At 47.5% G+C, this 71,765-nt stretch overlaps 4 long non-coding RNA genes across 5 annotated transcripts; 1 reads left to right on the forward strand and 3 right to left on the reverse strand.

The window, feature by feature from the left end:
* Positions 1-10,804: 10,804 nt before the first annotated feature.
* Positions 10,805-13,187, reverse strand: Gm2814 (predicted gene 2814). The gene is made up of 2 exons (NR_166616.1): positions 12,979-13,187; positions 10,805-11,865 (listed from the first exon to the last, which is right to left on the reverse strand). It is a non-coding gene; the product is annotated as a predicted gene 2814 (long non-coding RNA).
* 4833411C07Rik (RIKEN cDNA 4833411C07 gene) lies at positions 12,558-14,970 on the forward strand. Its single transcript, NR_102285.1, has 3 exons — positions 12,558-12,787; positions 12,901-13,142; positions 14,241-14,970. It is a non-coding gene; the product is annotated as an RIKEN cDNA 4833411C07 gene (long non-coding RNA).
* Positions 14,971-32,254: 17,284 nt separating this feature from the next.
* On the reverse strand, positions 32,255-33,720 carry Gm32594. The gene is made up of 2 exons (XR_378710.2): positions 33,105-33,720; positions 32,255-32,562 (listed from the first exon to the last, which is right to left on the reverse strand). It is a non-coding gene; the product is annotated as a predicted gene, 32594 (long non-coding RNA).
* Positions 33,721-37,062: 3,342 nt separating this feature from the next.
* Positions 37,063-41,093, reverse strand: 3930402G23Rik (RIKEN cDNA 3930402G23 gene). 2 transcript variants are annotated; one of them, NR_135302.1, is made up of 4 exons: positions 40,905-41,093; positions 40,656-40,744; positions 39,921-40,157; positions 37,063-39,631 (listed from the first exon to the last, which is right to left on the reverse strand). It is a non-coding gene; the product is annotated as an RIKEN cDNA 3930402G23 gene (long non-coding RNA). The 2 variants fall into 2 exon arrangements; NR_030715.2 differs by lacking the exon at positions 39,921-40,157.
* Positions 41,094-71,765: the final 30,672 nt, after the last annotated feature.

Genomic DNA, 71,765 nt, shown 5'->3' on the forward strand with positions numbered 1-71,765 from the left:
CAAAAAATCAATTTTATTATGGAGATGAATAAATCATTATTTCCCGTGGAAGCCCTGTCTCCTGAAAGATAATCAAATGGACTAATACTTAATTAGTCAGAGGTCTCATAATCAAAACAGAAGCTTGCAGCAGGCACAGGACATCACAAGGAGAAACTAAGGCAATTGTTGTTTCACAGAGACGGCCTCGCTATCTCTGTCCTGCCAGCCTGTGACTTCCACCTGGCCATGTTGTGAGCTAGCTAGCTTCCACAGCATGGGGTTGGGCTACCTTACCTACGAGAAGATGGTTTGTGTCATCTTTGACCATGTTTCAGAGAGGATAAGATGTTTTCGTGTGCAGGTCCAGAGCTGTTGGTGAGATTGGTGCACAGAAAGGCACCAATAGGTTGCTATAGTTTAAGTTACCCAAGTGGCTTTACATGATTGTGTAGCTTAGAGATGCTCCTTACATTTTGGTAACTAGAGGACTTGGGCCATGTGTAAATTCCATGAGGTATTACTTTACAGTGCATAGAAGGTAAAATGTACAGAGGCAAGGCAGATGACAAACAAGGTTGATGAAGGGTCCTCTGTTCCTGCCGTGGCAAACAGCCTGTATGAGGGCAGTCCTCTATGACACAAAAGCTTACTCCTGGTGACCAGTGTGAAGGCTATAACAAGAGAAAATACTGAAGAGCAAGCTTCCAGGAAGAGGGCTGAACCACTGAAGGAAACTCTGTTCTTCCCAGTTCATATGACTGCTCAGGAGCAGCAGGAACCAGGGGAATCCTGAAGATGCAGTGCCAGAGATGGTGAGACCGACAGGCATTGTCCACCTAGGACTTGAGAGCATGATCTCATGTGTGAACGCCATCTTAACAAACGCTCAGATGCTCTCAGGTGAGGGGCATCTTCATTGCATGGCATGAGGCCTAGGTCCGGGACCTTCAGAGCTCATGAGACAGGACTGCTTCCAGGGGCTGGACAGACACAGGAGCCTCAATACAAAGGAACTGGGTACCTGGCCTTCTCCTGCCTCAGTACTGACTGACCCTGAACAGAACCTCACAGGCACTTTGGTCTGCTCCCTGGTCCCTCCGCCTGATACCTGTTCCCATCTCCAAGGCTACCTGAGTTCTGAGTTTCTCCCAGTGTCTCAGGCCAAGAGAAACTGTGCCCCCTCCCAACATGCCTCACTCTCATTGACTTTCCCTCCTCTGAAACTGCTCTTTCCCATCCCATAGAGATGGGTGATGGATGCAGAGGAAGATGAGAGTCAGCCAGGTCAGCCAGTCAGGAAGCAGAGGGAGCAAACACGAATCCAAGGGTCCTGATTCCATCTGGCTCCATTTCTACAAAGCCACACTGTCAACACTACTTGCATATTTTGGTCTCATACATAGCAAGTATCAAACACTATTTAGGGAGTCACTCTCCAGTGATTCCACTAATGTAAACCCCCTGTATCTCCCTACATCCTAAGCAGGGGACTAGGTGTGTATGAATGATACCCCAAGTGTTTTTTGATGCCAGTTCACTTTTGATTGCCCATTGATTTGATTTGCAGTAGCAGAGCTGACCCTCCTCTATATGACCAACGTGTTGCCAGTGACATCCAATATTATTGATTTAAACATTGACCTGGTATCTGCAGGGGCTCTCTCACTCTAATGGCTCATTTCAGTTTATAGATTGATTATTTTGAGAGATTTAGCTGTGCTAGTAAACTTCCCCCGTTGAGCGAAAATGGCATTGCTGTAACTCCATCATGAGGTGAACTAGAGCAGCCTCCATAGGTTGCAGTGACCCTTTCACAGTGTGCATCAGACAGTGTTGTGCACGGTGTGTTGGTAATGCGTTGATACTTCTTACGTGTGGCAGTTATAACGTTCCCGGTAGTTGAACACAAGGCCAGAATTAACAGGTGGAACATACAGACCCACCAACCTTGTCAGTAATGGGGAAAACGTTTCCTGGATTACATCAACTCTGACACATTGGTCCTCACTGAGGGCATGTCTGGTGTCCTTACTTGGGTGTACAGTAAAGCCAGTTGTCCCAGGAAGCCATCTCTCTTGCTAGCCTGCCTTCCTCGCCCTTTATCTAAGGTTTGCCAACACTTCCTTGTCTCGAGCCTTTGAGTTCCAAAGTAAGGGTTTTGAGTGAGTTTTCCTGTGAAAACAGAACAATTATTGTCATTGTAAAATATGCATCAGGACTTTCTCCTGGGAGTTGTATTTTGCTCTGTTTCCCACTTCTTTTCCTGGTGTTCTCCGGGACCATCTGTTTATAACACTGGTGTTATTTTCAATGTCCCCTTCATAAACTATAACTTGAATCATCCAGTTCAGAGTAAGAGCATGAGGTTGGGTTGTATCTCATTAGTAGCGTTTACCTAGCACTCACGAAGTTCTGGGTTCAATTCCCAACACTGTGCAAGCCTGTTGGCTCCCTTCTGTGCTCAGGAGGTACAGGCAGGAAGATCAGAAACCCAAGGTCATCACTAGTCACACAGACAGGTCTGGTCAAGGCCAGCTTGGGCTATGTGAAATCCTGTTTGAAAGTGAGAAAACTGTTTGACTTCAGGAATGCTTGTCACATATGGCCTACCCACTTCCCAGTGTTCACTACTGGTTTTGTGGGGAGCAATTCCCAAGCCAGGGAGCTGACTCGGCTAGTAAAAGCACTTGCCGTGCAGACCTGACAGATTGAACTTGGTCACCAGAAGTGCTACGGAAAGCCAGATTCCATAGCACACATCTGTAACTGTGACCCTCCACTAGAAAAGAGAAACGGAGACAAAAGACTCCCAGGAAAGTTTGCAGAGCAACTAGCCTACCCTTCACAGCAGCAAAAAAAAAAAAAACAAAAAAAAAAAAAACAAAAAACAAAAAACAAAAAACAAAAACAAAACCAAAAAAACAAAAAACAAAAAAACAAAAAAACAAAACCAGTAGAGACCTAGGCAGGCAGACTGTATCTCTCCCCAGCAGCAGACTCTGGCAGTGCTATAAGCAGCTCCACCACAAGCTGCTTGTTTTGAAGGCATGAACAATATAAGACTAATGGGGTCATGGGCAGCAACTAAGGCAAGACACTGTTGGAGTCCCCGCAGAGATGTCCCAAAATGCCATCTCCTAAGGCTATATAAAGGTGAAGCCACAGCTGCAGTAGAGGCCCGGGGACATTGGAGATGCTGGAGCCAGATGTGCAAAAATGGAGATGAGAGACTACTCAAGCCCTTCGGAGCCCAGAACACTGTTACAAGCCCCAGATGGTGGACAGAGAGCTGTGGGAGTTTGTGTTTCCTGCTGGGTTTGGGATCTGCACAGCGCGCCTTGCTATGTGGCCTTTGGTAATAAAAATACCTGTTCTGTGCCATTGTATGTTATAAGCATAAACATTGTTCCATCGTATGGAAAGTCATAGTTAAGAGACTTTGGACTTCTAAGCACAAAGAATTGTTGAAGATCTGGGAGCTTATGAAGTTTTGGCTGTGTTTTACACTCTAAGGTAAGCCTGGGACTTCAGAACACACCTCGTTATCAGGGCTCTAAACAGAAGCTGGAGGTGAAAGGCAAGGTGTTGTGGAAAAGAGCTTGCAGTCCAGCCTGGAAGTTTCTAAACACCATGCCATTGGGCTGGAAATCAACAGGGATGTAAAAACGCTAAGCTTAAGTTTTCGAGGAGCAGCCCAGAAAGATGATGCTTCGCTATGCATTAATACTTCTTTCACTTCTAGAAGGTGTGTTTTGATCATTGGAAAAGGAAACTCTACATACAAACACAGGTTGCAGAAGTTCACTTCAGTCCTTGCCTAATGGTGGAATGATACAAAGAAAGATGGGTGTGTGCTCGTATGAATCCAACCTGACGACAAGGGTCATCTCTCCGTGGAGGACCCTGGGCCTGCAAAAGTGTTCCTCTTAAGGAAGTTCTTACACCGGCAACAAGGCCTCCAGATAATCAAGTTTTTGATGCCGAGGAGCACAGGGTTCTCCTTCAGGAGCGCAGGAGGAAAGAAGCAGACCATGTCTCTGGGTGAAAACCAGGTACCAGCAAGGACAGATTGAAACACCATGGCCAACCCCAGGATCACACAGTCCTCACCTTGAGTAGTAGCTCCTCGTTCTCTTCTGGTCCTGGGTCCAGATCTAACTTCTGTGCAAAGTTCCACCTCTCACTGCTTTCCAGGCTGGACACTGGCCATGTCTCCACCGACAAATACGGAAACACCATGCAAGGGAGATATCTCAGCCTTGACTCTAGCTATGCCTATAGCTCCCGGAATAGTGCTTGGATCAAGGTAACCATGGCAACACCCCCAAACTACAAAGCTTGCATCCTGTCATTTTCTGGACCAATCTTTCTCATCAACTAGAGATTTTGTTTTGTTTTCAGAGTCTGACCTTGCCAGCTGGGAGGAATTTCGTGGCACACAGACCAGAATCTTCATCATGTAATTCTTCACCTTCCTCAGATGTAATTATTTCAGTCCTCTCCTCTGCTTCTGCTCATGAGTCTCCCATCATGCCTTTCTGTCTTCTCTCCCTGGCTATATTGTCTTATCTATAATGTCACTTTATCTCCTCCCAAGAGCTAACTCTCCCTCTTTGAGTCCCACCCACCAATCCTATGTAGAAAATAATCACATGCATTATGAACTGAAACACCCATCTCATTTCTACCTGTACCTGAGATTCTGTGGAAGTACCGGTATGTCAGAGCCAGGCACACTGGGCTCCTGAACAACATGGTCAGGCCAAAGTTCACCAAAACAGGTAGCACGTGTCTGTGTTCAGGACAACACATGCCAACTCTATATCCTTAGTCAGCTCCACTGTCTACAGGACAGCACATGCCTACCCCATGCCTTTAGTCAGCTCCACTGTCTACAGGACAGCACATGCCTACCCCATGCCTTTAGTCAGCTCCACTGTCTATAGGACAGCATATGTCTACCCCATGCCTCCAGTCAGCTCCACTGTCTACAGGACAGCACATGTCTACCCCATGCCTCTAGTCAGCTCCACTGTCTACATGACAGCACATGTCTACCCCATGCCTCTAGTCAGCTCCACTGTCTACACTAAGTCAAGCACTCAACTCTGAAACATCACTTAGCTGGAATCCACTCCTGCATCTTCCTGTTCATTCCTAGGCTATAGGTGCCTGTTTGAAATGTGGACAGGCTGTATACAGCCATACTATGTGAACCTTCATCAAGCTCCAATTTCCAAACCTGATCTTGCTCCCAACCCCTCAGCCCTGCAGCCTCACACTACTGTCTTTGCTAACTCCGTGCCTCAGGTCTCACTATCTTGAAGCTGAGCCATACACGGGCTAGACACAGACGGGTGTGTGACTATCCTTCCCTATAGACGCTCTTTCTGAGTCGGCCCACTACTTCCTGACCTCTCACCCTTTCAACACCCCTCTCAATTCCCTTCCTTAGGAATGGCTATTTACCAAGTACCCCTGCTGCTGCTGGTGTCTTTCCATTATGCATTCCCAGTAGTTTAATCCCCGACTTCCAACTATACAGTAAACCTTCAAATTCTATGTTCTGCCTCCTCTTATGTCCCCGGGACCTCAGTACCATTGGCTCATGGAAGAATAGCAAGATCAGAAGCTGCTCAAGCTCAAGTTCCAGCTTCCAGCATCACATGACATCTGTAAGGGAATCTGTGAGCATGCTGCCTGCAGCTAGGAAGCCAGATACAGATGTTCCTCCATACAAGGATGCTCTGAGCCCTTCAGCATATATCTTAGCAACTAAGGACCACTGAGACATCACGCATTCCATGGGCCATGTTACACGTGGTTCTTGCTCCTGGAAGTTTGACCAGAGAAAGTTCAAACACAAGAGCACACTCACAGTGAAAGGAGTGTGCTGCAAAGCATAGGTACTCATGACGACACGGGTCTATACCAGAGGGCTAGTGCCGACATAGGGCTTGAGTGATGTACAGGTCTAATACATATTTTAATATCCAAGACCACAGAAGAATGTGCTGGCAACTGTACTGCATGCCCTTAGGTTTCTCACGGCCTTGTCACTTTAACCCTGTTACACAAAGTCCCAGGCAACTGATGCTAACACCCAAGAGCTCAGTTCACTGGGGATGGACATGCAGGAAGTGAATGTGGATGCTTTGTGTTTACAATAGGATACCCACAACTCTCCACTAGAAATTCCCCACCTCATCTGGTGATGGGCACCCAGCATTGAGGTTGGGGACATGAAGCTGCAGGTGAGGCTGCTCAGCCGTGCTCAGCCGTGCTCGACAAAGAAGGCCTGGGAAGCCAGAGCATGATCCTTACGTGGTGTCAGCTTTATCTTCTCGTCTCTGGAGGTGACAGAAATAGAAGTCGCAGATGGTTTCCTCAGTACCAAGAACCCAGTGTCCTTTGTCGATGACATGCATGTAGGAGAAGAAGGGTGGATGCTCCTGGACTTAGACAGCGAGGCTGAGAAAGCCAGGGGAGTGCAGAGGTCCTCCCAGATGACCAGGGAGGTGAGGGGCCCTACAGAAGAGACAGGAAGGAGCTAACCCACAGTGCTGCCTGTCAGCCTTCAGTGAGGAAGCTGGAGTAAGAGTTTACTAACAAGCCGCATAACTTTCGGGAAATGGGAGGGAACACTAATTAGGGGCATGGTTGCTTGTTCTGTAGCTGACTGAACTCCCAGGAGGCCTTTGCCAACACCTATAGTTGATACTGCTAGCCAGTGAATTTCTTGAGATAGGAGAAAGTGAAAGGAGGGAAGGAAGGATGGGAGAGGCGAGGGGAGGGAATCAAAAAAGAAGGAAGGAAGGAGAGGGAAGGGAAGATCTCTAAACAATGAGTCTTTTCTTTAAATAAGATTATAAGGTTAAAAAAAATAGGTTACAGTTGAATCTATACGAAGCATCTGAATCAGGCTATAGTCATGTGGTGAACCAGCCACTGCCATTGGTACCCATTGAAGAGACACACAAGGTGAGGCCCAGTGTGCGGCAGTCGGTCTTATGATGAGGGAGAGAGAACTGCATTAAGTACAGTGGCAATCACGGTGGGGACAGCTCCCAGCATTGCCTCATGCCCAGTGACCAAATGGCACACTCACTTCATCAAAGCTGTGTGACGATCAGCTTTGACCAGTGCAGCTGGAAATGCTGCCAGCTTAGGGTCATGAGATGACTGCAAGCTGTCGTCCACTGGAAGACAAGGGTGCCAAAAAATGTAAGATCCAGAGTTAGCAACAGTGTCTTCTGGACATGGCTAGATGACATGAACTTACTGCAGATATGGCCTGCACAGGGTTGGTCTATTGCCCTGTTATTATGCATGGTGAAGGGAGGGACCAATGCAAAGTCTGATGTCATCTAGTTAATGAGGTCCCCACTCATCGCAAAGGCATCACAGTAGGGGTAAGCTTGCTAAAGAAGTTATCTCAGCAGGAGTGGGGGGTATGAAAGGGTGATGGGGTGGGTAAAACTTAGCATATTCATATATGATAATGTCAAAGAATGAAATCAAATATTTGCAAATAAAGAGCTGTTCCCCCATTTCTTGCTTTCTAACAGCTGAGAACAGCGGGCTGCCCAGCTCCCCTCACATATTTTCAGTGCCACAGACACCTGCAGGTCCAAGCTGCTCTATGTCATATAAGCACCTTACCCATTTAGAAGTGTGTCTGCTGATTAGAGCAACCCAGATGTCCAAGGTCAGGCCTGTGGTCATGCGTTCCTCCGTTCCCCCTACATCACTGCCTGTACCATCTCTTCCGGCCTAAGGGAAGGTATGGCTTCCATTTGAGCGAGCTTCCTCTCCAGCCAGGCTCTTCTCTAGTCCATTCTAAGCCCTAAAGACAAAGGTGAGGTCACAGTAAAGAGCTGTGTCCCCAGAGTCTCAGTGTGACGCCCAGGTTCCCAGTGTGACTAATCTTGGAAAGAGGTTCTCTAAGGAGCAATTCAGGGTAACTAAGGACATGAGAATCGGGCCCTGGCCCAGTAGGACTGATGTCCTAGTAGAAAGATGGCAGGAAAGGACACACACAGGACAGAGACACTTGAGGTCACAGAAGGAGACTGCCTGCCAAGAGGAAAAGCCTTCCAGAAGGGAACTATACTGGCACTTGATCTCAGACCTGTGAAGAGATAGTGTTCTGTTGCCTAAGCCAGAAGCCTAGAGTGCCCTGCTTTGGTAGTCTCAAGGTCTACATAGGAACCAACCCATCCTTTCTGTTGCATGCACTGGCCTCCCACATCACACTGTGTGGACATGGTAAATGCACACATACTTTAAGATAAACAATGTCACCTCTGGCTGCTTATGACCAGGTGAAGAGACAACTGGAAACGATTGAGTCTTTCCTAACTCAGTGTCTGAGTTTTCCTTCCTTCCTTCCTTCCTTCCTTCCTTCCTTCCTTCCTTCCTTCCTTCCTTCCTTCTTTCCTTTCTTTCTTCCTTTTTTTTGTTTTTTTTTTTTGTTTTTTTGGTTTTTTGGGTTTTCAAGACAGGGTTTCTCTGTGTATCCCTGGCTGTCCTGGAACTCACCCTGTAGACCAGGCTGGCCTCGAACTCAGGGATCCGCCTGCCTCTGCCTCCCAAGTGCTGGGATTAAAGACATGTGCCACCACTGCCCGGCCTGAGTCTTCTTTCTACCATAGATTTTAGTCTTTAGGAGTAACCACAGACATTGATTTCTCTTGGTTTTGCAAATGCACACACACGCATGCAGACATATGTGCACAACACATAGGCTTGGAGAGAGACTGCAAGCATCATAGCATTCATTCTTCTCAGGTTTCACTCCCACTTCCATGTGGATACTCACTGAAGTTTGATGCTGACTGCCTGGCTGGTCTGGCTGGAGAGCATAACGCCCCTGAGAATAGTGAGCCCATCACTACCCAGTGGTGACTTTGTTTCGTATTCACGGTGACTTCTAGGTGCAGGGTATGTCTTCCGCCCATTTTGAAATGACAAGTTGTGTCCCTGACATCTGACCCTGAGTCACGTCACACCAATCACCATCACTTCCTTCTCTGCCTCTCCATTGGCTTTTCCTTCTCTTCCTATGGTATGGACCCCGCCTCTCCTTCTTCCTAAAGTCATTCAACCTTCACTGGCTTGGTCCTATGTGCCTAGGAAGAAATCATTAGAAAACCATAAAGGCAGTGCCTTTCTCTGGAAGATACTGAGAGAAGCACCCGTTTTCACCTGATCATGAATTTATACGTCCACCTCATTCTCTGCACAGCCCATCATGGAGATTCTCCAGCCGTTTCTTGTTCCCTGGAGTCATTAAACTACCCCAAACCCTTCCATTCTGGATGTCCCTTGATTTGCATCCTTCACACACCATGTCTTTAAACCCTGACCTTTTCTCAGATCTCACTTCTCATGGCTCTACACTTAACTACTACTTTTCTTTTGGTCATTTTTCTTCTAATGTGTTTTACGCAATATTCTATGTTCTTCACTCTCCACCACCGTCAACACTGCTGACTTGGCTGTAAGTGAGGTGGGAGGCGTGACAGATCTGTTAGCAGGCCTACGTGTCTTACCATTCCAGAAGGTTCCTGGACTATTGTCACAATGAAGTGGGGGCAAAAGGGTTGTGTGGCCACAGAACATTGTCAAGAGATGAGCCAGATGTGCAGCCTGCTGAGCCCCTCATATGAAAATCAGAACTATCCACAACACCAGCATGTTAGGAGCAGGGCTGAACTGGCCCCTGTCATCCCAGAAATAAGCCAGTTGCAGAAAGCAGGAGTGAACTTAGGGGGAGATACAGAAGCAACCACTGAGGGCTGGGTTATATAAGGATCAGGATCTATGACGCAGAACCTTAAGTTGGGAGAGGTTGAGCTATAGGTGGTCATAACACATGAAATGGAAAATACCACTGGGATCCAAATGCCTCCCTAGGTACAGGGTCTGGGGCAAGGCCATACTGAAGCCAGTGCTCCATGGAAGCCAAGCTGGGTGGGTCTGATCCTACTCTGTGTGCACAACAGGCATTGCTGGAGTGGGTCTCCTTCAGAAAAGTAAAGGAAAAACAAGCCATCTGAAGGCCTTCAGCATTCTCTCCTTCCCCTTTGGATAAAAAGAATAATGTCCCTTAGCATTTCAAAACAAACATCTTAGACAGAAGTCTTTACATTGTAGGGCTCCAATCTTTTTACTCCACAAACTCCATATTTTAGAAAACCTCTCAAGCCTGCAACATACATTTTACCTTGTCTATGACTTTTCCCAGCTCATCCCAACCCTGGCCAGCATTAGAATCAGTCCGTGCCTCTTCCCCATGAGGGCTTCCTGGATCAAGCACTGCCCACTGCGTCTCCCTCATCTGAATTCCCACAGCAGCCTTCCCTGAATAATTCATCTCCTAGTTAATCATGCGTGCCTTGCATTGCAATAATTGCCTGTTTCAAGTCTGTCTTTAACTTCTCCTGTGATTATGGCCACACTGTCCATGAGAGCCGCGCAGACCAGACTTTGCATAGCTCTCTATCTCCTACAACTCTTAAGGATAAGTGGATTACATCTCCAGAAATAGCTCGCTGTGGCTCTGACAGTGGTCTACTGTCCTTTCTAAGGCCCATGTGAGCGTGACACACTGTCAGAGCCACCATGTCTCACAGTAGTTATCCCATGAAGAACATTTGCCCTCATGACTGTTGTGCCTGAGGATGCTGCCTGATGAGCAGTAAGCGGGGGCGGGGGCAGGGGGGACAGACTTCTTGGCCAAAGTTAAAATGTGTACAGACAAGTAAGAAGGCAATATATGTGGGGGAAATATACCAAATGATTCTTTTCCATTGTTTTTCCTTTTAGTCTGTATTTAAAGGGTTTTTATAAAGAATAAATACTGTCATTTATTTAGCATGCATTTAAATCACTAAATTGATGTGTGTATGTGTGTATGTGTGCACTTGCATGTGTATGTGCATGTGTGTGTGTGTGTACTCATGTGTGTGTGTGCATGTGTGTGAGTGTATGAACATGTGTATGCACATGCGTGTGTGTATGCATGCACATGTATGTGCATGTGTGTGAGCATGTGAGTGCACATGCATGTGTGTTTGCATGCACACATGTGTGTGCATGTGTGTGGGTGTGTGAGCATGTGTGTGCACGTGTATGTGTGTGTGCATGTGGAGGGGTGGGGTTTGTATTTTTTTCTTACATAATTTTAGGAGCCTTGAACAATTAATTGGTCCACTCCAGGTAGTGAGAACACACAACAGCTTGTCACCAATTCTTCCTTCCTTTCTTTAAGCTATGAAGGCTGAGGTGAAAGGGTACCTCGTAGACGGGGCCAATGGCAGAAGGCAGACTAGGGTTTCATTGCTTTCCTCCTCGCCCCACACTGAGACAGAGCAGCTTTTGCTCACCTCTGCCCCCAAACTCCCAGGAGAGTTATAAGTCCTGGGTAATGTGGCTGTCCAAGTATGAGAGATGTCAGTCATACAGCTCCAGAAAAGGGATCATGAGGTGGCCTAGATCTCCTGTGTGGCCTATCACCTTGTCTTAAATCTCTCTCTTGTTTTGTTTTGTTTTGTTTTGTTTTGTTTTGTTTTCGAGACAGGGTTTCTCGGTGTAGCCACCACCACGGCTTAAATCTCTTACTGAGCCGAAGAAGTGTGTGTTCCTCCGAGTGGTGCAGAGTCAACTGTTTCTTCTGCCTGATGTATTCTCAGGACGGGGACTTGTGGGCTTCAAGGAAACCCATCCAAGCAGGGTGCTGTGGACCACAGCAGGAGGTCAGACAGGCTAAGCTGCCTGTGCCCCCTCCCCCAAGAGGCTGTGGGTTCCAAAGTCTGGGTTCCCAGAGGCGTGATGACAAAAGGCAGCTGTGGTCCTTTGGGTTTCTGAAAGTGTTCCTTCCTGGTAGAGAAAAACAAGGACATATTGACAGACTAGTTCTTTTCATAGCCTGATAGCAGTCTGTGCTGTTCAGACGCAAAGGAAACACAGGGTACCAGCTCACTGTGCTTCGCATTAGCGTTCCCAGGACTCCGGCTCCTGGGGGAGAGAGTGCTCAGATGGGCCAAGGCTGGGGGTGGGGACCAAAGACACTGCTTCCCTTCATTTATTGTTTAACACCGTCAACCACCCACGTGTTTTGTTTGGTTTGTTTTGATTCTCTCCTATTGTTGACCTGGACTTCCTTTCCCCATGATGTCTTTCATGTCCCCCGCCACGTGTGTGTGTCCTCCGTGCCCCCACCCCCACCCCCGAGTGTAAGCTCCTAGGTTTGTAATCTTGGAAGCATCATTTATTTTTCCAGACACTTTGGGAGGAGGAAGGCTAGGTGGGGTCAGGAGCTTGTTTACTGTATGACCTCCCCTCCCCTCCCCTTGCTCGCCTGTCCTCCCTCAGCTCAACCCTGGCTGGTTTGTTTTCAGTGGGATTTTCACTCGCTAGCTGCAAGGTCAGCGCAATGAATCTGGATTGCGCAATAGGTCCCCACAAACACCGAAAAAGCAACGGTCTGACATGTTTGTTTGTTTGGTCCGGCCGTGATTATGTAACTGCCTCTGTTTTCTCTGTGCACTGGTGTCCCTATCCAAGTCTCCAGAAATAGGACAGCAGCCATTCCAGGTAGCAGGGGAATGGCCCTTCCTCACTTTCTGACGATTTTTTTTTACGCTCTTCTGTCTTTGGGGAAAGCGGCAGGCTAAGGAAAACCGGGAAGCCACGCAGACCTCTGCCTGTGACACAGCACGTGGGCTGGCCTCTGGCAACTGACAGAGGGAACATTGCTGCTGATGCGAAGAAAAGTCATCAGAGATTCTAAAAAATAACGGTAAATATAGTGAGTCTTGTTTGGTTTTAATTATAGCTGATTGGTGGTCTGTTTCTAGAAAAAAATAAATCAGTCTGTTAGCTATTACTAACTTTCCTTATTCACTCCCACAGACTATGGCGGATAAGCAAGGAGGGACAGGAGGTGACCAAGGCCACAGTGGGGAGAGACCTAGCAGAGAGAGCACCCACCTCAATCAGGCCACAGCCGGGACGGAGGTTCTGAGCCACGTCTCCTGAGTTCATTTACTCGGTGGAAGTCAATCTTAATTGTCAATTCGATGAGATTTTTAATCGCCATGGAAACAGACCTCTGAGCATGTCACGGAGACAGTTTCTATATCAGGTTAATCGAGGTGAGAAGATCCATGCTCAGTATGGGTATCAGACGAGAAAGAAAGAAAGAAAGAAAGAAAGAGAGAGAGAGAGAGAGAGGAGGGAGGGAGGGAGGGAGGGAGGGAGGGAGGGAGGGAGGGAGGGAGGGGAGGGGAGGGGAGGGGAGGGGAGGGGAGGGGAGGGGAGGGGAGGGGAGGGGAGGGGAGGGGAGGGGGGGAGGGGAGGGGAGGAGGGGAGGGGAGGGGAGAGGAGAGGAGAGGAGAGGAGAGGAGGAAGAAAGGAAGGAAGGAAGGAAGGAAGGAAGGAAGGAAGGAAGAAAGAGAGAGAGAGAGAGAAAGAGAGAGAGAGAGAAAGAAAGAGAGAGAGAAAGAAAGAAAGAGAGAAAGAAGGAAGACTTCCCTGGTTTCTTACTGTGCATGCAGCTTATAGCTGCCTCACCTCACCGGGCCCAGGAGCTATTCACCAGCGTGGACTGACTCTGAAACTGTCAACCACAGCAAATCTTTGCTTCCTAAAGTTGCTTCGCCAGGCAGTTTGTCCAAGTATCAAGGCAAGAACCTTATAAACCCTACCAGAAAGATTCTCCTGTGAGGTCTGGAAAGTACCATGGTCAGCTGGTGGAACTTCTCAAATAACCAGAAACCCAACTCAAAGAGAACTTCCTTGAGACATGAAACTGGAAGAAATTTGCAGACAAATGAACCATGTGCTGTGATAAAGGGTTAGGTGCACACAAATGTGCTTCCAAGTTCCTTGTGGGAAGTCGAGAGCTTTGAGCGGTCCGAAGACTGCCCACAAAACAGTCTCACTGCACTGGGTGGTGCAGGGGTGGAGGGGGTGGGGCCACAGCTACTCTGGCAGAGATAGAGGAAGCTGCATCTCAAATTCTGGAGGGCTCAAGGCAGCTTGGGCCTGACCCAAGGTAGGTCCTCTAAATTAAATGCCTACTTCCTATGAGGGAAACTGTGGGCTCATGAGATGCCCAATCACAGTTGAGACTATTGAGTGTCTGCCTCTGTGGTGAGAGAGAAAGAAAGATGGCCTCAGCCCGGTAAGCTGTGTGTGGTCTCCACTGTGTATCCAGCTTCACACTCATCCCCTGCCTCTATTCTCAACAGGTACATCTGAGGTACAACAGTCTACCTCATAGTGGCCTCTGACAGTCCAAAGCACGAGCGGTCATTGCCAGGGCAGCTCCATTGTCTGCCAGAGCCCTCTCTGCTCTGCTTATAGCTGTCTCATGCCAGCCGAGTCGCTTCAGCATGCAGGTGCCTGCCTCTGCTCACCCCCTGTCAGTTCCCAGGTATGGCATGAAGGGTAATGCCCCGGTGTCTCTAATGACAGTCATCACCTACCTCACAGTTCTAGGAGCCTCGTGTCTGAGTCTGAGGTATAAGCAAGATCCTACACTTCCACGGCCCTAGGAGAGGATCCTTCATGCCTCTCCCAGCTACTGGTGAAGGTCACAGTTTGATCATCTGACTTAAGGACCCAGTGCCCTGCCATCTACCCGTTTCTTCACATGTAGGCAGCTATGCCCAAACAGTCTCCTTATGTAAGTGCTACTCACTCCCCCAACCTACATGCTGCCACCTGACCACTCTGGCAGAGTCACTCTTCACAATGAGACCACATGCCATAAAGAGTCCCTTGAATAGGCTACGCAAGCCCACACTGCCACCCAACCTCAGATCCCATGTTGACCCGTCACTCACATCCCTTCACTGGGCATGTGCGGTTCAACTGGCCAGCTGCAGCCTCAGGGTCCCAGGTCTTCACCCTTCCCACATCCTATTCACCTTGGAAGTTCCTGTTGGTCCTTCAAATGGTTATTAAACTCCTCTAATGTACATTATGTTGGTAAATAGTCACGTACTGTTTGAGCCCACTGAGTATCTTGCTATGGAAGTGGGGTTTGCACTCACATTTCAGACCAAAGTGTGTTTATATCAAGTGTCTTCCAAGACCCTGTGCCCCAAAATAAAACAAAACAAAGCCTATGCTAGCTTAGGCCGAGGGCCTCCTGCTCTGTAGCAAGCAGTTGGAGTCTCTGAGTATTAAAAAGATTGTGTCTTTGGGAACAGCTAGAAGGAAGAGTGTTTCCAGCAGAGGTTACTACAGTTTGACACGTGATACAAAATGTTTGCGGTTGGAAAGAGAAGCTAGGAGCTCATTCGTGGAGAGGGTAGAGAGGACCCTCACAGTCAGGAGCTCCAGCCACCCGATTCCCTGGCCGGTTTCGGCTGGACATCCTGAACTCTTGATCTGATGATGCCACTTTTCTATTCTTTGTTCTTTTACTTGGAAACCCCACCAAGGGAATGCTCAGCCCTACTCTGGACTCTAAGCCAGGTGCCTCAGTGGGACCTCCCTGGTCACATCTGCTCCGTGTTTAAAGCTCCTCTCTTCCCACCCCACTTAACAAGATCCTCTCTCTCTCTCTCTCTCTCTCTCTCTCTCTCTCTCTCTCTCTCCCTACAGATCAGAGACACCAGGATGCCCCCCGTAAAAAATTTTCTTCTTTAAGTTGCCTTGGTCATTGTGTCTAAGTAGCTAAGACACCTTGCTCGGTTTTAAACTCACTCATTCAAAACCAAAACCATAGCTTTCATAAACCATTCTCTGGACTGTACAGAACAACTCCTTAAGGCAAACACATATCTGTGGATTCTATATATGGCCAAGCAGGTGAGTGTCTCCTTGGATGGCTGAGAAATCAGGTAATGATGATAGACATAAAGTACCAAATGTCTATGGTTCCAGGTTAACTCATTCAAGGCACAGGCATGTTTGTGCTGAGTCTGTTTTAATCAATGCAACATGCCTGGGTTTGGGGTTGCTATTTCTCTAGAAATCTCCAAAGATTTCTGCCCTAACTCATAGACTATATAGGTGTGGGCACATTGCAGTCATCTGAAGACCTGCAAACTATGGCATAGTGTAAGACCTTTGCCTCCTGATGTCATTAGCCCTTTCCAAGGGGTGCTTGCTACTTGAGTAATGGCTCCCCAGTGCTCTGTTTATAGGAAGGGGCCTGGAGAGCAAGTCCATCTCTCAGGGTTTGCTTTCCTTTCATTCACATGAGCAGGTCTTAGCAGACAATCCTCCTGGTGTGAGATCTGATGGGAATTTGGGGTCACAGAAGCATATCAGTGAGGGTTGGGGGCTTTGCGAGGTTATCAGATGACCCTCTTGACTTTGCTGGGTCCTGGGAGGCAAGAATGACAGGCAAAGGAGCCACTGAGTAGATGTGAACGCCTTTAATTCCTGTACTGAGGGAAGCACGGGCAGGTGGATCTCTGAGTTCAAGACCAGCTTGGCCTAAAGAACAAGTTCCAGGACAGCTAAAGATAAACAAAGAAACTCTGTCTCAAAAACTCAAAAGCAAAAAAAAAAAAAAAAATAGAGAGAGAGAGAGAGAAATATTAAAAAGTATTTAAGTGTCCAAGGTGTCATGAGCTAGTAGATACAATGTGTAGTCATTTTAACAGGAGGTTCTTAGTGAGTGACTCTTGGTAGCCCTCAACAGCATTCCTGGCTATTTGCAGAAGGTAGCAGGCCCTGCTTGGTCTCTCTCTGTAAACAAGCCAACATAGCCAGGGCAGATATTTCCCCACTGACACACCAACCAGTCTGTGTATCCTCAGTTGATGCCTCCACAGTGTTTGGCACTAGAGTCTGTGTGTGGCCAAATGCCAGGCCCACAGATGTCTTTAAAGATAGCTCATGTCCAAGAGCAGATAATGTACACTACTCTTGATTACTAATCAACACCAGTCTGCCCCTTGTGAGGAAAGCTCATGCTTTGCTGAGGAGTGACAGAGGGTGCAATCTCAGCCTGCGCTCCGTGTGGGCTGAGCTCTGCAGGAATCAAGACATAAAACCTTCCAGCTGCAGCTCTGACACACCTGGCTGAGGTGAAGGGAACCTTCATGAATCATCATGGTGAGTTCCTCTTCACAGTAGACCCTGTCCCAGGTCCTAGCAACCATCACTGCTTCCCCCAGCTCATCCTACTGTAGCTGTGAAGCTTGGGGGCAATCCAGAGCTCTCTGGAAGTGTTGTTTATCCTTCTCACCACAATGGGGAATCCTGTCCCATCACAGGGACACCCATAAGCATTGAGACCTTATTTGTTTCTTACACTGGCCCTGCCCATTGCAGAGATGGGTAAACTCTTAAGAACTGATTCTGGAAAAGATGACCCACTCTCCGTTCACAGGGTTTCAGAGTACTGGGCTTTCCCTTTCCTTCTCTCACAGATGAGAGGGAAGCCAGTGTAGAGACACTTAGTCAAGAGACAAAGTTCTACAATGAGCCCCTAGGCCCAGAGCAGAGCCTAGCCTCTGCCAATGGCCCCTGACTTCCTATCGTTCTTCTTTGACTTCTGTTTGCTGTGCAAAGTTGTCCAAGGAATCCTTGAATAACAAGTCAATGAAACTCTTTGTTGGAATCCTTTTATGCATAATTTATTATATTTTATGTATATGGCTATTTTATCAGCGTATATATCTATGCACTACATATGTCCCTGATACCTGTAAAGGCAGAAAAGGGAGTCAGATCCTCTAATATTGGAGTTGCAGACAGTTGTGAGTTGTCAGTGGGTGCTAGGAATTGAGTGAATGTGGGTTCTCTGTAAAAGCAGTTCTTAACCACCGATCCCTCTCTCCGTCCCCTCAATGAAAGTGAAAACCACCGGATGACTCTCCCAGTAGTCATGTAGGAAAGGGAGCCTCATGCCACCCATCAACAGCAAGCAAAGTGGCTTCATCCACTCCTGTTCTCAGCGACTATTTGCTAACCACTGCACAGCAGGCTCTATTTAAAGAGCAGAGAACCACTCAGATGGGCCAGACACCTGCTCCCATGAGCAAGGTCCTAGCACAGACCTGAGGCTCATGGATTGTGAGTTGATGTGAGGAGGACTTACCACACTCTATTGAGCCTCTCTGCTGGGACACACATGGAAGAAGTTGATGAGAGTGGTCTTGACTCCAGTTTAAAAATGTCAGCATCACTCAGGAGAAACCATCAGGGCTATAGAACATGGTATTCTGAAGTCAGAAAGGACTGAGTGGGCTGGACATCCAGTAATAGAGAACCTGCTGCAGAGAGGAATGAAGGGTACCAGAGATCAAACGGATGGAAGGAGTGGACCACACTCAGGGAGGTCCCACTTCCTCCCCATCCCTCTACAGTCACTCTCATGACTGTGGGCAATGACCTCTTACTTACAGAAACAGGTCCCTGGCTTCACTGGGCCCATAGGCCATAGTTTATGGACAGGCTTTGGTCTATGACATTAGTAGAAAAAAACATCATGGTTCGAAGAGTACACACCTCTGTCACATGCTTTGGCAGCCCTCACATGTACATGCGGCAATGTCTTTCAGAAAAGGGAGTTCTCTATCAGGTTTCCAACGGGGAGGCTTACGGAAATTCAGGAGGTCTGTGACGCCTTTAAAATTATAAGCAAACCTTTATGCAACTGCTTTCCAGAGATTTGTAATCCATAATGGCCTGGTGCCCAGAAGGCTAAGGGCAAATGCAAAACAAAGAAAGAGAGAGAGAGAGAGAGAGAGAGAGAGAGAGAGAGAGAGAGAGGAAGGAAGGAAGGAAGGAAGGAAGGAAGGAAGGAAGGAAGGAAGAAAGAAAGAAAGAAAGAAAGAAAGAAAGAAAGAAAGAAAGAAAGAAAGAGAAGAAAAAGAAAAAAACACACGTAAATTATCAATCTGAAATTCCTTATTCTTTCTCATGATGACTGCATCAGCCACTCTACAAAACTCCCCAGTAATAATGTGATCAGGGTTCTAGGTCCTTCATCACATCCTTATCCCCCAAGACCATTACTGGCAAGCCAAGCCAGCAGCCTTCAGGCCTCCATAATGCCACACTCACCTCCTCCCTGCACCTTCTCATCATAGCCCTATTCCCAGGCCCAGGGATCCTGCCCCTCCCAGGAGGCTCAGTAGCTCTTAGACCACGCAGGAGGAAGAGTAGAATTACTCATAAGTTGAAATGTTCTCAGAAATTCCTTTTTATAGTTGTTTTGTTTTTCACTAAGCATGCCAAAAGCCACACCTTATAAACGCTTCGCAGCCCAGCGTCTCCAGCTGTCAGGCTCTAAACACGAACTGGGTTGTATACATGATCTAACCAGGGCATCAGTGACTTCCAGAACTTAACAAAAACAAAAGGCATCATGCACACAGTCGAACCAGAAAGGACATAGAAATGATGCAAAGAGGTGTGGCATGCCAAGGGCAGTTGAAGAACAAAAAAAGACCCAAAGCCTGTCGGTAAACACCTCCAGAGAAAAAACGGTGTTGAACAATCATATCCCTAAACCTTCTATAGTCTTAAGGAATTGAACAAACAATAAACAACTAATGCAGTATTGAAGAAGACAGAACTGGGAGCTCTGAAATCCCCCAAGCTGGGGGCCTACTATGGAGTTACAGTACTGAGGACACAGGAACACCAGCAATGGCAGGGCTGATGATCCAGAAAGAGACCCTCACCGGTATCATTAGTGACCCCTGAGGAAGACCCAGGAGCTCCACATTTCCAGTAAATGCTGGGAAAACTGGACTATATGTTTTTTTTAAAAACAGATCTAGAGCAATTTCCTGAAAATTAACTCTAACTGGTTCACAGACCAGCCCAGCACAAGCACGGACTCACAGAACATCCAGCAGAAAGCCTATGGGCTTGGTGAAGAGTCCTTAGGCAAAATATGTGCTAAGATCCAAGATTCCTGAGCAATAATTGCTAAGGGATTCTTCCTTAAATTAAAACTGGGGAAAAATACACTTGCAAATATAACCAAAGACTGCGAGGCAAGTAAACAAGCTCCGAACTAAAGAAGGAGCCATCCTTGGGAAATGGTTTGTGACCTGCACAAAGGTGAGAGTCGACATGCCTGTGAAGACGGTTCACCTTTCAGCAAGGAGCTGAAAATTATAGAAGGTAAAGCTGATCTATGCCTACTAAACGGATAAAGTCCACAACGCTGGCTACAGCAAGTGCTGGCACAGATGTGGCCACAGGAGCTTCCGTGTATTGCTGGGGCAGAATCAGGATGGTTTGTCACATTGGCTGTTTCTTATAAAACTGCACACACTCCTGTCGTATGATCCTGCAGCGAGATCCTTTGCTTATGTACCTAAGTACGTTGAAAATGTAATGTCTGCACAAATACTGACAATGTCAAAAGGCAGTTTTATTTGTAATTGCAGTTGAGTACCCTCTGGTGCTAAAATAAAGAGCAATGAACTTTCTAGCCAGAAGGAGGAATGTCATCAAGAGAAAGAAGTCAGCTCGAAAAGCATGATAAGCTTCTAACTATAAGATATTCCGTCGTAACCGAAACTATGGGGACAAGAACAGGACCCATGGTGGCCATCGGTTCTGAGGGACAAGGAGAAAGAAACAGCTGAGCATAAAACATTCCACACGTGGGGGGGGGGGGGTCCACTCAGATCCATTGGCACAAAATGCCTCCTACCCACAACTGTCTTTATAAATAAAGTTTTATTGCAACCTGGGCTTATACACTATTTATATAGGGGCCATTGTCCTCATTGAGGTGTCCAGATTAAGTAGCTCTAGCAGAAATTAGATGGAGCATAAAATCTAAAATACTATCATATCCTTTACAGAATAATTCTGCTGAACTCTTATGAATTCATCGATTGTTATTTTTCTAAAGAAGAAGTTTTATTCTTAGAATCTCAAAGGAAAAAAATTCTGAGCTTGATATGAGTACAGTGTGGTAACCTGAAACGGAGCCTGAAACAGATGAAAGAGAATCAGTTTAACAACCGGGTGAACTCTGTGTAGATCTGTACTGAGTAGAAATTATTCTGTGTTCATCTCTGGGTTCTGACAAGAACTCCATCATTGTACAAGATGTGAACACTGACTCTCCAGTCTGACTCTGTGAACCATTTCTGTCAACCCAGTGAATCTCAAGATTTTTAGAAAGTTTATTCACAGGAGGAAAATCTCAGCCAATCAGCATTTGAGGACTGGAGAGATGGCTCAGTTGACATAGTGCTGACTCCTGAAGCATGAATGAATGAATGAATGAATGAATGAATGAATGAATGAATGAAGCTGGGCATGACAGCAAATAACTGAAGATCCATCCATCCCCACTGTGTAGGAGTGAAGGCAAGATCCCTAGAGAGCACTGAACAGCCAATCTGGATGCATCAATAAATTCTTACTTCAATGTCTCAAAAACTAAAAAGATCAATTTAGAAAGACATCTGATAAAGTTGACCTCCACATGCATGCCCAAGTGCCTGTGTGAGCACACACACACACACACACACACACACAACACACACACACACACAGAGGCAAACACACAAGCACATACACACACAGGCACACATACACTTAGGCACACACACATACAGGCACACATACATAGGCGCGTGCACACACACACATTGTAACAAGTATACAAAGTGTGAAATAACCCTGTTTCCAGTAGAAGGTCATGACCTGATCCTTGAGTCATTTGTTCATATATTCCATACACATTTATCAAGAACATGCAACCACTACCAAAAATAAGTTCTTTTTATTAAAAGAAAAAAAGGAAAAGCACCCCATTGATAGATGTCCCATTTGAGGAAAGCTTCTCTGAATGTCACAAACTGTTCACCAAAAACATTAACAACCACAACAACACTGCTATGGATAGACACATGGGAAATGAGAAGGATGGAAGGTCCCAGAGGCACTGTAGAGAGCTAAACACAGCCAAAGACGTGTGGGGAGCATCAATCCCGAGAGAGAACAACAGCCTGCATCTAGAACATTCTGGCAGCACGGCTATGGGGCTGCTTCATACAACAAAACCCCCTGTACAATGTCCCATCCCTCGGCGGCCTTCCAGAACCAAGTGTGAGGACAGCCTTGAGCTGCACCTCTAGAGTCCTGAGTCTCAGGGTCCATCTGAGATTGCATTGCTTGGAGATAACAGCTGAGGGAGGACTGTCTAGATCCTCACAGGAAGGTAGGGCAGTGTCTGAGCTGACGTTAGAGGACCAGAAGGGAGGCCAGCTCCTCCAGGTGCAAGAATAGACTAACGCTGTCCCCAGCAAGCAAAGGGTCAGTGAGACCTCCCGCCCATCAAATGACAATTGAGAGCAAGTGCCATCGATGGATCAGAGCCCACCGTGGGAGAGGAGTCTGCAAATTGGGAGGCTGCCTACACTTTCTGCCAGATGATGAAAATCCGCACACAGAATGTGAGCATATTGGGTAAAATCGGGTCTCAGTGGTTCACAGGATGCAAAGTTAGGAACTGTGTGGCCATCTGAGAGGAAAGCACACCACTAGCCCCATCTCTCTAAGGTTTACACAGGGAAGCATAGCTGGACAGTTTCCAGGAAATGATAGCCCATAGTGCTTTCCTGCCTGTGTCCATTTCTTCTGAAATAGGAAGAACATACTGACTGTCTTAGTCAGGGTTTCTATTGCTGCACAAATACCGTGACCAAGAAGCAAGTTGGGGAGGCAAAGGTTTATTCAGCTTACACTTCCATGTTGCTGCTCATCACCTAAGTAAGTCAGAACTGGAGCTCGGGCTTGTCAGGAAGCAGGAGCTGATGCAGAGGCCATGGAGGGATGTTACTTACTGGCTTTCTTCCACTGGCTTGTTCAGCTTGCTTTCTTATAGAACCCAGGACCACCAGCCCAAGGATGGCACCACCTACAATGGGCCCTCCCACGCTTGATCACTAATTGAGAAAATGCCTTAGAGCTGGATCTCACGGAAGCATTTCCTCAAGGGAGGCTCCTTTCTCTGTGTTAACTCTAGCTTGTATCAAGTTGACACACAGAATCAGTCAGTACACTGACTGTCCACTTGAACCCTAGAATCTGTGGTGCTGTGAGCATGACTAACAAGATTAGCATCCACCAAGAATTCAACCTCACAGGAAAAGAGAGAGACTGTAGAGTCGGGACCTCAAGTTGGGTGACTTTGATAAAGAAAGTCCTGAAAAGCCCTAGCCGTCTGAGGAATCTGGCCTTTGGAAGCCACTCTTCCAGTCACCAGCCACAGTTTAGGCCAGGCAATGCCAAAGTTCACTGAGAGGAAACTAGAGTCTGGGGGGGTTGTGGCTGTCAGAATTGTTATTTCCTGTCATAATCTTGCAGCAACAGCTTTCTCTGGCGCAGGCTGGAAATGAAGTGTTTCCTTATTGTGAAGGACCTGAGATAGAGGGGCTAAACGTCCCAGAATGGGAAGTCATCCAGGAGCATGGACTTCCCCCCAGAGAACTCTCCTCAAGGACTCAGCATGTGGCCCCAGGCACAGGGAAAAAGCTTCCACACGAATCTTCACCAGAGTTTCTCATCAGTCAAGAAGAGACTAAACTCTACAGTAAATATCCCACCAAGTTCATAGCTACTAACAAGCCCGGACTCAACTGTTCACACAGGAATGTCTGCCTTCCTCACCTCTGACCACCTGGAAAACATGAAGGTTTGGGTTCTGCGTGTACAGAATGATTGTCATGCAGGGCCCTCGGCCAGCCAGACACTGGCCAGCTGTGTGGGACAGCAGGGACCCTTCTGTTTCCAGGGAGCCATGATGAAGACAGCAATGTCACAATCCACAATCGGGCTCACATGGAACAAGATGTTCCACTATGGACAGTTCCTGTAAATCTAAATGTAGCGTTTGCAACAGAGGAAGAAAGGGGCTGCAATCTAAGGAAGCAAGTTGTGAAGGAAGAGCTAAAGATGGAGACAGTGGCTTTTCAAAGAACAGCGGGGTTTACGATGGGGAAGAAGTGGTTAGGCCATGTCAGACAGAACCTTGGGCCCTTGTGCACAATGCCTGTGCATATGCGCACAGGGTTGTGGGGTGGTGATGGCTGCAGGGTTTCTAAACTCTTAGAAGATAAACCAGAAAGCACGCATGGGTTTGAACTGAAGTGGCTTGAACTTGGACACACTGGAATTGTGTCAAAGGTCTCCCCTGAGGTTTTAGAGAGGAGCTGAGCCAAGGGCTCTGCATCCCCATCCAGACAGAATGAACTCCGTGACTGAGCCTGGCTGGCTGTAGAGCTGAGACTGGTGGCAGAGGGCAGGGAGCTAAGCCAGGCTGGAGTTCAGACCAACCCCGCAGGCTTGTTTCCAATATGGGAGGAAGACTTCAGTTCTAACCCGAGAGTTCCTCTTTCACCTTTGATTCCTGTCCATCATGGGAGAATCAGGACTATGTTTCCTGAGAACTCTTCCAGGGCATGGATAGAACAAATATCCAAATTGAGCAGGGGGAAGAAGCCAGTCCGGACTGGCCTTATAGCAGTGATGGAGTTCATGTTAGATACAAAAAGCCTGGATCCTATGTGGGGCAATAGTGCACAACTATAATCTAAGAATTCAGAAAGCTGAGACAGGAGGATTCCTATAAGCAATAAGCTCAGCCCAGGCCAAACAGTGAAACCATGTCTGAGAAGCAATGTCTTCATGCTCATAGATCAGGAAAGCCTACAAGGGCAGCGGCAGGCTTCCTTCTAAGAAGGCAGATCACCCAGGAAAGTCAGAGCTGGGTAGGCTACAAGGTGGTGTCGACAGTGGGAAAATCTTCTGATGGGCTGCGTTCCTTGGTTTCCCAGGTTGCCATCCTGACTGAGGGGTGTGCTCCCTGAGGTGTGACTCAGCAGAAGGCTGGAGGCTGCTGCTGGATATGGAGCTCTCAGGGGTTCCCAGGCTAGACTCTTTATTCTGGCTTCCTAACTGAAGCACCAGGCAAACTCTGAGCTTCGTGGAAGACATTCTCCACGTCTCACCCCAGAAGGCAGCCGTGTCTGAAAGACATGCGAAATGCAGCTCAGTAGCTCTCTGGCCAGCAGAGAAAACACCCACCAAGTGCAAAGTGTGTGTGTAGTTAGGAGACCCAGAGTCCAGAAGCACGAGATATAGATGACTTCAATGCCTTTACAGGCATCAGTGCCCCCTCAACACTTCCAGCTCCCCAGAGGGGCCACCAGCCAGCTGCCTCCCCCACTCTCACATTGCTTTTCTCCATCTCTGTGCACTGAGGTGATCTTAACATGTCTGGACACTGTGACAGAGCAAAGAAGGCCATGTGCTAGGTCTAGGAGCAGGATCGAGATGGCAGAACTCCATTTGCTTCCCCGAGGTCAGGCACTTCTGTGTTTGATGATTTTAATCTGTTCTCCCATGTGAGCTCAACTGGCAGACACCCCATGACCCTCTTTTGCCTGGCACTCACCTCCTGGACTCTGTGTCCCCTCCTACTGGCTGCTGTTTTTCTTCTTTGGCCTCTGTTACTCCTTTTTAAAGATGCACATTAGAGAAAAGAGCTGTCCGTTTTCCCTGGTGACATCAGAAGCAAGTGGTCTTTAGAGTGCTCATCCATGAGACAGCAGGAATATGGGACAGTGACCCAGATTCCAGGCCACGCTGCAGGAATCTAAATATTACACTTCCAAAGATCCCCGAATCTAGTGCAAAGCTTTGGTTTATGTTATAGAAGAGACTCCTCCAAGTCTCTTTAAACAGAGAGAAGCAGAAAGAGAGGAACATGTACGCTTGGATTCTCTCTGATCTGAAACCGTGTGTTAAGTGACATGAATGGACATTTGCCTTTCTTATCTATGTGTGTCTTAATTAGCAGCATCAGAACACTGCACACCCCAGAGTATGTTTGTTTTCAGAGTCTGACTGAACTAAAAACTCTTCATTTGAATACATGGGCTTTCATAAGCTGCAAATCTTAGTAAGCAACAGTAACCTCTTTCACCTATGAAAACTGGGTGGAGCCAAGAGCACAGCCCTACACTGGAGCTAGGATTTGAGAAAAGCGTAGTCAAACTACGAACTTGTTCACTGCAAGGCTGTTACCAGTTTCACCAACACAGAGGCACCAAGGCTTGGAATGTGGTATTTGTCCCTCATGAACAGCAGTCTAGATAAATACAGATTTGTTCATGTAATTGCTCCTGGTTGACTTAGAGACACAAACTCATCCTGGGAGATAATCAACAAGATTTAATTACCAATGCAGCCATTCAGCAGGGTCAATTCTGGACAAAACTCAAGTAAATGCATGTGGACTTTATTTTTTCACAAGCAATCATTCTATTTGAGGTATGTATGTAGCTATTCAAATTCATTTTTATGAATTGAAACCGTCCCTACTGGAGGGAAGAGGAAGGCTCACAGGACAGCTGATAAGGCTAAGGAAGCTTCTAGAACTTTGTAGACGCAAGGCCTCTCCCTGAAGAGGCGACTGCAGCAGGCAGAGCAGTTTGTGAGGTGTGAAGAAGTTCCAGGGATGCAGTTCTGATGCGTTCTCATCCATTCGAAGGTGGATATCATCAGTGATGTGCCTGATTTTGGTCAACATGCTCCTGTAAGTAAGCCATGCCCTTGTAGGTGACCCCCACATGTGCTCCTGTAGGCAGCACCAGCTCATTGGCTGTCCAAGCTTGACCCAGGTGGAGTCCTTTCTTTGGTCTGCCATTGGTAGCCTTTCTGGAATGAAAAGACATTGGTTGATGTCTGCTTCCAAAAGGTCACAGAACTGCAACGTTATAACCTTACAGGTTTCAAAGTGAGCAATGTAGCACTGTCAACCACAGGACTGCCATTTGGATTGCCCTCTACATAGTTGGCTTTGAAAGGGAGAGAGGGAGCCACTACCCCAGAACCCATTCATTCAGCTCAGTAACCAATGTAATAGAGAGAAAGACATGCACGGTTGTCTTATGCAAAACCAGAATAATAAATTAAAATGCACAGAGGTGGAGAGCAAAGCTAGGGTCATCAGAGGTCAGAGGAAATGGGGACATATAGGTTATAGATCTGGGACACAAATCAGGAGATATATCAGGTGGCGAAATCTAGAGATTTAGTGTGATTTTAGACTCTAAGGATTTAAGAATTATATATGGAACTCCAATTCAATGTGTGTATATGAGTGTGTGAGTATATGTGTGTGTGTGTGTGTGTGTGTGTGTGTGTGTGTATATGTGCTTACATGTGTGTATGTGTTTGTGTGTGTGTGTGTGTGTGTATGTGTAGATGCTTTCATTAGCCTACCACAGGAACCTTTTTACCATCAGGGTGTATAAATGTCAACCCATTCCCTTGCAAAGGTGTAGTAACATAAAACGAGCTCTCCAACGAACCAGCCAGTTTTACTGCACTGTTCCTGCCAGGCAGTCCTTGCTCTGGCGTAACAGCCCTTCAGTCAAAGGTCAGCCCAGGTTTTCACTATTTTTCTTCTAGAAGCTGCGGTGGCTGAAAATTGTTTGCACAGCCAAAGAATCCTTCCTGGAAGAGGCACTTAGCCTAACAGACAAACAACCTAAGTGCCCTCCTTGACGGAAAACACTTCAGGGCAGAAATGAGCATCATCACCACTGAAGGCCTTGCCCTTCTGGATGCCCCGCCATGACCCTCCCTCTACCATGACCCTCCCCCCACCGGGAACCACTCCCTCTTGCCGTGACCTGTGGTAGTGATGGCCAGGTAATGTCATACATTTCTCCACAGCCACCTCAGTTCTTCTCACTAAAAATCAGCAGAAAGCCAGGACTGATGGATGGGTCACCCAGGGCTCAGACAGCATCTCCCAGAATGAAGGGCATCCATCCCACAGACACACTTTGGAAGGTGTGATGTTTGATACACACTTAGAAATGCCCTTCAAATGGCCATCCTTTGAGGTTGGGAGATCTACTCTAGCATATACTAGACCCTAACTGTGCAACAGCAGTGGAGCTGAGGGGCTGAGAGCACATACACCCAGTCAATGCCCATCTGAGAATATGGCTTTTACTCAACCTCATGAGGCTACCCAGTGCCCTTGGCTTGGCAGTCCAACACTACGGAGCCAGGGAGTTCAGGGAGCAGGAGGGTGTGCTAGTGAGGCCATGAGTCTCCTGCTTCTGACAGAGAGGCTATCAGATCCGACCAGAGACTCCTCCTCTTTGAAAAGCAGTTGATGTTTTGGATTTCTCCAGTTGCTTGCATTATTTTTGTTGAATAAACCATCAAATGCATCTTTTCACAGTGGGCCAGACCCTGAGGTCCCAGCCTTACACACATCAGCCTGGCTTCTGCCAGTGGTGGGGGTTAAATAATCTAGAAATCAGATCTTCAAAGCTGCAGGGGGATGCCAAGAATGGACAGCTCAAGCCTAAGTCAGTCTCTTATAAGGCATCTATCTGTCTTTCAGAAAAGGCAGAGTCGATACTCTAAGCTCTGAAGTAGTAAAATTAGAAAAAATAACCTGAAGTAAAAAGGGTTCATTCCAACATTCTCTATTTCTTTGACACATTGGAGGTTTCGTTTGCAGCTAAAGTACAACAGCCCTTTCCTAAATCACAATTTTCCTTCTTAAACCAAGAGAATCAGGTAGGCTGTCTAGTGATCCAGGGAGACTCTTGATTGGCCCAGCAAGTTATAGAACTGGGAAGCAGCTGATGTATCAGTGAGCTCCTGGCATTGAAGAGTGGTGTTTGAGAACCTGGTCTGACCACTGAATGTGGATGTGAAGTCTATCTGCTAGTGGCACACCTGAGACATTTGTGTCAATCACCTACTCCCCATTCCCCTTCATGAGATGAGGACAAGGATGCTGGTGATGCTGGTGATGCTGCTGCTGCTGCTGCTGATGATGATGATGATGGTAATAATGGTTGTGATGGTGATGACCTTGGTGACAGTGGTGGTAGTAGTAGTCATGATGGTGATGAGAATGGCTGATGATAGTGATGATATTGGTGATAATGTGATGATGATATTGATGACAATGGAATGATGCTGATGATGGTAATGATGGTCATGATGATGATGATGATGAAGGTGATGGATGCTGATGGCAGTGATAGTGTTGATTCTCACATTGAAATCAGCCGTTGCAATGATCACACACAATGGGCACACAGTGCTGTGTGTAGACTCATAGAAAGTGTCTGTTAACACCACTCTTTTGATCTTCAATCAATTTCATGACCATTTATGGTTGTGTTTTCATTATCTTTGTGTTTAGAAATCTCTTTGGGAACAGTCACACCCTTTTCTTAGGTGGTAACATCAACCAAGGCCTACTGCACATCTATAGAGCCACTAACCATTTGTCAAGAAATATTGAAATTATTTAATATTTTGTGGCTGTCTTTTAAATTTTGTTCATGTTTTTATTTATTGTTAATTTAGAATTTTAAATTTTGGTTTGGCATATTTGAAACTATGGATTTCATCTACAGTTTCTTCAGTGGATTTGATACTTACAACTATCTTCTCTAGGTCAGACAGTATTTTAACAAAGATCTTCACATTTTAAATTTTCTGTATTTGATTTCCTAATTTAACCAGATTCTGTGGAGCCAAGTGTGTCTGTCTGTCTGCCTACCTGCCTCTGTGTGTGTATGTGAAACTGTGTCTGTCTGTCTGTCTGTCTCTCTGTGTATATGTCAGGGTATGTGTGTGTCTCTGCATATGTATGTGAGGATGTGTGTGCTTATGTGTCTGTCTCTGTGTGTATATGTGAAAACGTTTCTGTCTGTCTGTCTGTCTGTCTGTCTGTCTGTCTGTGTATGTGCATGTCTGCATATATATTCACATGAGGCTGGATGTCAACCTCAGAGATTTTCCTAAGAAAACACCCACCTTGATTTTTTGATCCACATCGTTTCTTTTTCCATGTTTTTATTTTGTCTTAGAAATTTTTATACAATATATTTTAATCACATTTTTCTCCTCTCCCCCACTCCTCCCAGATTTCACCTTCTTTCTAAAGACAGTCTCTCACTGGCCTAGAGCTCACTGTCAGGCTAGGCTAGCTGGCCAGCGAGCCCAGGGATTGCTTGTGTCTGCTTCCCCAGAATTCAAAGCACAAGCACATGTCAAAACACGGATTCCTAACGTTGGCCTCGGATCCCCATGCTCGCCTGGCCAGCCCCGGCTGACTGAGCTATCTCCCAGCCCTGTCCAGATGACTATGTAACGTAAAAGCCTGGGGCTTGTGCATTGTTTTGTTGTTTGTTTGTTTCATGAATATTTGATGGTATCCTGATTTTGGCTAAGGTAAAATGGTACAAATGTGAAGGCTGGCCCTGCCAAGTTGGGCATCCAGCCTATAGACGCTGTCATGCAGGTCACACAATGCAGGGAGGAGCAGATTCAACACATGAGTAGGAGAGTAAATGACTCTGTGGTCTCCTGTTCTCAGGTGAGTTTTCAGAGCACCAGAGAAGACGTCTGAAAGCCATTGTCTTCTCAAGGGAGAAGATTTGGTTTTCCTTGGAGAACCCACTGGTGGGTCCCGAAAGGAGGACTATAGACAAGCCTGGACATACGGGAGAAGAGCTCAGAGCTCAAAGATGCACGAGGAGGAGGAGCCCCCATGCTCATTCTCAGGCTCCCCCAAACCTAAACTATGTGAACACTGAAAGAAAAAGAAGAGGTTGACAAGAGGAAGGGAATTATCAGGAGTAGGAGGGACAGGAGAGGGTAAGATGAGGGAAGCTGCTCAAAAGACATTATGAAGAGGTATAAATGAAACCATCATCATGCTTAATTAGTACATACTGACAGGAGAAAGAAAGGAGGAGAGAGAGAGAGAGAGAGAGAGAGAGGGAGGGAGGGAGAGAGAGAGAGAGAGAGAGAGAGAGAGGGAGGGAGAGAGAGAGAGAGAGAGGGAGAGAGAGAGAGAGGGAGAGAGAGAGAGAGAGAGAGAGAGAGAGAGAGAGAGAGAGAGAGAGAGAGAGAGAGAGAGAGAGAGAGAGAGAGAGAGAGAGAGAGAGAGAGAGAGAGAGAGAGAGAGAGAGAGAGAGAGAGAGAGAGAGAGAGAGAGAGCGCAGGGGGGCGATGAACACCAGCCCTGAGAGAAATAATGAAGACAGCCTGCCCTCCACTGAATAAAACAGAAAGCTCCAAATCTATCCTGCTCTACACACAAACACACAGAACACACACACACAGAGGGCATGGTAGCAGCAGAGCCTCAGGATAGTGTGGCTGGAGAGAGGACTCAGCAGTTAAGAGCATTTGCTGCCTTTGCAGAGAGTGTGGGTTACTTCCTAGCATCCCCGTGGCCCCTCTCAACCATCTGTTCCTCCAGATTTCAGAGATCTGAGGCTTCCACAGACACTTGGTGCACACATTGCATATACACACATGTAGAGACTCCTGCGTATAAAATAAGAAACAAATCTTTAAAAGCAGATCACCCTCGCAATACTGACTAAAGAAGAAAGGAATGAGCAGCCTCAGGCCCAGCGGAGCAACACAGGACTGATCTGAAACCAGGCAGATTAGTCAGAGCTGTTGATATGCAGGCTTGAACAAGGGACCATGAGGTCAACCCTGGAATTCTGCAGCCAAAGATGCTCCATGTGGACCAGTCATAGGAAGCAGCAGACAGGCCCAGCTCAGCAGCATCAATGACCAAGGCTTTGAAAAGCCAAAGAGACAGGAGACCTGACTGCCAAACACAAGTGAGTCTCTAGAGGCACTTTGTGCGTAAGCATTCTTGAAGACTGAGGACCAGGTTGTGTCAATGGGTCCATACAATTCCCTGCCTCTGTTGACTGCACTGAAGTTTCCACAGCACAGTTTTCCTGTTCATGAAGAGTCACAGAGCAGAATTCAGGGCTGATGAACAAGTCATTTACAAAAAGAAGATGAGGAGGAAGAAAGAAGAGGAGGAGGAGGAAGAAAAGAAGAGAGCAGGGAGAAGAACAGGAGGAGGCGAGGAAGAAAAGGAGGAGGAGAAAAGAAAAAGAGGAAGAAGAAAAGATTAAGGAAAAAGGAGAGGAGAAGGAGGAGGAGGAGGAGGAGGAGGAGAGGAAGAAGAAGAAGGTTGTTGTCTCTCATTTAGAACTTGAGATTTCTCTGTAGTATACACTTTTTTATAGCAATTCGAATTCTCCAAAACTGGTGCCTTCACGTGTAGAGTATAAAGCTTTGAAAATCTGTGGGAGTTTCACAGTCCGTACCCACTGGACTCTACAACTCTGATTTGGAGTAGTCTCGGGTAGTACATGTCTAGTCACAGCTTAATAAGGAAGGCACACACACACACACACACACACACACACAACCTCAAAGCCAACACATTGCTCAGAGAAGAAATTCCTCACAGCTTTTCAGCATCCTAAATAAAGATCAGTGACACCCGTGGATGAACCCCATCAGCTGCCAACCCCGAAGATTGGAAACGATGAGCTGGTTCCACCAGAAAGGGGCCAGAAACTTCTGTCCTTGGACTCTCATCAAATGAACATCCAGCCAGGAGAGATGAGATCATGCTAGCTCCAGGGACGATGGCAGCTACCATGTATGCCTCGTGCTAAGTCCTCATGCATACCATCTCACATGATCCCATGAGAACATAGCCAGCACCTGCCCAAGGCAGTCACAGTGACCCTGAAAAGGAGCAGAGAGTGTTATCTTTCACAGAGGCAGAGCCCAAAACAAAGAAACAGCCAGAACCTTGCCTGCTACCAAGTGACTCATTAGAGGACACAGGAATTCTGTTATAAGCTGCTGTCAATTGTTCTTCTTGGTTGTTGTGTTATTTTATTTTATTTTATTATTTTATTTTATTTCTCATTGGTATTGGGATGGAAGCTAGGCCCTGTGCTTGCTGGGCAGGCCCTGTGCTGGGAAGACCCTGTGCTAGGCAGATGCTTGCTTGCTGGGTAGGCGCTGTGCTGGAGAGGCGCTGTGCCACTAAGCTATGTCCTTAGCCCTCTTTTTACTTTTTATTTTGAGACAGGAGCTCTGCAAATTATCCAGGACAGTCTTGATCTTTCGGCCCTCCTGCTTCGACCTCCTTAAGTAGCAAGGATTACAGACTTCTATACCACCCTTTCACCCTTTCTCTTTTTTATGTCTGAGTGTTTCCTATTACTGTGATAAACCACCTTGACCAAAAGCAACTAGGGGAAGGAAATGGTTTATGTCACCTTACAGCTGATAAGTTCTTCATCCAGGGGCAGGAACTCAAGGCAGCAACCTGGAGGCAGGAGCAGAGGCCATGGAGGAGTGCTGCTTACTGGCTTGCTTCCATGACTTGCTCAGCCTGTTTTCCTATAGAGCCCAGGACCACCAGCCCAGAGACAGAATCACCCGCAATGAGCTGGGCCTTGCCCCTGAATCATCAATCTGGAGAATGGTTCACAGGATTCTGTTGTGGGGCCCTTTATTGACTGAGCTTCCATCTTCTTAAATGACTGTAGTTTATGTCAACTTGACATAAAATTAGGCAGCACACTGACATGATAACTGTGCATGTTCCTGGGTGCTGGGTGGTGCTCTGGCATCTGTGAGTTCAGTGATCAACAGCAGCAGATCACTGTGCCTGTCATCTCACACTGGGCATGTTGTAGTGCTGAGAACACTCAATCTTTTCCTTTAGCTATTTGAATAAATACTAAACACTAAATGACTCCTGACAGCAGCAACCCCACTGTGCTATGGAGCAAGGCAACTGATTCCTCCTCGATGTTCTGTCTCTGTTTCCCTATATTCCTCAACACACACCCATATACATTTACATACTCACATGCACACTCATACATGCTCACTCTCACATACACTCACACACATACACACGCACTTAAATAAACACATGCATATTCACTCACATACACTCACACACGTACTCACATAAACACACACACTCACATACACTTACACACGTACACACTCACATATATACACATTCATACTCACATACACACTCACCCTCACATACACTCACACACATACACACACACATTCATATAAACACACACACTCACATACACACTCATACACACTTACTCTCACATTCACACACATACATGCTCATACATACATAAATACATGTAGACATGCATTCACACATAACATGCACACACACACACACACACTCACACACTTCCTGCCTCTCAGGAGACTGAGCAGTGTTTGTCTTTATTTTACAGGCATGGTCTTGAATATCAAAGACCAAAAGTCCTATGAGTACATTCAGTACAACTTATTCACAAGGAGCCTAAGGCCACGAGAGGCTCCTGCCCAGCCCCCAACACCGTAGGTTCCGATTTCCTCCTCACTTTCTGGAAACTAACTCCTAAATCTTATGATTTGAATTCACTCTTTGAAATTGTCCCATTTGGGGAGGTGAAGCCGCAGATTGTCTCGTAACCCAAACCTCGCCCATAACACACTCAACATAAAGGGCTGGTGGGTTGGGAGCTCTCCGTCCATTATTCCTGGCTTGAGGGGGCTTTTTTCTTTCACATATTTGGCCAATGACAGCATCCAGAGCTAAGCACAAAGCTATTCCATTCATCTCAACTATTTCAGCAATTGTGTCTGGAAGCACACAGGAAACATTGCCATGGATACGGAGCTCTATGCAATGCTGCCTGAGCCTTGAATCTGCCTGTTTTGCACTTGGTTGTTAATAGTCTGTCACCTCTTCATTCCGATGGTCACAGATGTCTTTTAGACAACTATCCCACCCAGGCTAGCCCTTCTGGGTGGCAAAGAGAACTAAGGGAGAAGAGGAAGGGCCCAGGAGGGTACGAAGTCCAGGGGACAAACCCAGGTCACTCCATGTGTCTGCTTTGCGGCTCATCTCACCAGCTTGTGGCAGTGATAGTGTGCACTCCATGTAGGCCCTTGTTTGCTCAGTACTGTGTAGGGAAAGAAAGGCATCAGCAAACTGGGCAGGAGATGTCTGGTGTGGGAGCGCCAACAAGAGGAATGGGATCACCTTGCTCATGTACCTTCAAAAGAAGCCCCCATGCAGGTCTTAGGGCAGGAAGGGACCAAGTAAGCTAAAAGCAAACAGCTGGATGCAGCTTCAAGTAATGAGCCATGACTTTGCAGAGGCCTCTCTACTATCAGAGCATCTCACCCAAGCTGGGACTTGGATCTTCACCGCCACTAGAGGCAGGTAGCCCAGCCTGTGCCCCTGCCCTTCTCTCTCTCTCTCTCTCCCTCTCTCCCTCTCTCTCCCCCCCCCCCACTCCGGGCCGCCCCCTCCACCAGGCTCTCTCTTGACAGCTATTAGGAACCGTTCTGGCCACCTAGTGTGAGAACAGCCCTTTCAGTTCACTCCTGCCTCCTGTCTAAGCCCAGATGTGAAAGGAGACAACACAGAGCCAGCACAAAGACTGCTCATGAGAACCTCGTGACAGCCTGGTAAAGCCTGCACGAGGCAGCCTAGTGAGGCCAGCTCATGACAGCCTGGTAAAGCCTGCACGAGGCAGCCTAGTGAGGCCAGCTCATGACAGCCTGGTAAAGCCTGCACAAGGCAGCCTAGTGAGGCCAGCTCGTGACAGCCTGGTAAAGCCTGCACAAGGGGGAGGTCTGCACACAGAAGCCTGGTGAGTTAGGATGTCGAGGAAGAGCGGCCATTAAATGACACAGGAGTAAAGGCCCTTCCCAACTCTCCCTGGCAGACACTTCCAACAATCCTCATTTAGCTGTTGCATCTTGCTCTAGACTATCCGGTCCCTCCCACACAGGCCTACATACCATTTCTACTCTTCAAAGGCACCGCTTAAATCACACGATATACCTACTGATGATTATTATTGGTAATAATATGTCAGTCGCTCATTGGCATAAAGAATCTCTGGGTAACTTTTTATACCAGTGACGTGGCCTGTATGTTCATTACTTTCTCCTTGTCACTCTACCAGTTGGACATCTATAATGGCAAGATGACTGACTCAAGCCTACTTCACAGCCGCTGGCCCGACTGCTCATCCTCGCAGACCACAGAAGCCTGAAGCCCCAGGGAACTAACTACACATTTTGTGGGGTGAAGTGGTTCTTTCCCATTCCTGATGCAAAGCCTGATCACACCCCATAGCGCTCCTGAGAAACCCTGCCGCCTGGGCCACAGTGGGGACTTGCAAGCCTCTACACAGATCTTATTTGCTGGGCTCAAAGTCTCCAGAAGTACACGCCACCTCTCTAACCTTCTATAAAACTATCCTCATCTTGTGGTCCTGGCGACGTTTTCAACCTTTCTAAAGAAGGCTCCATCTCCCTTTGCGTTACCAGGCCCATTATAGTTCCAGAACGAAATAAACAGGAAGTGGATGCAGTCCGATGGAAGATCAATGTGGACATGAAGTCCTGCTTCTTCCAGTGAGCTGGGGAGCCAGTGCAGCCCTGGGGAGGAGCTTGTCCAGGCCAGAAGGAGTGGAGGTGTGGGGAGGGGGAAGCTGGGGGGTGGGGGAGAGCAGGGTAGTCTTGTCAGAGTCTTTTTCACATCTCAGCGGTTTGTAGTGTTTGTACTTCTGAAAAGGTACCAAAGCCGGAGAAGCTGAATTCAGATCTCCTGCACCCGTCTGAAAGCGGGGATTGGGGTGGGGGAGGGAGGGGAAGTGACCTCTGTCCTGAGGAGGCAGAACCAGGAGGCTGGCTGGAGCTGGCTGACAAACCAGTATAGCCACCTGAGGAACTCCGGGTTCGGTCTCCAAAAAATAAGGTGGAGAGAGATAAAAGAGGAATACCTCAGCACCCACCACAATGCGCACCCACAGGCAGGCAGGCACACACACCCCACACACCCCCACTAGACACACACACACACACACACACACACTCAAGTTCACACATCTGTTACCTTGACTTTTGTCAATAGCCTCCATTTTAATTCAAGCCATCTCGGCATGGTTGTGGATTTAGCCCTCCCCCCAAAAGAAAAGTTTTCCTCTTTTTCTTCTCTTTTCCTCTCTCTTCTCCTTCCCCCTACCCCTCCTCTTCTCTCCCCTCCCTTCTCCCCTCTTGACCCTTCACCTCCTTTCTTACAGATCTTCCCCTTCCCTCCCTCCCTCCCCCTTCCCTCCCTCCTTCCCTCCCTCCCTTCCTCCCTGTTAAGGAATGCATTTGACTTTGAAATGAGAACATCTTTCATTAGCTCATCACAGAATTTAGTCCTATGTGAATATTTTTTTTTACTTAATCACAAAGCAGGTTCCCGTTTCTCATCAAAGACTTTGGTGACATGATGTTGGTGGGTGGCCCCTATCTCCCTCCCTAAACTCAGGGTGACTGTGTCTCTCCAGCACGTTTCTAAGCCCGCCTCCCTCTCAGGCTTGGAATTGAAACCGCTGTGGTAGGCGGGGCTGGGGGGACTGCTTTTTATTTTCTCTTCTTAAGTGCAGGGCAGCCAAAACAGGAACCTAATTATACAGAGAGTCAGTTAAGAGCGGCAGCCCCTATCAGATCTTGCTGGGCTCAGCACTGTTTCCCGGGAACCGCTGCGGAGCCCATCCGCCACCAAATCCATTTGGCTCTACTTAGGAACTAAGTACAGGAAGGTAGTTATTGTACAAGATTAGTTTCCTGTAGGCCATAAATTGGCAGTGGCAGAAAAATACAGGATGAACGTGTTACGCTGCAAGGTCAGCTCAGAGGAAAGCGAATGGCCTCGCTTCCTCTCACTGAACCCGACTCCCTCCCCAACCTCTGCTCGGGCTGAAAAAGACCCTTTAACTGCTTAATTACTTCTTAATAGTTTTAAGCAAATTCAAAAGGCGTCGTGTTGCTAAGTGCCTGGAGGTATGGGCGGCCTGCACTATTTCAGGAATGCCCCTCCGAAGCCTGGCTGAAACCTGACCAGAGGGCCTGACAAACCCCGGCTTTGTGAGGGTTCTTGCCTTATTTGGCACTGACTGGAGCAGGATTTGCTTTGAAGCTTGGATTTTACATTTGGGGATAAAGGAGCAGCTTCTAAAGGGTGGGGGGGGGGGCGAAATTCAGCCAGTCAAAATAAAATTGTTTCCCACCCAGAGGCAGGGGAAGGGGGACGCCTTGCACAGTCACTTTCTTCACCGAGAACGGGGTTTAAAAACAAAAGCAAAGGCTCCTTTGATAACTGGCCTTCAAGGAAAGGGAGCCCCTAGGTGGGCTGCACAGGAGGCTTGTTTGACACTGGAGGAGGTCACCTGAGCCTCTTTGCCTGGTTGAAAACTTAACCTTTCTTCTTCTATTCTTTTGAATTTTTTTTTCTTTTTCAAACCGGCTTCAAGTTGCCAGGGAAAACTAACTCCCCACTGGAAACGGATGGGGTGTTTAGATCCGGTTCTCTGGCCCTCTGGCCTGAAAGGCTCTGATTTAAAGTCTAACGATGTAGAAGACTGTGGTGAGTCACTCCCCCAGGACCCGCTACCCCATCTGGTCCCTGCTGGCAAGCTCCTGTGATTGCTCCCGGCACAGGTGGGACAGAGAAAGTGGGGGTTGAATTGTTGCTTCTCAGGAGGGGACCAGTCCCACTTCCTGTCTGCTCTCTGCAGACTAATCCTCTCGGGCATGTGAGCAAGCAAGCAAGCAAGCTCACACTCCTGCGACCCCAAGAGCCCTTACAGCTGTATCCTTTCCGTCACAGCCATCTGTACCCCGCACTGCCCCAAAATCAACCTTTCCTGCCTTGAGCTAACTCTGGCCCGGTATTTGATCACCACAGAAAGGTAACTGGTAGGGCTTTTGGCGGGAGGCGGGGGAGCTCTCCTGATATCCTAGTAGACTGCAGCTACAGCTACAATGAAACAAATAGCTTGCTGTCAATCAAGCATGAGTTCCACAATATCCTGTGCAGAAAGGACAAGGAGCTATTAACTACTGACTCTGCCATGGCCCCTCCAGCTTAGCTGCCTGGGAGCCTGGAAGGCTCCTCTGCTACAGAGAAAGCAGACTGAGGGAGGGGGAGCCCTTTGAAGTGACGCACTGCTCCCAGACTCTGCTTCTGGGAGCCTGGGGGATGCTAGTGCTTCCTCCGCAGGACCTCTTGTGCTAACTGAGCAGCCCTGAGAACACAGCCCCAGGTCGACTCCGACGACTCCGACTCCTCGATAGTCTGCAACTTGTTCCAAAGCACCCACTACAGAGGAGAGAGAGAGAGAGAGAGGGTGCCCCCCTAAACAGGTACTCCTGCCACAGGGATGAAGTGGGAGCAAGGAGGACATCATATCCCCCACCACTTTGACAGTGGCCACTGCATGGATCCTCAAATAGCATTGTTCTTCAGAGGAGGCAGACTCTAAGTCAGCCTCAGCCCCATGTTCCTCTGGCCATGGCTGGAGCTTCATTTTCAGGCCAGACTCAGCCTTCTGTAACCTTTCCACAGCCCATTATCCCAAAATAAATCCAGGAATTGAGGGGGAAGTTCACATCCCACATGGTGCCAGGAGGAGCCTCTGCCAACTATCAGAGGCTAGGCAGCACTTGGCAGCTGGAGTTTTTACTCAAAGGAGACAGCACAACCACAAGCATCTACCACTCCCACCACCAGGAGACTGACTTCCCATCCCAGGCTGCTCTGTGTTGTCTTCTCCACCCCAGCACACCTGACCCCCTCACACAGATCTGGGGGTGATGTGCTTAGCAAGTGGTAACTGACAATGAAGAGATAGTTCAATCCATGTCCAGGTTCCTGGATGTCTTGGTTCAGATTTCCCAGAGGCAAGCTCGGTGATTGTTCCTGGTTCTGTAGCAAGAAAGGCAACAACGGGTCTGAGAGCAGGGAACACAACACTAGGGAGTCTGCAAATTTCCTGCAAGCTTCATGGGGAAATGTAAGGCTACTGCAGCAAGGATCCTGTGCACCCTGCTCTCCTGACCCCGTGAGACATAAAGGCTGGGTATCCTGTGCTGAGGGCTCCACCCTCCCCTCCTGTATTCTATGCAGGCTCCTGAAGCCCTACATCTGGGGGAAAGTGAGGTCGTGTTAGTTCCTCTGAGACTCCCAAGGGTCTAACTGCAACGTGTGGTAGTACCTTTGCCACCCAGGGAATCCACTGGGACTCACAGGACAGGCTGACTCTGCCTGTCCTCCACTTGGCTCCATGATACTGTGCTTTGACTGAGCCCATGGGAGGCCTCACTGGGAGGTGGCACTGGCTTAGTATTGCTCCTGCTATGTCCAAGTAGAATCCTTGCCTCCGCCATAAATTGTCAGTGGCATGGAGCCATTGGCTACTCAGTTCAGTTCCTTGGGTGACAGGACTGCAGCTCTATAGAGGGAGAACATAGATGTGTTCTCTCAACAAATAGTTGAAGCTAAAGATGGAGTCTTCTCACACTGAGTCCAAGAACTCACAGCCACACGCATAATCAGCCTCTCACTGGAACTGCCCAAGACCCAGATGCTCCCAAACCCTCAACAGTGAGCTCAGAAACTCATGAGCCAAAGACATAACCTGACAAAGCAGACCTGTGGCAGACACACAGTCCAGAGTGCTAGCCAAGCACACTCAAGCAGCAGGAGAGTGAACTCCAGGTGCAGCATAAACGAATAAGGGGTACTCAACAAAGCCACAAAAGGGATTGTGATCTATAGTTAGGCATTGTTACGTCAGGGCTGGCATGATCAAGGCCACCATCTTCCGTTTGATCGTTTGTTGTTTGTACTTCTGATTTTAAAAATGAAGGTACAAAAATATTACGCAGTCACAAACACACTGGCACAGGAGGCAAGCATGAATCACCCATAAGGGATCGAATCCACGTACCTTCACGTCCATGGGTGTGAAGCATCCTGGTGTTGGCTGGAGTAGATGGAACTGTGGGTGACTTCATGAATGCAGGGTTTCCTCCTGGCCTGATAAAAGGAAAACGTTCTGAAACTGAATTGCGGTGTCAACTACACAGCTCTGTGAACAGTCTGAAAACAGTCATGCCGGGTCCCACCACATCGAATGATTTACGTCTTAACAAAGGTAACAAAACCTATAGAGGGGCATCGAAGCAAGGACTCCCACCTGGCTTCTTCGTCACACTGTGCTCATGACCTCTATTCAGCGTCACCAGTAAGCCATGATCTCTTCTGGGGCAAAGGCCCCTGGGATTTGGATGGATGCCCAGGACTACAATCAAATGTTCTGGGGGGACCTGGTTCGACTCATTTCCTGGCTCACTCACACATTCCCCTTTGAGGTCTTATCCCAATGAAACAGCTCGTTCCGGTGGAGCCAGAGACTTCCAGAAGGCAGGGCCAACTTGGTCAACATCTCGGCAGCTTGAATCCCGTTGGCCTGGAAACGGTGCAAGTTTATCTATTTTGTAACCAAGCCCCGGCTCAATGAAATGTACTTTCCGCTGAGCTCCTCTCAGGGGCTTTGCCTTTCTCTGTCTATAGGGGAGGGATCGTTGCCAGGGGGATCTGGCTCTGTGGACAAGCTGATTTCCCAACCTGGGTAAGCTGGCTTTGCGTCCCAGGGTGTGCACGTCGGTCCGAGCCCTGATGACGGCAGAGCCCTCGGCTCTCGTCCCAGATGTCCACCTCCGTAAACAGTGCGGAAAAGCCCAAGCATCTCCTTGTTGCTTGGAAACCTAGGACAGACCTAGGGGGAGACAGTTTGATGGCCTAGTGAGTACCACCCTGAGTCTGTGATGAAAGCCTAAAGGAAAGGGGGGTGCCAGTAGACAATGGAGCCTCAGCTCTCCCCAAGCTCAGGCAGTCCCCTGGGCTGTTCTCAAGGCATCCAAGCTGCCCTGACAAGAAGGAGACAAAGCACTTCCCAGGACAGTGGGAACCCTGCCAGAAACTTCCAGCTCCCCGACATTCCCAGCCTTGCCTCTTGGGTCCTTTAAGACCTGTGAACTCACTCTGAAAGACAACTTTGGATCCCCTGGAACTGGGCTTACAAGGAGCAGTGAACCACCTGATGTGGGTTCTGGGAACTGAACCCCGATCATCTGTAAGAATAGCATCGTGTGCTTAACCTTCTAGCCACTGAGACTTCTCTCTAGACCCATCTCGGTCACTACTTTTAAAATGAAACCATTTTAGAAGTGTAAGACATATTACACTTTCCAGGAGTGAAGGATTGGGAGGGGGGTGTGTGTGATAGGGCTTGGTGTTGTCAGAACACCGGATAAGTGAACCCACACAGGAAAGAGAACCAAATACGAGGTACAGGTACCCACAGTGTGGCCCCTTTGCACAACCTGTGTACTATCTGTGTGCCATGGCTTTCCAAACCCTCCCCCTTGGGAGAAACTTGGCACAGGGTCGATTCGTGTTGTTCCTACAACTGCATATGAATCCAGGTATGCAATGGCCTTACATGTTTTAACTCTATTTGTTTTGTAAACAAACATGTTATGCTTTATAACTGCAGTGCTGTGCTGGTGAACAGTACACTACGTTACGAATTTGGTGTCTTAAGGCATCAATTAGTCACAATCAAGACACTGAGTAAAGTTAGAAGGATCCATCAAAGAGATTGACCAAAGTCAAGAGCCAAACACCATCTCAGTGGGTGAGATGGGGGCTAAGGACAGAGGATCCACCCAGACATGTTTGACAAGTTGACACTAGGTACTCTGATTCTTAGGTGAAAGTTAAGATGGAGTCTCCACAAGATCTCCATCATTGAGGACAAGAGTCTGGTGCAGCCGATCAAGCTGGCTAGGGTAACCAAAGTGCTGGGCAGGACTAGTTCTCAGGGACAGTGCATGCAGGTACAAGTGGAATTTATGGATGACACCAGCCACTCTATCATCTGAAATGTCAAAAAGTCCTGTTCCAGAGGGTGATGTGCTCACCCTACTGCAGTCAGAAAGAGAAGCTCACAGATTGCCCTGACCTTGCTGCTGGGTCCTGGATCTCTACCACTTAGCCCATGGGATGACCCGAAACTGTTAAATAAAGAATTTGTGTTGAGAGAGAGAGAGAGTTAAGATGGATTCAGAGAGAGTTAAGCTATCTACTGTGGATTTATGAATGAATGAATGAATGAATGTGAGCTTTGCTATAAATATTCTGTCTCATTCTTCAATTAATTTCACCATCATCTCTAGAAGTGTTATAACGTAGGGCCAAGAAAAAAATAGTTTAGTCACATTCAATGACTCACACAAATGTCATGTATAAATTACATTTCAAATATATCCTTTTCCACCGTGCCCCTGACACTCACAACATAAAATATGAACTCTCCTCGTCTGTCAGAGTGTTCAAACAAGCCTTCCCTGACAGCTCCATCTAAGTTTCCACGTCCCAGGACAGCAGGAAACACCCCCCTTACCTGGCCTCACCTTACCTGGCCTTATCCTCTTGCTGCTCTGACCTATGCAGTTTCATCATTTAGAATCATCTGACCTGTCTTCCTAATCCAGGTTACATTGTTCTTGAGGACAGGGCCTTGGGGAGGCCCAGGAAGGCATGTCAACACACGATACTTGGAACATACCTGGAATTTAATAGACATCTGTTCATTGCGTCAATGAATTTCCACGGCTGTAGCCTCCTCCACTTCAGACATTTTAGGCAGAGGTGAAAGCAGCATATGGCTTCTGGATTTTGTTAATGTTATTGCATAGATGCTAAAACCACAAATGAACTTGCACTGAGACATAGACAACAGAGTGGGATCTGTGAGTCCCCGGGGCTATCAGGTTATTATTTTTACACATCTGGAGTGGGAAGGATGTTGCTATGAAGCAACGGCAATATGTGCCCTGGCCACTGGAGCGTATAGCCCAAGAGTGGCAAAGTCCACATATACACACCAGCTAGAAAGTGGGCACTGATGCAGAAGAGATGCCAGGGGAGGTAGATGATTCTACAAAACACCAAAGCTGTCCCTAGAACAGGGAGCATCCCTGTAGGGTGTTGTGAACAGGTGGAAGAAAACCCACACCACAAAGAAAGAGCCCTAAGAGCAGGTATGCTCAGTGAGCTTGGTTTGGGAAGATACAGGAGGCTGAGGTTGGGAGTGGAGATGGGGAGAGAGCAATAATGGCAAGAGATAATGAAGGTGTGGAGCGAAGTAAGAGTTTCACGTAGTAAAGATGCACATAACACCATCCATCTTAACACAGAAACAGTAATGGCAGCCTCTCCTAACCCCACCAGAGCAGACCAGCTAACTTCTATTTATAACCACAGTGATGGGCATATGTTGACCTATGGCTTCCCTCCAAGCTCCTCATCCTGACTCTGAGGACTGGAAGCCTCCCAGAACTCAGAATGGAACAATGTAGAAGGGCCCAGCCACTCACTGGGTCATGGAGCCACTGTTTTCTCTAATTGGCCTCCAGACGTAAACGCATTAAGAACTTTGTGCTTTAAAAGGTGACATGCAACAACTGAGACATACTATTTTATCTCAGAGAATAGATTTGGCTCTTGATTATCTGCTAAGTCCACTGAAACATTTGCACCCCTCTTGGCAAATTCTGATGCTAATCACAGCACACTCATGTGAAGCCTGAGCAGTTTAAAACAATTACAAGACACTCCTGTACCTGAGGCTCAGGGAATGTGTGTGTGTACACACACACAGACACACACACACACACACACACACACACATATATATGTGTGTGTGTATATATATATATGTATATATATATGCAAATATAATAACAATTACTGGAAAGGGAGTCTGTGAATTTGATGGAGAGCAGAGAAGAACATATGAGAGGAGTTTGGAGGGAGGAAGGGGGAGGAAATGCATGAAATTAAATATAATCTCAGAAATAAAAAAAAAAAATAGGAAAAGGCCTGGAGGAACAGCTTTAATTTGGAGGCCATCAGAGGCCATGTCTCTGGGATAGTATTAGGGAAGGGAATTTGGGGATCATTATCTTCTCCCCCACCAAACTTAACTCACCAAGTCAGAATTCTTTTATTGAGTTACAGACATCTGGGGCGTGTGCCTGATCAGTTTTATGTTCCACATCTGTGATGGTTTGTATGCACTCAGCCCAGGGAGAGGCACTGTTAGAAGGTGTGGTCTTGTTGGAGTAGGTGTGTCTCTTTAAGTGTGGGCTTTAAGACCCTCATCCGAGCTTTGTGGAAGCCAGTATTCTGTTAGCAGCCTTCAGATGAAGACGTAGAACTCTCTGCTCCTCCTGCACCATGACTGCCTGGATGCTGTCATGCTCCCACCTTGATGATAATGGACTGAACCTCTGAATCCGAAAGCCAGTCCAAATTAAATGCTGTCCTTATAAGAGTTGCCTTGGTCATGGTGTCTGTTCACAACAGCAAAGCACTAACTAAGACAACATCCAAGAACAACCCAGGTTACATAGCTGATAAGACTCAGACTCCAAGCCTTGGTCACCTTGCAGAACATTACCCAGTATTCGGTATGGACCATGCTAAAGAACAGCGTGCCCCAGCCCCACCCAGTGATTCAGAAAATAAGATGCAGGGGTCTGGAGGGCTAGTGATCCCCAGGGCACACTGGCACTCAGAAGTGACGACTTCCTGTGGAGTCCCTGTGAATACCCAGGGAAGGGTAAAGATGCCAGTGCAGAACCCTGTTAACCAGCCCTAGACCTGGGCCTGCAACAGAAAGAATCAAGACAGGATGAGAAAGCCAAAGAAGGTGAGGCCAGTAGCCATGAGCAGGGCTTAGAGAAGACCCTCCCTTGCTGCCTACCAGCTCTATGAAACTGTGTATCCTGGAGACCCATCACCTGACTCTCATGCAGCCACGGCCTGCTTTTGAACAAAACCAGAAGGATGAACATGTAATGCAGAGCCAGTAAACAGAACTCTGGATCATCCTGACATCATCTTCGGGAAACTGTCAGGGTGTCTCAATGTGGCTGGACTGTGTCTTCCGGTCCCCAGCACTGCTACCCCTGTGTGAACTTCACTATCTCTGATCTGTCTTATTGATACAATCCTGGCTCCCAGGACTCTATGGTAGGGCACTTGTTTAGTGTGAGCGACAGAGGGGCTAGGTTCAAATGCCAAAAGTAAGGAGGGAGGAAGATTTCAGAACTTTCTTGTTTCATGTGCCCTGGCTTATTCTGAGCTCTCATAGGTGTCAGGGTTAGCATCTCTCATAGATGCCAGGGCTAGCATCCCATCCTCTGCTTCTGAGCATGTCAAACTCCAAGGCCCTCACCCTTCCTTAAGGGCCATGCTAGGTGTCTCTATCTTCCATACCTCCACGTTGCTAAGTCCCCAATATCCTTGTGGACCTTACAGTGAGACTCCTATCCCCCTCCAGCAAAGACTTTCTGCTCCTGGTAATTCCCCTCATCTTCTCCCTTGCAACAGCTCAAGAAAATCTGGCACCATTTGGACAAAGAGTGGACTGTGTGGCTTACAAATAAACTCAACTAATAGTGTGTTTGTGTAATGTGAAAATGCCCTGGGTTCCAGCCCAGCACTGTGTGAACCAGGCATGGTGGGCACAGCTATAATCTCACCTCTTACAGAGTAGAAGTGCATCAAAACTTTAAGTTCACCATCAGCTAGATACTGAGTTCTAGAACATTCAGGAATACAAGCTATATGACTCTCCATGCCAGAGAAAGAGAGAAGTAGCCATTTTCTGAATAATGGGCTTTTACTCTAAATGTTTTATTTATTTCTAATTTGTTATATGTACTCAACTGTAGTCATGTGTATATGCCTGAATGTGTGTGCCTGTTCATGCATGTGTGTGTGCATTTGTGTATGCATGTATGCGCTCATATGTGCACGTTTGTGTGCATGTCTTGCATTTTTGAGTGCCTGCATGCATGTGTGCACGTGTGTGTGTGTGTGTGCACGTGTGTGTGTGTGTGTGTGTGTGTTCAGGCCTTGAACTCGGATCTTCAAGCAGTCTCACTGACACACCTCTTCTTCACTTCCACAAGGTCCAACCCAGTTCCTAACACAAATAACAAACTCAGAAAACCTACTGGATGAGGACAATGCAGTGTGATGGTAGTAGGGGTTTGACGCAGGGAGCGCACACCAAGCTGTGGAAAGGAAATAGAGAGAAAGAGGGAGGAGATGAAACCCAGAGAGATCTTAATTCTGGGGTTGTCTGGACCGTGTTGGTTGACTTGTCTCTAAAGAGAGTAGCCAAAAAAGACTGAAGAGACACAGAGAGGAGCTGGTCCGAAGCCATGGGCTATGTACCCTGATACGGAAGAGGGGAGAGTTCACCTGGGCAGTGGTTCTGAACACTCGGGGCTTCGCCTGAATGTGCCTGAATTCCCTGTAAGAATCTCCGTGCATGTGGAGGCAGGTGGAGAGCTAGGTGCTCAGTTCCCAGTTAGGGAGGAAATCGGAAGAAAAGTATATGAGCATGCTGAGGCTCACTCCAGAAATGAGAAGGGGAATTGCCCCCAACGCAGACCTCAGTGGCATCGATGCTCAGCTCTCTAACACATCCCCTGACATGACATCCCCACACGCAGCTGTCACAGCTTTCCAGGGAAAGTCTCCACACTTAAGATGCAGTACATGAAAAAAGATGCCCTGTCCTGGACATGCTCATCCCCACAGGGCCAGTGGCCTCAAACAATGACCTTGGAGTCCATCTAAGGGTGCCGTCTGAAAGCTCTGTGTCACAAAGGGAAGGGTCACACTCATGTAAAGTTCATGGATTCAGGCTCCAGAGGTAACTGGAGCCTGGCTGAAGAAGAAGGAGGATGCCCCACCCAGTGCTGTTTCAGATTTGAGGGGTTTGTTACATGTCAACATTTCCCAACCTGGTGATGTCACGAATCTCCAAGTTACAGTTCCAAGGCTCAAGACTGCCCACCTGTACTCCAGAACATCCCGTGATTGCCTCTAGTGTTGAACCACCCCCCAGGGCACATGGAACCCCGAGATCAAACAAGGGATTAAACAAGTTGACGTCAGATCTCATCCTACATGACTAAAAGGAAGGTTGAACAGGCGATGGACACGTCTCTTAGAATGGGGCATGTTCGAAAAGGCCTCGCAGATGCTTGTGCCACATTAAATACCACTTAATCAAAATAAATACGCCTGGGCTACATGCATCTCCGGAAAACAGGAGGCCCGAGTTGTGTCCAAGCAGTCCGCCCAAGTCGCCTCCTGTGTAAAACCCAGCAAGAAGCAGAAAACAAGCAACTTGGCTCAAGGTCAAGTCTAAACTTGTAATCCGAGCGCAGCAAGGGTGGGTGTGTTTTCAACATGAGCAGGTCAACTAGGGAAAAGGTGATGTTTACCCCACTCTGTAAGAATTCGCTGCATCCCAGCAGCTGACCCAGCAGAGCCCTCCTCTTGAAGGCCCAGAGGCTTCTGGCTCTGGCTCCATTGAGTCTGGGCTAAAAGGAAAAGTTAGGCAATAGTCAGGGGGACTGAAAATCCACAGCCTGCTGTGACTGGCTCAGCAGACCAGAATGCAGGCAGATACTGAAGAAAGGGGCAGGTAAGAGGGGCTGAGGCCAGGGAAGCCCAAATACGTGGGCTCACTGTGTCAAGCAGAAGTCCACTTTGAATGGCCTTGATAAGGGATGGAGTGGGAGAGAAGGCCTCTGTGTGGTCCCACACCCTGGAGCTGCTGAGCACTGTGTACCCCGAATCTGCCATTTGCAACTGGGTCTCTGTGGGTCTCTTCATGACAACTGTTTTGGAAGCACACACAGGTTTGCAGCCCAAAATCTACAAAAGACAAGAACAAATCTGGACGTCTGCATTAACGTCCATGCTTTGGCTGATATCTGTGGTGATGTGGGGGTCTTCAGTGGGGTGTGGAGGGGGGAGACCAGAGACCACAAACACACAAGTCCTGCAAGTCACTTTGAAGAGCTTCACCAGTGGGAAGGGCTCACAGTGTGCACACATAAACACACGGCTTCTCTGGGCGCATTGACTGGGGATGATTCTCTGCTTATGTTTAAGATGGTCCAGGGGTGTTACTGTGGTGGCAAGGGGACTCTTGGTTATCTAGGAAATCAGAAAGATCATAATAAAGCCTTCCCTTGTGAAACTGGACTGTTTTCTCTTTGTGCTGAAAGAACTCAGTCAGCCATTTTGCAAGCCTGGTCCCAGGAGCACAGCTGCTCAGGAGCTGTCTGAGCGGCACCTTGGAAAAGGCAGGGATTTGTTCTTTCCTCTTCTTATCAGTTCAAGTGTTCCTTGGCAGATAAGCTGTGCGATGAGCCAACGATTGAAGGAAAAGGTAACCCACTGGGGAGTTTCTTACACTGAGAAAGGTTTTTCCATGTTCTTAACCTTGAGAGTGCCCTTGGGAAGGGTTACAGCTTTCAGGGTACGCTGGCAAGGATAGCCAGAGCACATTGCAATGTTTGAGGAACCATCCTCTGGGGTGGGTCACATTTCCTGTATTTTGTCTTGGAATATACCAGAGAGGCACTTCTTAAAATACATCTTTCCTGTCTATAAGATGGAAGCTGCCTTGTTTTTCTCCGTGCTTTTGTCTCCGGGTCTATTTTTATTTTATTGCGCGCACATTTTGTGAGGCGCCCGATGTTCTTTTTGGAAGGGGCATGAATAAGTGACTTGAAGGCAGCAGAAATCAAAACAAACACCAGGCCTCCCAAGACCAAGTCCAGGAATACAGAGCTTCAGAGATTCTGAGTAGCCACTTACTCAATCACTTATTTGTTAGGTAAATAATTAATCCACACGAGCCTGTCCTAAGCCGGCTACACCACTCCAGGTCTGGTTGCTGAAATACTCTGGGGAGCTGATATCCTCAAAGGGAAACTGATTTAAGGTGAATCTACCTAGGTAGGAAGCCAGCGGTGCAGAGAAGAGAGATGAGCAGGTGTGAGCCTTGCTTAGGAACACCCTGCTGAAGCAATGACATTAATCAGGAAACAGAGACGAAAACAAGAAATGTGTAGGGCTCTCTATACATGTGGCCAGGGAAAGACAGATGTCCATGCTGTGGACAGGTCTCTCTCTCTCTCTCTCTCTCTCTCTCTCTCTCTCTCTCTGTCTCTCTCTCTGTCTCTCTCTCTCCTCTCTCTCTCTGGAACACATCTGACCACCAGACCCCCCTACCCTATCACTTCGATGTTTTAAGTTGTGCAAATCCTTTCATGAGACAGGTACAAAGTAACAGTGCTCTGGGCTAAAAGTCTTTGTCTCTGAGCAATCCTGACACTGTTCCCAGCAGATGCTCCTGAGAGCGTGACCTTAGACAAAGCATTCTTTACAGTCTCCTGTAACTGGGCTCTGGTTTCCTTCCTCCAACTTTGTGATAGACAACCCACAACCACAACCCGGACAAAGCCCCCAACCCTGCTCAGGCCTATCGCTCTGCTTTAGCGAACAGCAATGGAGAGATTCCTCCTCAGACCCAACTCTCCGAAATCAACAACAGCCAGGCCTCCTGGCTTCACCTGCTCAAGAATACAAAGTGGCTGCCCTGAGCTCAGGCTGGGTGGGCCATCTCTGCTGTGCATGGCCTTGAGGCTGTGGGAGATTGGGATCATGATTATCTTAAAGTGAAACTTGAAGTCCTTAGCAGATGGTCCCAAATAAGCCTTGTACAGTGCCATTCACCGGACATGCCGAGTAACATTTCCCATGATGCCTCACGCCTCTTCTCCCAGTGGGAAACAACAGTGGGAAGACTTAGCCTTCATTTTCCCTTTCTACTTTGTCTGTCTGTCTGTGCTTAGTTCAGTGGTTATTCCATTTTCATGGAAAGCTGGAGACACAGAGTCAGAATATGTGTGCAGCACATTCAGGAGTTCAACTTCATCATTACACCAGCAAGAATTACCATTTAAAACATTTGAGAAGGGAGAAGTGTAGAAACGAATGCCTCAGTGGGCAGACACACTTGCCTATAAGCCCGATGCCCTGAATTTGATCTCTGAAAGTCATGATGGAAAAAAGGATTCCCCTTCTTCCTAAACATATCTGCATGTCTGCATGTTTAGCATTGCCAATCAATTCGAGCCCCCCTCCCTTGTCCCCCAAAGGCAAGCAACATGATTGCTTCACATTACAGAATCTATTTCATGTTAATTGACAATATTATAAGAGAAAGCAATTAAAAACTCCAGTGTGCTGTGCCCTGCAGCTATGTCAAGACATTTCCTCCACCTTGCTTAGACTCCATAGAAGCGACATGTGATGTGACCCTTGCCATCAGCTGATGCCGTGGCCTTTGGGTCCCCAGGAGTACCCTGTGGCCTCCTACACAGGCTCCAGTGTTCCCTCCACCTGCTGGCACACAGGCTGGGTCAGGACTTGGGTACCAGAAGGTGACACTGACCCATAACCTGAGGCCTCCCTCTCTTTCCATTCTTATTGACACTGTTCCAAAGCCAACCTTTTAAAGAGACTGCACCGGGCTGAACCACAGCAGGATATGGCTAACACACTGCTGTGCGCACGTGGCACATCTCAAGATGCACAAGCCGCCTCACCATTCAGATGGGGCTTGGGTGAAGGCTTTTCTGCCTTTAGTGCTAACACCTGTGGCTGCTACCCACGTGTGCTGTCACTCTGGGTTGGCCTTTCCCAGGCCCATTACTGAAACAACTTCCCCACTCACTCTCTCACATCCTAACCTGTACGTGAATGAGAGGGGTGACCTCTGTTAGCTCTCTGGGCCCTCACCTCAAGAGAGCAGGGTTGGAGCTATAACCTGGCCCATTGTGGCTTTCCCAGGACCCTCTTGGGGGAGAAAAAGCCTTCCTGCCTGACCTCATCAATACCACCCGGTCTAAGCCCACGAGTGGGGGACATGATTTCTTCCTTTCACACACAGCACAGTTTGTATCTTCACAAGGTACAAATGGAAAGACATAGGATCCAAACCATCCGCCATTGGAGAAAAGAAGGAGGAGGAACTGGAAAATAGGCTGGAAAAGGCAAGTTATCCTTGCCTTTGCCTTAGCTCAGAGATAAAGATAGACCGACCACCACCCATGCAAGAGGGACTTAGTGGATGTCAGGGAGGGATGATGAAAACCTAGAACCGTGTGTGTGTGTGTGTGTGTGTGTGTGTGTGTGTGTGTGTGTGTGTGTGAATTACGGTTTCTATTGCTATGATAAAGCACCATGACCAAAAGCAGCTTGTGGAGGGGAAGAGGTTTATTCTACATTATAGCTTTTAGTTCATCACCCAGGGAAGTCAGGGCAGTAACTTGAAGGAGGCAAGAGTTGAGTCAGAGTCCATGGAAGCATGCTAATTACTGGCTTTCTTCCCATGGCTTGCTCAGCCTTCTGCCTTATAGAATCTCCGGGCCAGGGATGGTACCCAGGATGGCTGGGTCCTCCCACATCAATCATCAATCGTGAAAATGCACCATAGGTCTGCTGAAAAGACAGTTCAGTGGGAGATTCTCTCAACTTAGTGACCCCTCTTCCCAAGTGACTCCAGCTGTGTAAACTGGCCAGCATGTGCCACCTCCTGCTCCTTAGAGATCACTGAAGCCTGAAATCCATACACCCTAGACTTGTGCTCCATCTACCACAAAAAGGGACTTTGCTAAAGGGTGAGCCTCTGTCTGGAGAGACCACTGTCTTTTTCTTTCCTTTTCACATTAATAACATCTTTATTGCCTATTTCATGGTGCTGTTGGGATGATGTTTATTTCCGTGAAATCACTTAGGAAGCAATCTAGACAAGAAATCTTTCTGGATTGTTTTCACTCTTTGTGTTTCCACAATGGCCCCCATATACAGTGACGTGACTATATTCACTCAAAAGTTTTGTCTTTTCAGAAGCAGCAGCTTCTTCCCCACCGGTAGTTACTTATTACAAAGTATGGTATCCTTAGGTACACAGATGTTCACATGCACACCGAGAATTCAGAAAACACTGTGTGCTCTGACAGATGCCCTTGTTATTTGTCATTCTTGCCTAACTTGGCCAACGGGTCTGTTTTCTTACATGCAGGTCATGACCCACTGACCTGATTTAGTGACCTTCAGGTCATGCAGTCCCCATGGGGAAGGCAGAGAGTAGGCAGTCACCCTCAGGCACCCCACACTCAATGTGATGCTATGTCCTACCACCTCAGAGGACGATTCAACAGCAAACACTGAAGACTGCAGAGACCTGTCGTATAAACTGCGACTTCTAATCGGTTTTCTGTGTTTTGTGAAACTACAAAAACCTTGTATTGCCCGTAGAGACGGAGAAGGAAAATACAAGAAAGCTCAGCGCTGGGGCCTCTTTGCACTCAGTGGGTAATGATGCTTTCCATGGAATTGAATGCTCATCCTTCCAAGGAAGGGCTGACAGCATGCAGCCTTTTCTATCCCCCCCCCCCACAACCCCGCAAAGTACTCCTGCATGTGTGCTACCCAGAGCAGGACAGAGCCATGTGGCTAAGGGCTGAAGTTAACCGGCTCCTACATAAAAAACAGCCGTCTCTGCCCTGGCCACACCCATGCTCCCTTCAGAGTATAGAAACACACTTTCATGCTGGCAGAATAGGAAAGGCGTGCAAGTTTTCACTCACAAACTCAAGAGAGCCAGTGTTGTGTCTTTTCACCATCCGTCATACATCACAGAGAGGCAGGACAAAGTCATACTTACAATTTTTCCGCGACTTACCTGCTTTTAAGACCATCTGCCACATCAGTTTGTTGACCTAACAAAGGAGAGAAACTTCAGAGCCTTGTGATTGTTTATCACAACGTACTAATTCCCCTATGTCTGTCAGGAGCCTGGAGATGTAGCTAACAGGTAAAGGCACTTGCTACTGAGCCTGAGTTCAAATACAAGGACATTTGTGAGATGAGAATGGGCTTATGCAAGTTGCCCTCTGCCCTCCATAGGTGTTCCATTGCTCACATTCATTCACATGAAATAAATGAATTAGTATAATATAAAAATTCTTAAAGCTATTTGTGGTTCACATAGTATTTAACACTATAGTTAAATGTATTTCAATATGCTTTGAACTCATTGCCGCCATTTAAAGCTCATACTCTGTCCCAGAGCCCAGATGACAGGAAATGTCAGGGGCTGGTTTTGAAGCTTTTGTCTGTGATTAAAAGTCACAACAGGGCCAACGGGTCTAACTCAGAGGTTCTGGGTTTGCCTAACATGCATTAGTTCCTAGGCTTGAATGCCAGCCTAGCAAAAACAATAAGCAAGTAAATGAATAAATAAAATATTGGGTTTTTTTTCTTAAAAACAAAAACTTGGAATAAACCACAAGACCTAATATTTTATGAAACCTAACTGCATAGTACCTGGGTTGCCCTAGAGAAATAGAACCAGGCCTCCAGAGGAGAACCCACTCTGGAATGTGTGGGTCAACTCTACTCATAATTGCCCCATGCTTGAACAACCAAAGCGTCTCTCTGCAGGTGAATGAATGAACAAGCTATGGACCTCGTAGCCATTGAATACAACTCAGCCATGAAAGGGGGTGAGCTCATAGCCGCAGCTAGGAGGAACCTTAAAGGCACCACATTGAGTAAAATAAAGGAAGCCAGTCTTAAAAGCTCTGGACCCTACAATGACATCATTGACAAGACAACCCGACAGTGTCACTCTCTAGATTCATGGTTGCCAAGAACAGGAGTGTGCAGAGGATGTGCCATTAAAGGTGGCGTGAGGGAGCTTGGGATGGTGGGATTGTTTAGAACCCTGATTGTGGTAGAGAACACCCATCTGTGCTTGTATCCAGATGGAGAGGCGTGCATGGCACCTTCCTGTGTGGCCGAAGAAGGTAGGCTTTGAAGCACCGCTGTAGATAGCTTTGAAATAACAATGAGGAGAGCAGAGGGTTGTAACCAGGTGGAAATATGATTAGATTTGGGTTTTAGCAGGATTGATCCTTTACCGAGGGAGGATGGATTGGAGGGGGAGACTTTGAAAGGAAGGAAATCAAAATTCTATCACAAGGGATCATTTATAAAGAAAGGTCGAAGATTCAGCTCTGCACATTTGGAGCGAGCCGTGAGATGTTGGACCAATGGTTCCTGTGGGGGTTGAGTATACAGCTCTCCAGAAAGACATCCGAGCTAGTAATAATAACAATTTGATAGTTGGCGTTTGAAGAACTGCATGTTGGGCCAGAGAGGAAGCTATATGTTGGGTTTGAACTGGGGGCAATAAGAATATCTAAAAGGAAAAGAGAACAGAGAGGCACAGCCAGAGAACAGAGCAAGGCAGGTGGCACCGTGTTCCTAAATCTCAAGGAGAGCAAGGAGGAGCCTGCAGGGTCCACTGCCATCATGACAACTCTGGAATGTCTTCAGCTAGCAACATCCAATGAGTCCCTTACACGGGATCCTTTAGGCAGGATTTTGTCTACCACAAAGACCTGTATAGTCGCCCAGGCCATATTCTCACTTCTCAGTTGAGGAACCAAGATGGCAGGCCACAGGGAACACTGCCCAACTGGAGCCAGTACAGCAACCCATGCGCCCCATTGTTGGAACCCACATCAAACCTTCTTGCTGTCTTTGAGCTTATTTTATCTACCCACTCCCCTTCCTTACATCTGCTTGCTGCAGAAAATCACCCTGTCCTAACATAAGTAAGTCAGAGGGTAATGAATCCAGTTTGGTTTTCTATTTGTTAAAAGTGACTTTCAGCCTACCTGCTTAGACTCTTAGGTTTCTCTCTGTATCCAGCAGAACTAAAGCATTGCCCTTGAACAAGCTCCAAGGCCCTGAGCTGGGTTCCCAGACAAATTTCTTCCCCGGGCCTTACATTCCCATCTTTCTCCAAGTATTGGCTTTCAGCTCACTGCAATATGAGTTATATGTTATACACAGGATTTCCTTCAACTGGGGCAACTCAAGCAGGCTTCCCAGCAGCCTGAGAGCTAGAACACATGACTTATATTAACCCCATGCACGTTTCAAAAGCTTATAGCCAGTCCAATGACATGGGCAACATTTTCTTTTCTCCGGGAAAAAAAAATGCGGGCATCATGTGTCTCTGTCCTAGGTTCACAGTGTGTCTTCTGAGTAGACTTCAAGAATGAGAAACTGGGTGCCACAAGTGCCAGAGCCTTCCTCCTTGATCAAAAGACACACTAAGACCTCAGAGGGGAATTTAGTAAAAAGGATGAGCCATCTAGAACTGAGTGGAGAATTAAACCCATTTTGGAATAAGGTGAGGTACTTGCCACAAGGAACGATGCAGGAACGGAGGCAGCACAGGAAAGACGAAGCCTCAAAGAATCAGAGCCCATCCAGTGTTGGTAGAAGCGGGGATGCTTGTTTCTGGAGGAGAGAGCAGATAGGGTCCTAACAGTGTCATGGGAATGGACTCCAGACAGCCTGTGCATCTGCTAGCCACAGCCAGGGACCTCTCCAGCCTTCCTACCAGGGATTGGGAAGTTTCTCTGAACATACTGGGAACATCTGAGGCCACAGAAAAGACAGCTCCTTCCTCGGAGCTTCTCCGGTGGGGATTAGGCTGCTATCACTCTGGAAAGTCTCCATATATGAAACTTGCAGGAAAAGCCAGGCCTCAGGCAGGGTGGTACCAGTGAGGGGAATAGGGAAAGAAGGAAAATAAATGGTAGAGGTGAGTGTACAGGGTCAAGCATGGGAGATATGCAGAGGAGAGACAGGCACTGCAGAAGGGGACATCACCAAGAGCCGACACAGCTGCCCACCAAGGCCAGGCCTATGTGAGCTCAGGAGACATCTGGAAATTTAGACACAAACGCCCTGTTGGCCCTGAGCCATCTCCACACAGCTGAATCCTGGAGCTCTGAAGGAGGAAGGTTTGTAAACTTTAAGTCCCAAAGCATCACAGATGAGAAAGGAAGAATGTGGATTCTGTACTAGGGGGTCGGGGAGGGGGGAGCTACCATTCCATAGTAGATTCCATTTCTCAGAAAGGCACAAGTGAGAAGAGAAGGAAATTGATCCTCAGAGGCTGTTGCTGAGCCCTCTTTCTGCTTGAGACCTACAGTAATATTCTAAGAGGCTTCTCTTCCAGGTCCCTCACTTTTCCCAACAAGTTTTCCTCCTTCGAGGTTATCTGGCCCAGGCAGCCTTGACAAGGAATGCATGCCTATTGGCCCTAGTAAATGGATAATTCTGCGCTGTTCACCTCCGTTCTCCCTTAGGAATCACGGTCATCTTAGGGGAGCTGTACTCTGTGTGTTCTCTGTTCTCAGTCATCCATACCTGGGAGGACTCATTTTCCTCCCCATCTCACTGGGTCCTGAGCATAGCAAGCCTTTGGCCCATTTCAAGCTTCAAGTTCTTATACTAAGCATACAAAAAACCGTGGCAGTTTGACTCTTCGTGTGTGTGTGTGTGTGTGTGTGTGTGTGTGTGTGTGTGTGGTTTGGGATTCAAGTCGATCAAAACAGAAAACAAGAGAATAAAGTACAGAACTTAATCCACCTCTGTCCATCAAAAAAATGCTACGAATTAACTTGATTAACGCCCCCAACAATGAGAGTCCAGAAAGTAACAGGGATTCCGAGCAGACGATGCCATTTTACTTATTTTCCAGATTTGCTTTCTAAGAAAAATATATAAAAGAAAGTGGGAGGGGCTATGGAGTGGAAGCTCTGAGAAGCTCTTCCCAAGATGAAGTCCAGATTCTGTTTCTTGATTGAGATGAACTCCTCAGTGGGGTTGCAAGCTCACTGTAAAGAGAGTAGGCCTTCACTTCAGCTCAAGAAGAAGAACCAGACACAGAGATGGGTGTGCTTCATGCTGCATGCTTGGGGTAACTCCCACAAACAAACAAACAACCTCCCTGGGCGCTGCTGTGCACCCAGGGCAGCCATGTGTCTCCAGGGAAACACATTGTTCTTAGACAGCTCTACTCACTTGGAGTGATGCCCTGGGTCCACCAGTCACTGATACTGGGGTGTCCTGCATCCTGCCCATGAGGCTCTATCTTGGCAAAGCAAATTTTTAGCAGTTGCCATAATTAAATAGTGCAGATCATGAGGAAAACAGTGTGGATAGAAGACGCCGGCAAGGGGGTCCAATCCAATCCCCAGGGTGGTAATCACTTTTCTTTACTGTGACAAAATGCCTGATGCACAGAACGGAAGAAGGAGAAGTTTGGGGCTGCAGAGGGTGGCTTAGGGACTAAAGTATGTGTGCCACAGGAGTGGAATGCAATTCAGGTTCCCAGAGAATGACAGAGAGGTGTGGTGGCCTGCTGTAAGCCCAGCCTGGGGAGGCTGATGCACAGAATAGCCAGAGCAAGCTGGCTCCCAATGGCAGACATATGTGCAGGCTCTGGGTTTGATTGAGAGACTCTGCCTTCAATGAAAAAGATAACAAGATGATCAAGGATGAACTGCAGCATCAATCTCCAGCTTCTACGTGTGCACATGTAATGCAAGCACACACACACACACAAACACACACACACACACACACACATACACATACACACACACACGGGGTGGGGAATGACAAAGAAGGACTGAATTTACTTTCTTGTGGTTTCAGTCTATGGTCCCTAGGCTCTGTCACTCCTAGACTGAACATCATGACAGGAGTGTGGGGCAGGGTAGAGCTGCCCAGCCCATGGTGGCCAGCGAACAGGGAGAGAGGGCCAGAGACAAGAGAGAGACCCATTCCCTCCAAGAAGAACCCACCTCCTTTCCATGGCCTCTCAGCAATGCCACCAAGCTATGAGGCCACCAGTGAGGTCACAGCCCTGAAGATCCAGTCATCTCCCCCAAATCAGCTGGCAGCTGAGCCTGAGGGACATTTCAGTTCCAAACCATAAAGCTTAAGAAGCCAGCACACAAAACGCCCTCAGTAAGCAGGAGTTTCAGAGATTTAGAGATGAAAAAAAAAAAAAAACCTGTTCCCTTTCTGTTTTCATGAATGGGTTCTGCCGACAGCAGCTAAACCACCAATCACAAGGTGGCTGCGGGGAGTTGCTGCTAACTGCATCTGCACAGCACAGGGAGGAAGCTCTCTCTTGGCCTGGGTTCTTGTGAACCTTTACTGAGGCCACGAGGCCGCCCTGAACCAAGAAAGCCAGGAAGTCTCCGTAATGCACTTATCAGCTCCAGGGAAAACCCTCCCTGTCTTGGCAGCTGGCCCAGGCAGGCGTGGGGAGGTGGCCCAGGCCTTCCTGCTGCCTCGCCCACTGCGGAACAGCAGCAGTTGCCATTCAAGGAAGAGGCTGCACAGGAAACAGATGTGTACGCGCGGCAGAGAACCGGCACCAGCCCTGCGCAAAGCAGCCCGGCCCTCCATTCATAAAAACCGAAGCAAAGGCCATCCCAGACAGAGGAACTCGCCAAGCTGATAGTGACTGCGAGCAGCAAGTGAAAGGGCCGGCCCTGGAGGAAACAAATAAAAATCAAACACCCCATTTGAGCCAGAGAGATAGCTGAGGAAATTGCACCCATAAAGAAATTGCAGCTACAGGCAGGGAAGGGGGAGGAGAAGGAACGAGAAAGAAGAAGGGAAAACAGCAAAAGCCAAGGGGAGCGAGCAAAATAAAACTTCTCTGGCACCGGGCAGCCCAGAAGAGTGGCCTCCTCCTCTGTGGCCAACAATAGTAAAAAACCTACGTTTAAAAGCAAAACGAATCAGACAAAGGAATAGGGAAAAAAAAAGTCCTCTGACGCGTAGCAAGAGGGTCAGCAAAGGACAGATCAGATACCACGGTTGATGGGGATGGTTAGAGGATCAAACAGATGAGTAAAGGCAGGCAGGCTGAAGTTCAGCCAGGACTGGAAAGCCAAAAGGGTCGCACCTGTGTGGTCCCTGAGGGTCAGGGAGATTCGCAGAGCGCTCTCTCTCTCTCTCTCTCTCTCTCTCTCTCTCTCTCTCTCTCTCTCTCTCTCTCTCTCTCGATATTTTCAGGCAGGGGTTTCTCTGTGGAGCCCCTATGATATGTAGAACAAGTCTCAAACTCCTGCCTTGGGCCACTGCGCCACAAATAGCAGGGAGTTCGCGCACAGATTAACTCCTTGCCCTGGTTCCAGGCTTCATGAGCATGGGCTGACAAGGAGGGGCCACCCCCTAACACACACACACACACACACACACACACACACACACACACACACACACACACCGCCTTAAAACAATAGCAGCTAAACAACTAAGTAACCTCATTCAGCTGAAGCCAGCTGTGCAGTAGAAGGGGATCTGGAGGGGGAGGGGGTTTATTCTTAAGACATAAACTTAAGAATGTAAAACATCGAGCCTCAGTGCAAAGAGAGATGCTCCGCCCTCTCTTTTTTGTCTTTTGGTTGGTTGGTTGGTTGGTTTTTTTGGGGGGTTTGTTTGTTTGTTTGTTTTTCGAGACAGGGTTTCTCTGCATAGCCCTGGCTGTCCTGGAACTCACTTTGTGGACCAGGCTGGCCTCTAACTCAGAAATCCGACTGTCTCTGCCTCCCAACTCTTTTTGTTTTAAACAAGGATTATCAATTAAATTAATACCAGCACGCAGGAGGCAGGGGCAGGCAGATAAGTTTGAGGACAGCCTGGTCTTCAGCGTGAGTTCCATGACAGCCAAGGCTACATGGGAGAAACCAGGTCTAGAAAAACGAAAATAATAAAGTAAAATAAAATAAGTTACAAAGAAGAAGTTGGGGGATTACATTACCTCTGTGAGAAAGGCAGAAACATGAGGCTCCAAACAAGTCACCAGCCAGCCTGCTTGACTCAGTGGTCTGACTGTTAAGCAACTGTCTCCACCAGCAGCAAGCACTGGCTCCGTCTTAACTTTACTGTGATATCTTCCATGACCTTTGTACCTTCAGATTCTCTGCTGTTTTCTTTGTATTGGTTGGTTGGTTGTTTTTTTGGTTTTGCTTTGTTTTGTTTCTTTCTGTTTTGTTGCTTTCTCTCCAGGCAGGGCCTCTCTGTATATCCTGACTGTGCTGGAACACTCTATGTTGACTGAACTGGCCTTGAACTCAGACATCCACCTGCCCCTGCCCCTGCCCCCTTTTCCCCAGTGCTGGGATTAAAGGTATGTCCCACCAGGCAGGACCTCTCTCTCCTGTTTCTTATGTCTTCTTAGTAATTTCTTCCACAAGTGCATTCATCTCCACTGACACTAACCATACTAAACAGAGACCCGCCGTGCCATCTTCCCCTTTTAACCTCCGTACACAATCTTGTTTCACTTAACAAAGAATTCTTTTCAAAATCCCGTTCCACTTCCTTTATGTGTAGATGTTTACAGTAGGGTTGGAAGGTCTGCAGGATGAGGACACTTCCTAGAGCCTTGACCCAGGTGGGGACAAAGCAGAGTCCAGGACCTGTGACCTAGAGAAACCTCTGCCTTTGGCCTGCTCTGGTACTTACCTTCCCCAGCCCATAATGCTAAGCAAGTGCACAGGCTCCACTGTCTGTGTTCATCTCTTAGATCCAGGCTTTGAATAGCTATAGTTTTCCAAGGTTTGCTTCACTCATTTGATTTCAACTACAGCCTTTATTGGCCTGCCTGTCCCTCTCCCCAACCATGTGTGTGTGTGTGTGTGTGTGTGTGTGTGTGTGTGTGTGTGTAAGAGTGTGTGTGTGCGCAGATCTGTGTGTTTGTACACATGTGTATTCAAGTGCCCTCCTCCTTGCTCATGCATGTGAAGGTTAAAGTTCATTGTCAGGTGCCTTCTCTGTCTCTTTCCACTTTTTCAGACAAGTCTCTAGCTCAGCCTGAAGCACCCTGGAGCTAGACTGACTGACAGACCAGTGGGCCCCAGGGCCCACCCAGCTATCTCTGCCTCTCTAACTCTGGCGTTACAAGCACACGTGACTACCCCAGCTTTTCTGGGAGTACTTGGAAGCTGAGCTTGGGTCCCCCGCCACCCCTACCCCCCTGTCCCCGCTCGAATAGCAAGGCATTGCCAGCCCCTTTAGGAACTGTTTTCTCTAAAGTTGTTGTCCTGATTGATGCTTTCTGCTTCTCAGCAGATGGGCCCTTTTCTTGCGACCTCTCATTGGAGACTCCCCTAGGAGTTTTCCCTGGGACCCACCTTGTCACATTCCTGCCTTCCAATACCTTCATCCTCTTAAAACAAAATCTCTCTTTAATCACTTTCAACTTCTCCATTATCACACAGAGTGTGTGGAGTATTTTTCATTCCCAGGGGCTTGGCTGTATTCTGGTTAAGGCTGCTGTGCCTTGTCGGGAAGCATAGGTGGCCTTGGAGTTTATCTAGCTGTGCTATTCCTGACATTATAACAATGTAACTAGACCACAGGCATTTGAGAGGGGCAGGGATTTTGTCTGTTTGGTTGGTTTTGTTTTTAGCAAATTCCAAGTATACAAAACATGATAATTACACTATTCAATTCTCTTTGAAATACATCTGCTTAGTATATACCAAAACCATAGGCAGGCCAGTGAGATGGATGGCTCAGTGGGTAAAAGCGCTTGTTCCCAACCCTGAGAGTCTGAGTTCAATCTCCAGAACTCAGATGGTCGGAGAAAACCAACTCTACAAGTGTCCTGGGACCTCCATACAAGTGCTGTCGCATGCCCATGCCTAAATACAATTACAAAAATTCAAACAAAAATTAAAAGGAACAGGCCTGGAGAGATGGCTCAGCAGTTAAGAGCACAGACTGCTTTTCCAGAGGTCCTGAGTTCAATTCCCAGCAACCACATGGTGGCTCACAACCATCTATCTGTAATGGGATCCGACAATGCCCTCTTCTAGTGTTTCTGAAGAAAGTGACAGGGTACTCACACAAAATTTAAAAATAATAGTAATAAATCTTTAAAACAATTAAAAACAATAAGAGATATTATTAAAGTATCCTATTCAAAAATTGTACTTTGCCAATGTTTTACTCTCTGCCTAGTAGTTTCTGTGAGATGTTCTGTGCATGTTTAAGAACAATATGGTAATAACAATATCACCATATTGTTCTTAAACTTGCCTGCTCGGTAATATGTTATTTCAAACTGTCCTTTTTAAATTCAATGCAGAGTAACCCAGTTTAATCCTTATCCCCCCTCCTTACAGTCTACTCCAACTGACATTTACATTGATTTTTCTTTCCTATTTACCTTCTGTCTTCATTTGCTTTCCCATGCATGTATATGTCTGTATCCAGGTTAACATGAAGAGTATGCATTTTGTTGAGAAAATTTAATCCCATTATACTTATTGTAAACTGTAGTGAATAATCTTAGTTATTCTGTTTTGTAAATTTTTTCCCCTTTTGGGCATCATTCACTGTTATTAACACAAGTATACACCCCTGAAAAATAAGCTCCTTGCTCCAGATTAAAGGTTTAGGAAATGACGCTTGTTCCAGGGACAGGTTCACCTTCCATTGTATGCAGGGTACTGAGGCAGCCACAGAGATGGAGTTGGTGAAAGGATTGCCATGGCTGTGGTTTGACTGTGACTTGACCCCTCAAGAGGCCCACGTGCTGGAGTCCCTCCCCAACTGGTGGGCTGACTCATTAAGAGGTGATTGGACTCAAGGACTCCATGATTGATTCATAACATAATGGTTTTATTGGGGGGTAAGGGAAGTAAGAGATAGGCCCTAGCTAGCAGAAGTGGGTTATGGAGGGTTTGTCTGGAAAGAGAAACCGTTTCCCTAGTTAGTCCCCTCTTTGTCTGCTATGAGGGTATCTGCTTCTTTCAGCCACGGGCTTCCTGTCATGGTGTCCAGCCTGACCTCAGACCACAGCAATGGAGCCTCTGTCAATGGGGTTTTACTTTACTTGTTTGACCTTACAGTACTGTCACAACAGTAAACTGGGTTGATACAATGAGCTGTTGAGGCCACAGAACTTGAATCATATCTCTGCAGCCTCTACTTTGTTACAGGTGAAAGAGTCAAACCCAGACCTGAATGTAGTGGCCATGGCTAACAATAATTACAAGCATACCCTGACTCTGTCAGACTCCGGCCTATTGTGGTCCTCCTACCCAGGGACTCATAGCCCCAATATGCCTATTCAATGGGATACCTCCTTTGAACTGAAGTTGATGGTTGGTGAATGGCTGCCTCCATGACTCTGCCCTTGTCTTCCCTAGGAATCATCAGCCGATACCCCTGGATTTGGTCCATGGGTTCCCTGAAATTGTCTCTGACTTCCACTAAGTTCCAGTTTCAGGCAATCTTTGTCTCTGAGACACCCCTGGGATGCCTTCAGCAAGCTTTCTTCCCCCATGAATCTGTGGGATATCACAATACTCTGTGCTGGGCGCTGTCTGCCTCCGTGAGCTGGACCAGCCCTTGGGGTGGGAGCAGAGGAAAGTGTCTCACTCATGTGAGTTCCAAGTCCTTCATAGAAAGCATGAGTAAACTGGGCGGTGGTGGTACACACACACCTTTGATCCCAGGACTCAGGTAGACCTCTGAGTTCGAGGCCAGCCTGATCTACAGAGTGAGTTCCAGGACAACTAGGGCTACACAGAGAAACCCTGCCTCAAAAAAACAAAAGAAAGAAAAGGGAAAGAAAACATGGCAAACCGGAGCTCCCCTCTCCACCCAAAGACATCTGCAAGGCCTCTCTCCTTGTGCTCAGTCTTTTCTGGCCACGCAGACACAAAGAGCCACTCTGGGAGTGGCTTCACCTCCCTGTTCTGAGCTCCGGTTCCAGTCCAGTGGGCTCTCACAATCTCCCCGCTCCTTCTGTCTGTTAGTGTCATAGACTGTTTGCTAATGCAGACCTCTGTAATCAAATCCATCTGGTCTAGTTGTGGCTCTGCCTAAAGGAAGACCTTTTTTGTCTACAGAGCCTAGCCTTTGGGCCTGGGTGCTTCTATGAGTCCTGATCCTGGTCAGCAGGTCAGAAGCCTGGTGTCTGCTGGAGGAATAAGCTAGTTTTTATCTGCATCCTTTCTGCACCCTTCACCCCCACAAATGGCTACTGTGTTTGAAAGGAGGTAACCATTGCTCCAGGAGTTGAAAAGCATAGCGTCACATCTGCACATTTCTGAGGGATTTGGCCTGTACCCTGACAATTGAGAAAACACACACACACAACATGATGGTCCGGCGACATCACCAGGATGTGATGGTGCCTCATCTGAGAGAGGGGAAGGTTCCTTGAGGAAAATAGCTCTGAAGGACCCTAGGGCTTTGCCTGGTCAATGAATGGGAGCAGTCATTTAATCAAGAGGAAAACACAAACACCCAGAGATGGAGGAGCAGGATAAACCCAGGGGCTGCAGAATACAGAGAAAAGGCAAGAGTTGTAAGTAGTGGGCAGAGGCAACAGAGAACTGTGAACTGGACCCAGCTTGGGCGAGGGCAGGATCTTGAGCCCTCCAAAGCATGCCAGGCTACAGCTGCAGTTGCAGCTGCCCCTCTGAGGAGGCTCGCAGCTGGCTCTGCCCATCTCTACCACAGCTGGTCCAGGTGGGTTGGCTTGCTTGCATGTTTTGTCCATTTGTTGGTGTTGTTTGTTTTGAGATAGATTTTCAAGAAGCCCAGGCTAGTCTGGAAGGTGCTATGTATCAGAGGATGTCCTTGGCCTTCTAATCCTCCTGCCTCCACTTCCCTTGTACTGACATTAAAGAGACACACACATCTCAGTGCTGGGGATGGAAAACAGGGATCTGTGTGTGCTAGGCAGGGCCTCTGCTCACTTAGGAACATCCAAAGCATTGTTAGAGCCACTGACCACGTGGGAGGCCTGAGAAAGCTGAGGGAGGCAGTTCCTGCTGGAAACTCAGGCTGGGTTCCCTGGGTCTCCTCTGAGGTCCCCTGGGCCTGACTCCCCTGGGTGAGCACTTTGTTTTCTTCCAGCCTTTTGACATCATCTGATGCAACCTGATGCAAAGACACGTACTTCTTGTCACAGGAGAAATGGGGCGGGGTGCCTGGCAGCTGCCACAGAAACCCTCCTTAGAGCCTGAAGAGGAGCCAGTGCTCCCCTTGGGATGTGAATGGAAACTGCACGGTTTTAAGAAAATAGGGAATTTAGTATAAAGACAACATTCACGTCAGCATGTGCTGTGGGCCCTGGGAAGAGAGTATCATGGGAGCCATGCTGGTGGACTGTAGCATCCTTCCCACACGGAAGCCACTCACAGAGGCCAGTGAGTGTCAGCTACTGAATCCTGTGCAGCCAGCAGAAGCACAGGAAGTGAGTCCTGGGCCTCTCTGTTTCACAGCAGGTTTCTTCTCACTGGTATATAGCTACTCTTCCATCCTTGGTTGGTGAGAATGATGTTCAAGATAATACAACATACCACACACACATTTGCACACACACATACACACACATATCTACATGCACACACACAACATATACCACACACACACCATACACACACCACACACACACATACCACATATACAACATGCACCACACCACACCACACACACACACACACACACACACACACACACACACACACACACTACACCACACCACACCACACCACACCACACCACACACTCCTACAGAGCAAGGCAGGGTGGCTTCTCTGCAGGTGGCACATAAGCCACTCAGCACCAGCCCCTGTCCTTAGGTCACAGGCTCTCGATGAATATTCATGAACACCTGAAGGAGAAACAGCTAGTTAGAATGTGTATTTTATCCTGAGTAAATGAATAAACGGAATCAAGGGCAGAACTTGACAAGTAAGATTTCACAGGAAGCTGACTCTCAGTAATTAGCTTGTTATCAAATTCACTTGTATAAAAATAACAGCAAATGCACGCTGCTGGCAACGTGCCAGGCATTCATGCCAGAGCCTTGCGCACCGGGAAGCGCGGCAGGCCACACACCCCATTTCACAGATGAGGAAACATAGCCGGAAGAGGTTGGCTGTGTGCCTGGGACCTAGCAGGAGTTTGGCTTCCAGCAGTCTTCCAGAACTGCCCTCCACGCCTCTGCTGGGAGCTTGCTGTCAGCACAGGCTCATTAGAGACCTTGTGTTTTCTCGACTGCCTGCCTCAGTTGCCCTACACCTCATCTTGGCTGAATTCTGCAGGTTCTGTTTTCAGGTATCTAGCAGAGAGCTTACCCCAACGACATCAGGTCATGCTTTCTCTGACTCTCTCAGTGCAGAATGGCAAACATTATGTTACACTTGATCTCCTCTTCCTTCCGTAACAGAATATCTGAGTTTGGAAACTTCCTACCTCAAAATCTCTAATTGATAAGGTTTTAAAAAGAATCATTGCCTCAGACACCTGTAGAGGCCTTGAAACACAAGAATTCTGCCATTTGAAGTCTTGTTTGTTTGTTTGTTTGTTTGTGGACAGGGTTTCTCTGTATAGCCCTGGCTGTCCTAGAACTCACTCTGTAGACCAGGCTGGCCTCAGAATTCAGAAATCTGCCTGCCTCTGCCTCCCAAGTGCTGTGATTAGAGGCTTATGTCACCACTGCCTTTCAAAGTCTTAAAGATGTGTATTTTTAAGGGGCTGGAGTGATGGCTCAGTGGTTAAAGAACACTAGCTGCTCTTCAAGATATATGAGTGAGTCTAAGTTCAGGATTTGTGGCCTTCCTAGGAGAAGCCTGCTATTGGAAGCTGGCTCTGGGGTTTTAAAACCCACACGCCATTCCCAGATTGTCCGTCAGTGTTATCTGTCGGTTGTTCCAGATGTGAGCAATTGGCTCATGGATGCTCCTACTGCCTGCTACCAGGTTTCCCTGCCTTCATGATAATGGACTTTTATTCCTCTAGAACTGTAAGCCCAAATAAACCCTTGTCTATAAATTGCCTTAGTCATGGTGTTTCATCATAGCATTAGAGAAGTAGCTACAACAGATGAGTAGCTCTCACATCAATGAGAACACTCAAGGTGATCCCTCAGGTGAGCTCACAGCTCGCTCAGGTAATTGTAAATTGTCACATGCCAGTGTTTAAAAGGAACCATCACACACCATCAGGTGACCTGCCTCATTCTCCACAGTCTGGGAGAGAAGGACGCACTGGCCTTGTGCCCTCCACAATACCTGATAGGGTATACTGCTCAATATGTGCTTAATAAATCAGTGAATGGACTAGGCTTCAGGAACCAACCTGTAGTCCTAGCACGTGCAATACAGAGGCAGAGGATCTTAAGTTCAAGGCCATCCTGAGCTGCATGGGGAAACCTAGTCTCAAACCAAAAGAGAGAAGGAGGAAAGGAGAGTAAATTACAACCTAAAATAATTGGCTGGGTGACCCCAAGGTGACCAGCTGTGACTACCAACCACTCTTGAATAGTTACCATTTATCCTACAGTGACAGTCGTCTGGAGATGCTGACTTTCAGAGAATGGGCTACGTTTTTTCTGTGTGCATAAAGACATCTGACATCTTGCCAATACACACATGAAGTCATTCAGCTTAAAAGCAGGACAGAGTGGGATTTGGGGGACATACTGCAGATGGTACTGCTTTGAGGAGCTACATGAAGTCCTACTGGTTAGCAAAGCAAGTTTTCCTACAGGACTCTCTCTCTCTCTCTCTCTCTCTCTCTCTCTCTCTCTCTCTCTCACACACACACACACACACACACACAACAACAACAACAACAAGACTGGCCTCTTCTCCCAGACACCTCAGTTATCTACTCTAACCCTGGGTGAGAGATAGCATGCCAAATGGGACTGGCAGAGAGCTTGTTATTGCCAATAGTGGGTAATGGCATGTCTCTTTATACTTTGCTATTTGCTCTTGTGTGTGTTTAACTGCTCATTAAAAATGTTTTTTAAATCAGAAGCCTAATATCCATTGGGAAATGAACATGTTCCTCAAAGTTGGCTTAGAAGACAATGGTCCAGGAATAGGTGAGTTGGGGTCCTAGAAGGGTTTCCCAGAAGGTTTTCAAAAATGGGCAGGCAACTTGGGGTGTGACCCCTAAACTCCCATAGACCACCCCTGCCTTCCCTTTACCAACAGTAAAACATGGCACCAAACAGGTACGTCCTTTTTGCTTCTGGGAAATAGTAATTTCCTAACCTGCAGCACAACGTATTCTTCAGAGGAAAGAGAGAGAAGAAATAAAACTGGGAAGAGAAGAAATGCCACCCCTTGTTGGATACCAGGAGTCAGAAGCAGGTCAAGAGTTAGAGGCTGGTCTGGCTTACAAGACCCTGAGTCAAAATCCATCCATCGATAATTAATAAAAGAAATATCAGGCCAGTTCAATCCCTAGCACTACAGATTGATGGTGGTGGTGGTGGTGATAATGGTGATGATGAAGGTGATAATGGTGATGATGAAGGTGATGGTGGTGGTGGTAGTGGTGATGATGGTGATGATAAAGGTGATGGTGGTGATGATGAAGGTGGTGATGGTGGTGGCGGTAGTGGTGATGATCATAATGATAAGGATAGCAAGGATGATGATGACATGTTAATAACATTGGTGGTGATGATGGTAACGATGCTGTTGCTGAAGATGACTATGAAGGAAAACCTAGTAACCATTAATCATTCACCAATGTTTTACAAGTTCAAGAAGACTAATACTATGTTTGCTTCCTACCAAACAGACTTCCCCTAGGGATAAGGTTGGCTACCAAGAACTAGCGGGAACTACTGACTTTAGCTGCTGTATGTCCCTCTCTTGGGGTAGTCTGTAGTCCTACCCATGGGGCATTTAGCTATCTTCTTTAGCTAAAACACAGGGCAAAGCTTCCTTTGAGAGAACACTGTTGTCATCTGTGTTACCTGTGGTGTTGGTCAAGTCCAAGCCAGACATCACCACCCTGAACGCAAAAGGACCCTGTACAGAGCCTGCTCCCTGCACGGTGTGCTGACATCCTGACTGAGATGTCATAAATACTGAAATAAGACAAGACAGGGAAGAGAAACCTCCCTGACTGGAGCTACTCTGTCTATATTCCTAGGTGCAAGTGCAGTGTGCAGTGATCGGATGATTTGAGAAACAATCCCAGAAACATTTGAATGATCAATCAATGTGATTACAATCCTTGCGAAATTAGAACAGATCGGAAAGATTGACATAGGTACCACTGACGCAGATTCCAGCAGAATAAACCCACTGGGAGGAGAGATTGGTATGCCTGCCGGTGGCCCCACCCCAAAGCATGTCCAGATACCTGTGCAAACAGGTGACAGGTGTTGTAATAGTATTTTAAGCTCAAAGTGTAAGATACAGCCTTCTGCCTCTGAAAGCACAGTCTGCCCACATGTCCAGTCATGGAGCCCACAGTTGTCTTTCCCACGCCTGGCCTTATCAGGGCAGCAAGCAGCGTCAGTCCGGCTCCAAGATTCTGTTTTAGATGAAATCAAGTCTTGTGTAGCCAAGACACAAGTGGATAAGCCAGATTTCAGGCTGGAATTACCGAGATGGACTCTGTACGTCCCAGGGAAGGAATAGTACTGAGAGCCCTGAGGATGAGGGAGGGAGCAACAGAGTCCACAGCTGCAGGCTTGGGGGGGGGGGGGCGCTCTAACTAGATGGGGATGAAATGGACTGAAACTCAGCATGTGAGCAGGTTAAAAGATAACAACCTCCCTCCCTCCTCCAGCTCCTTTCATGGGAGCATTTTTTTTTCTATCTCAGAGGCCCTTTTGGAAATCCAATCCTCCTGGGAGTCCTCACACGTCTATTATCAGCTAACACTTTGGGAGAGATTAGCAGGCCTGGACAGAAGACAAGAAGGGATGTTTGAGATTCAGCCCAGGCTACTGCAGGGTAGACAGAACAGCCACCAGTCTACAGCGGCCTTTCAAAGCTCTGCATCCTGTGAGCCAGGGCACGACTCCTAGAGGGCCTGCTCCATTCTGCAGTACACCAGCTCCCACGTCATCTGGGAAACAATTTCCATCAGCTTGGAAAAACAAATAAAACAATGAGTGCCTATGTATAGCTAGAAAGCAGCGGCTTTGTCCTTAGAACACTTTTAGACGGCCACAGAGCAGTGTTTGTGTAGATGAAATCTGAATTTTAAAACCATAAATGGGTCATTTTATCGACACACGAGGTAGAGCGAATGGAAGGCAGTTCCCCATCTCCACTCGGAGAATTCCTCAGGTTCTTGAACCCTGCAAGGAAGATGCAGAAGGAACAGGGATGATGGGTTCTTCTTGCTACTCTGAGCACTATATGTGATGTCCTCGTGGGCTGTCTACATCACCTTCAAACCCTGCTGATTGCTGGGTGTGGCTCTAAAGACCCCAGGCATTTAGGAACCTGTGTCACCCTGTGAGACTAAGGATGTCCCCGTGCTGTGTAAGTGAGCTAGGCTGCATGCTCTGAATCTGGGTTTTACTGTGTGTTAATAATCCAGTTTTTCAGACTCTCTTCAGACCATAGTCATCTGGATCCATAGGCACTGACTCTGCACATGAGAGTACCCACCGTGACTCTCGGGACCTCTGAGCCTTCTCCCAGAATCGGGCTGAACAAGCTTTGCACTGTTGAATTGACCTCTTTGGATCCATGCCTGTATTATGACTGTATTGTGGAACCTAGTGGCCTTTAGGATCACCCCAAGAGCTGTTGAGTGAGGATTTTGTTAACATGCCCTGAATTCATACCATGTCAGCATGGCTCCCCTCCTGATGATGCAAAAGCCTGTGTCCTGGAGAGAAGACACATGAGAATTCTGCAAACTCCATTTTCCTGTAGATCCTCATCTTCTTTGCCATAATCCTTTACGGTCATTAGATGCAGGTAGCAAAAGACAAGCAAATGCCATTCCTACTGCAGCTTCATGGTTCAAGGGCTGAGGGTATTTGTATACTCCAGTGAATGTTAAACTCATTTTAAAGTGACCATGAAGACAAAAGACGTTTGTCCCTGGGTGCTTTCAGGACACACACTTCCAGGTCTGCCCTAGGCCCTTAAGGGTGGAGTGATAAGGACAGAAAGTGTCTTTCGCACAGCAATACTATTCTAACTGGCAGGGACAGTAATGCTTACCCACCACAAATACTGTTGGCATTTGGCTTCTGCTGGTAACATCCAAGGCCACAGCATCCGTGTGGCCTCAGACAAACCCACGTGTCCCTCCACTGGAACTCTGTCTCCTATAAAAACTGTCAACTGGCCACAAGGATGTGAATCCTGCCTGTTCTTAAATCCTGTGGGTACAGGTTGAGCAA

The sequence above is a fragment of the Mus musculus genome, chromosome 8 (assembly GCF_000001635.26).
Source record: "Mus musculus strain C57BL/6J chromosome 8, GRCm38.p6 C57BL/6J".
NCBI lineage: Eukaryota > Metazoa > Chordata > Mammalia > Rodentia > Muridae > Mus > Mus musculus.